At 45.0% G+C, this 70,316-nt stretch overlaps 2 protein-coding genes across 2 annotated transcripts; one reads left to right on the top strand and one right to left on the bottom strand.

Moving 5' to 3' along the window:
* Positions 1–28,664: 28,664 nt before the first annotated feature.
* Positions 28,665–30,040, bottom strand: IER5 (immediate early response 5). Its single transcript, XM_067535086.1, has one exon. It carries the CDS (start codon positions 30,002–30,004, stop codon positions 29,453–29,455), a length of 552 nt encoding a protein of 183 aa, XP_067391187.1. The 5' UTR covers positions 30,005–30,040; the 3' UTR covers positions 28,665–29,452.
* A 17,174-nt stretch (positions 30,041–47,214) lies between these two features.
* On the top strand, positions 47,215–67,035 carry STX6 (syntaxin 6). The gene is made up of 8 exons (XM_067535222.1): positions 47,215–47,531; positions 48,120–48,289; positions 48,967–49,061; positions 51,126–51,188; positions 53,251–53,373; positions 56,131–56,237; positions 57,586–57,680; positions 60,488–67,035. The coding sequence occupies exons 1-8, from the start codon at positions 47,497–47,499 to the stop codon at positions 60,562–60,564; spliced, it is 765 nt and encodes a 254-aa protein (XP_067391323.1). The 5' UTR covers positions 47,215–47,496; the 3' UTR covers positions 60,565–67,035.
* The last annotated feature ends 3,281 nt before the right edge of the window (positions 67,036–70,316 follow it).

Below are 70,316 nucleotides of genomic sequence, written 5' to 3'. Positions count from 1 at the left end.
CTGGAAATTAAAAGAAGCTGTGTTGTTGGTTACCAAATCACGCACAGAGAGAAAACTTTCCTATATGCTGGATTTCTCTGGCATACACACTCCGTGTCAATGTCCTGAACTTTCCAAAAGGAATCTTGCGTAAAACCTGGCTATCAAGCATGGAGCTGGCCCAGGGAAAAATGCAAATGCATCATGGCTAAGGAGCTCTCACACAACACCCTCCAAATCTCAAAGAGAAGTGTACAAGCTTTCCTCCTACAATTTTACCTGGCCCCCAACATGGTAGTATTTGAGCAGCATGTATTTAGTCTCACAACATCTTTGGGAGGTAGGGAGGAGCTATTAGCCCCATTTTATGGCTGAGGATTGAGGCACAGACAACTAACTGACTTGCCCAAGGTCACACAGGGAGGCTGTGATGGAGCCAGAAATTGCATCTAGGTCTTCTGAGTCCCAGTGGGGTGCCCTAACCACTAGATCTCCTTCCTGCTTTATAAACCAACACAGGATCATGTTCTCCTGTTAAGATAAGTCACCTGTGTATCCCCAGGCACTGCAGCGTTTTCTTGAGCTACACCTGCTACCAAGTGAGCTGGAAGAGTTTTGATTCTGCCATTTACTGATTTTCTAGGGGGGACTAACTGACTGACCCCTTTATGTTGCTTTTCATTTACACTCCCTTCAGCATTTAAAAAGAAATCCAAATCATTCTGAGAGGAGCTTTGGTATTAAAGTCCTCAGGGTCAGGATAATCACTGCAAGTTTGGGGTTACATTGGGTTTCACCTGCTTGTGCTAGCCAGTTCTGCTATTACTCATATTAAAGCAGCACCTAGGACAATTTAAGTGCATCTGTTTGGGTATCTATTGACTCCTGGGTGTAATGAGTGACTGCTGGAAGCAGAACCTTTAATCCACCCAGTCCCCCCAAACTGCAATGTTCTCACTATGATGGATCTTTAACCGCTCCTGATTTGGGTTTTGTAAGCACAGCCACTCTCTAGTTGGTCCATCCAGACTGATATCTTAGGACATCAACCCTTTACAGACAAGTATCAGCATGGTACCAGCTCCCAGGCATGGGTGGAGAGGGAGTCAGATTATGATATAGCAAAAAGTGATCACAGGCTGTACAACCAGTGAGCTACGGGAGGAAGCTGAAGATAGGCTAGGGAGCTGACGTAGGAGCTGGTGTAAGGATCCCAATTCAATTCCTTAAGACTGAGGGAGGAGAGAAGAGGGCCAAGGAGGGCAGCTAATGGCCCGTTCACTGGCAGTTCTGCTCTTCCTTTCCTGAATTCTTTGCAGGTGCCCACTGAGGCAACAAGGGCAGGATATTTGCTTGGCCTCCTACACTTAGCAAATAAGATCTGAATGAACTGCAATGTGCAGACAAGTGTCCTCTGGCAGGGACCCCACATGGAATTCCTTGTAGCTGAAGGGGATTCTCCTTCAGACCTTTATTGAGGATACTTCACCCTTCGACCAAGAAATGCAGCTTCCACTACCTCCCCATCCCCCATCCGCTAAAGGCCCATCGTGCAGACATTTAAATGTTCTTGGGAATATTTGAGCACGAATTCAGGGCCACCAAAATTCCCCGGCTTTCTAACCTCCCAGGAAGAAAGTCTGGGGGAAATGAAAGCAATCTTCCTGATCAGGCCAAGCATCGGGGGATTTCTCAGCTGGCAGCCCTGGTGACCAACTTTGAGGTTAGTGTTGGTGGGAAAGCACCAGCTTAGCTCAGTACCCACATCCTGGTCCTGTATGCTTCCGCACTGACTATCCAGATTCGGAGGAGCTGCAGGCAGTTCCCAAGTCATGTCCTCAGCAACTGAAAAGCCCAAGTGCTGCTGCTGTCAGTCCTGCCACTTCCTTGAGTCCCCCCTGCCTTATAAGTAGCCTTGGGAACCATGACATGAGGATCTGACCACAAATGTAGGCAAACGAAAAACAGGCAACAAAGAAACATGTGACCATAATAACCTGTTCTGTCAGGGAATTGCTGCTAATGCCTCATAGGCCTTTAACAAAAATATGCCAGCCATTTGTATGGCTGATGCCTGCACCTCCCATCCTCCCCATTTGTCTCTCACCCTCCTGCACTTAGCGCCTTTCATTACCACCTTTCAGTTGGGACTTAAACCCAAGGTCATGACTGCAGCAGGATTTACAATCCAGCAAGACTCTTGTGGTGACCCAACCTGCTAGCAAAGATAAGAAGCCTGCAAAAAAACTACTAAGTTCTGCCAACACATATTGGCAGATCCAGCTTGTTAATTGCACCAGGATATGATTCACTACACCAGGGAACTAGGGGCAGAGACAAGGAGGTCCTTTAGGATACCCTGTGTAGGGTTGGTAAAGCTCAGGCTGAGGTTAATAGTCTGTTGTTATCTGACTCACCAATCAAACCGGCCCCAGGAAGGGGAGCATTTGAACTTGGTACAGCTTTTATGCATTTTGGTATAGCTTTTACAGCTTTATAGCTTGTTGCAGGTTTTATTCAGTGATGTTCACATCTGCCTGATATGTTTCCCCCTTCCAGTCCCCTTAACAGACACCATGTTACCCCTTTAATTATCAGCTCCTTTCCAAGATTGCTGTGTGGCTTTCTCCTCTGCTTAGCTAGATGAGATGTAGTGTCTGTTTCAGGAGAGAGCCTGCAGGGGGCAGCAGCGTGTGACTTAAAAAGCACTAGGTTTTCATGATGAAAAAAGATGCAATCTCAGACCAGGAATATCAGTGACAGCAGGGAGCTGTGGAGGAATACGTGCTCTGCAATCCCAGAAAGGGAACATGCTAGATGGCAAGAGGACCAAACCAAACAGCAGCATCATTCACTAACACACCTAGATCTATCACCTAAGTTCATGCCCTCTAAATCTCACATCCCCTAACCCTTCTTGGGGAAATGCCCAAGAATTTAAGAAGTCATCCACATGAGCAGTTGGGATGAGAGAGTGGTCAGTGAAGCTTGACAAGAGGCAGGGTCATGAAGAATCATACATACCATTCAGGTAGTGCTGGTCACCCCTGAAGGCATGGGGCATTTTATTAGTGCTGGCTTGACAGCCCTGCAGATCTCAGTCCTCTCTTTAGCTACAGGACATAGAAAACATGGGCAGCAGCCCTGCCAGCTTCACCATCACTCAGCTCTGACCTACAGGAACCATCTTTGAGGCTGAGAAAATATTTCACGCCTCAGGACCATGTGGAATTGATCTCCCTTCTGAGAAGCCAAGGCTCTAGCTGGTGTTGTTGGTAGCTGTTCAGTGATGGAGCCACCTGGCTACTGAACTGGACTGGACTGAGACCCTCAACTCATTCCCATAGAGGCTATAAAACAACCCATAGATGTTAATGACTTTTGTCCACTACTGACCTGGACTGCTGCTGAATTGTCCATAGCCCATTGCCAATCTCTGGAGTCATCAACCCACCTGCAGGTATTACTAATTTCTGGCATCCCCTAATGTAAAAGAGAACAACTGGGATGATGAAACTTGGATCTTCTGTGCTTCACTCCCCCCACTCTACATCCAGCATAGGCACCAAAAAACTTGCAGCACAGGACAGCCGCACAAAGGGGTTATTGTATACATATGAGCACACGGCTGGTTATAAATTCATGAGACATGTGCAAGATGCACATGACCTAGTGGATCTGTGTTCAGATGTCAACTACTATATAAGGGCTCCCGAGAATTCAGCTCCCATTGTCAGGCCAACAATCTTTGGCTCAGCAGCTATGCATCAGGTGCACAGACAGGCCAATTTGCCAATTCCTAACCAAAGTACCTAGGAGCTTGCATTTTACCCTGAGGCCTCAGGGGGATTTGTCTGCACCATCTGGATTCTTGTCTTGTGTGCCCTCTCCCCCTTCCCACACACACTCTGATGTTGCCAGCTGAAACTGTCACCCACTCTCTTCCTCCCCCTCCTGCAGCTATGTACAGTAGATTAAAGGGGGCAGGATCAAGGATTAATCAGAGTTCATTCAGGTGGGGACAGAATTCCAGCTCAGATTCTCCTACCAGGAAATAAACCCACTGTCCTTTCCAGGTGGGGTCGAGTCCAGTTCTGGCTCTCTGGCTGCTGCTTCGGGGTGTGATTCAGATGATGTGCAAACACTTCATCTGAGTTAGTCACAAGGAAACCAGCAAAGTGGCTCCTTGTCCCTCTCTAAGAAGGGCCTGGAACATGTCCATTTGTGGGCTTGGAAAAAAGGGGAATGGGGAAGGGGAAGATCAGCAAGAGGTTCAAATCTGCCCACTAGCCCCCAGTTCAAGTGCAGATTCAATGGAAGGATCACATCACAGAGTAAGCAGGACTGTCCTGAATTATTACAGTATTGCCAACTGCAAGTTGTTCCACAATCAGGAGTCAGGGCCCGGTAAAATCATGAGACTGGCTTAAAAATCATGAGGTTTTTTCTTTAAAGTAATACACTTTGGGTCTTTTTCTTCTGTCTTCTGCTGCTGAAGCCTTTAAAGGGGTCACATTTTTCAAGCTTTTCTCTGCAACCATGAATGTTAGAAACTGCCTTCTTTTTAAATAGCTGCGCTCCTGACATAATCAGATTTCAGCCATTGCTTGCAAAGTGCTTTACTCATGTGAAGTAAAGGCACCTCATCACCATCCCACAGATACATAAACTGTGACAGCACTGATATAGCAGAGCTGTAAACAGAGCCCAGATCTCCTGTGTCTCTGTGCTCAGTCCGCTAGATCACAGCTGTCCCCCTTAATCTGAGTATTTTAACATGCACATCTCTGCCCCTAGAGAAGGAGATGGAGAGATTACATGGCCCGGAGTCCTCTGGCCTTTCAATTGTGTCTTTTTCACCTCATTACCTATGGCGGCTATATATTTTTACAACCCTCCCTCTCAGTGTCTGCCATTCAGCCAGCTGCTCCCTCCTCCAGCACATGCTGGTGGGCACCTTCAGTCTTGCTGTGACCTCTGCCCTATATGGCAATACCTTCTAGTATTCTCTCTGCACTAATCCAACACTAATCTGTCTTCTCCCACCGTTATTCAAATCAAGGCCAGACAGTCATTGCCTGGCTGTCAATCTGGCACATCACATCACAGCATCTCGGCCACTGCAAATGAGTGCGGGGACACGGATGAGCTGAGCGCATTGTGCTCAGAAGTGTGAATCCATGCAGCAATGAGGGTGGGGGTGGGGTACTCAGATGATGTATTCACTACCAAAAAAGGTGGATTTGTACAATGAGGTAACTAATGTGCACGAGCTACCTCACTGCAAAATCCTAGCAGAGACAAAGTGCAGGCAGATTTACCCCAACGTGGCTAGGAGAGCTCAAAATCTGCCTTCTCACCTCCAGCTCACAAGCAGATTTGATGTAAGGATCACACCACGGACTGGGCCGGACAGTCCTGAATTGTTACCATATTGTCAACCACAAGTGGTCCAAAATAAGGGGCTAGAAAATCATGAGACTGGCTCTAGTATGGACCCTACCTAGCTACAGCACAGTAAAAGCAACTGGTGACTGGTCTCCACTTGGATTTTACAGTAAGGTCACTAATGGGTGTAAACTATCCTGCAAACACCAACCTTTTTTTTGGCCTTGAAGCAATAAGCTGAGTGGGAATCCTTGCACCAATGTGCTGGTAGGTGAGTAGATCCCACTGCATGCTAAGGCTTCAAAACGTTGTCCTAAGAAAACTATGCAGTAAAATACTAGAGTGGCTCTTAACTCCGCTCAGGTGGTGTTATCTCATGAAGAATGAGCTGCAGGGGAAGAAAGCTGTTTCAGAGGTCAGGCTGGGGAGACCATATCCTAGAAATGTGGATCATCCTGGGCAAATTGAATAGAGAAGGTTGGTGCCTTGGCTACCCAGCTTCTCCAAGGAGTCATTACGACATGAGTGGGGAGAGATGCTGCATCCACGTCTCCATTTCCAGTGTGCATAATATCCAAGGGGTAAAGGAAGCACAGACTAAAGTGAGGGAAGAATCCCAAGGAAGTGGAGGCAAAAATCTCTCTGCACAGAAAGCAGCAGGTGGGGATGCATAGTGGGGAGATTCTGTGAATCTCTAGTGGAGTTTTTAACCAAGTTTCACCCCTTCGATGTTTGCTTGCCATGAATATAGAAGAGGAGAGGCATGACTGTGCACTGACTGCAGAAATTAAGCAAGTGGCACAAGATATTTGCTGCTATTTATAATCACACATTTTCACAGAAGTGATCCGATTGCCAGTTATGCCCATCCCATTAAGGAAGAGGAACAGTACCCTGTGGCCCACAAGTCCAATCAAAGCAGATCACATTTTTTTAAAAATCACATCCAATTTGAGCAACATTCCAAGGATTAGTCACAAAAAATATATGGCAATTAATTTCATACAATAATTCAAGAGTCACTCTCCCGTCACAAGGAATTCACAACCACAAAGAGAACTGTGATGTGCACAGAGCACTCAGGTCAGCAAAAGCAGCAACTAACGGAAATAAGCTTTCAAGAAGAGTTATATAACTATGTGAAGGAAGTACAACAGATCACCAAAGGGAACTGGCCCCACGGTGGAATCACCTCTAGCTGTGGCCCAGTCTCTTCACCAGGGCAGAGCCAGGCTAGCTTTGCTAGCAGATGGATTGGGCAGGGGCTACTCGAGAACACCCAGCTGCAGAAATCGGGGTTGGTAATTCAATAGGTGGCACTCTTCCTTCTGAGTTAGAACTGATCCATGGTAGAAAAGCGCACCATGCTGCAAAGCGCAGCCCTGGCTCCTACAATGACAGTGGGAAAAAGGGTTACCATACTATGAAAGTTTCCCCAGCAATTTTCACAGCAGTCCATGTGTTAGGCTTTCCCTCTCTACACACTACTGCACCGTATAACCAAATGCCAGAATGGGTAATCTACAACTCTCTGGATTCCCCCTGTAATTTCAATGGGATGCAATTCTACTTCCTGTCCTAAACAGTTGAACAGCTGCTGCCTTCCATCCGAGGGGTGGCTGCATTTCAGTACCATGAAGGATCCATGCTTGTCATTTGGGACATGCTTTCAGATGAAAGTGCTGTATCAATATAAGGCTTGTTAGGTGGGGTACTTCATTCCTAAGTGTGTATGATCTCCAAGCTCTGGACCAGTGTGTGTAGGCAAGCCCAGCCAGCCAGGCTCTGGGGACAAGAGGGACAGATGCTAGAGGAGATACAAATGGGGACAAACAAGGAGTCAATAGCCTGGACGTTTTTGGAGGACTGACCTGAGAGTCTGGGGCCTCATCCCCAATTATCCCAAAAACCAAACGTCACACTGGAAGAGAAACAAATCTCAGTGCCCCTCTCAAACGACTGGTGTTTGAAAAGGAGCCGGGGAGCAGTTCACAAACAGGAGATACTGACAGGCTGACCTGAAAGGTGCACAGAGTGAGGGGTGGGGAAGAAAGCCAGAGAGAAGGGCTTCAGAAAAGAGATCCACACTTGGACAGGAAAGTCTCTCTGAACTTTGCCCTCTAGGCTCATACCAGCCCAGGTAGCTAGTGGCTGGAAATAATTACCATATGACAGCTGTGTCCTGGCCTGTGTAAAATGAGCTGGTCTCACACTGGTTCCTAATGGATAGGTGTCCACACTACACATGGCACTAATTGCTCCCCGATTGACATTCTCAGCAGAAGAGGCTATTCAAATCAATGGGGCATAGAGAGAGAACCAACCCCTATAAGTGGTCCCTCTGTTTGGGACAGTAGTGAGGCAGGTGGGTGGGCAAAGTACTGCTGCTGCCTCTTGCTCTATAGATAGGGAACTGCAGGGCTTTCAATTTGGCCACTTTCATCAGCAGCGATTTCACTGGTGTGAGCGTGACACTTACAAGGAAGGAACATTGTTCCACAGGGAATGGCAGACATCGCCATGGATGACACAGCACGGCCTGGCCACTCAGATCCACCTGGAAGCAGTTGCAATCTCCACCGGCCACACGTCTACACGAAAACACACCTCCTATGGGCCTCCCTGCACCCACGTCCATATTTAAAGAGTGAGCGGCTCAAGCAGGCCTGTTACCGAGTGGGCAGCCAGCTGGGGCTAGACCTTGGCTCTCAAAAGGCCAGCTTACTGTTTAACTTTCAATCACAAGGAAAAATAAATGCCCCACTTCTCCTCTTGCTGCTGCTAGAGCCTTCCCTTCCTTCCTTCCCTTGCTCCCTCCCTCCCTTCCTATGGGAGTCGCTCTGCTGGGCCTGTCCCGGCCTGCCCGGCCTTCCTGCGGACATGGCTCCTCCCAGCTTCTCTGCTGCCAAGGGCGTCCAGGGTCAAATATTCCCTTTCTGAACAAACAACCTGAGTGAATGAGTGGGAAGCAGTGGGACAGAGGAAAGAGAGCAGCTCTTCTGAGCAGTGCAAGCCAGTGCTCAGCCTCAGGGGTGCAGAGCAGCTTGGGAATGGTTCTTCTCATTAGTGCCTTGCTGAGCCAGGGGGCCAGCAGCCACCTCCTCCAAGGCACCAGATGTCCTCTAGGAAGCTTGGCGCGCCAGCACAGTCCTTTCAGTCCAGGGACAGGGCGGCTGGCATAGTATGAGGCAGGAGATTAGCCTGCTGTGGCTTTAATTGCTTTCTCTCTGCATTCTGTGCTCTTCTCACTGCAGTAAGTGGGGATCACTGAAGAGACAGACAGTTCTGGCAGGGGGTGAGGGGAAAGAGGGGAGAGACGGAGCTGACTGGGGGAAAAGGGGAGTCTAGAAATGGGACAGAGAGGGAGGAAGGGCTCTGGAGGGACTAAAAAAGAAAAGAGAGATGAAGTTTATAGGGCAAGGGTGACAGCAGAAATAGAGCTGAGAGGAGAGTGCCCTGGAAGAAGCATGGAAAGAGAATTTCAAGGAGCATGAGACTAATCCTGACACCAGAGAGAGCAAGGAATCACCATGAGTTATGAAACCCCACCCATACTCACAGCCAACTTAGACACCTTGAGCTGAGAGTCTCCCACCCCATTGACAAAGGGGTCTCCTGTCTCTGGATCATAACAATGGCTGTTTCCCCTCTTTTGAGTTGCCTTAGCACCCCCTCCCCCGTGCCCAGCAGAAAATCAGTCACTTGTTTAGGTTTTGCCTTGCAGCCGCTTGCTCCTGTCCTGCAATAGAATTACACCCTGGGAGGGGGCCATTGGAATCTCGCCTGCATTGAAAATAGCAGCACCATTACCATGGAGACAAAACAGCTACTCCTTCCCCAGGCCCTGTCTCCCTGCCAGCACAGCAGGCTGCTTTCTCCTCCAGTTGTCACACAAGTTACCCTGGTAACAGAGTCCATGGTGGGCAAGGGCAGCTCATAAACACAACCAATGACTCCCCTGGGTGCAGGTCCCGCTGCACTCCCATGTTCCAGCCAACACAGCGCCACAAGGTTGATGTCCGCATGCTGCTCAGTGCAGCAAGGGCGGCTGCCTGAAGAGCCCAGACTAGGGAAGGGCACGGCGCCACATGGAGCATGTGCAGGAAATCCTCCCTTCAGCCCTGGCACTGCACTCTCAAAAGGAGTCAGCACCGTGATATTTCCACCAACTCCACCTCATCCTCTCCCTCTGTCTGGCATGGGAACAGAGGGCAAGAGGAGTCCTGGTCAGTGCACCGCTAGCAATCCAAAATGTGCATGAAAGCTGGCAAACCTCTGTCCGTCTGCCCCAGCAAGCAGCGACCCCACACACTCCCATGTCACTAACCCAATGAAAGCAGCGAGAGACCTAGAAGTCTGCCCCCAGTCGTGAGTCTGGAACTCACCAGACCTAATCCTCGCTGCCACTGCTTCCCACTATGGCCTTGGCCAAGTCACTTAACCCAGCCATATCAGCATCTCCATACAGGGATAATGAGCCAAATTCCCCCCGACTTTAATGGAGGTATAGCAGGGATCATCTTGGCCCAATGACATCTCCCTCACAGTGGGGGATCAAAAGCACTTTCCCACTGTATCCCATGTTGCCCATCAAGAGAGAAGAGCTCCCAGTCAAACTCTAGACAGTCTTATCCTTATCCTTGATCAAGTCCATCTTCCAAACTTGCCTCTTCTATACAATGAGTACTGGAAACTGCAACCTGTTGGAGGCCAGGTAGGAGTGAATTGGGGTAGTTGCTCCTGATTGGCTAAGAATTGCAAGCACCCTATTATTTTTGTGTAACACTTTCGCCTCGCACCCCTCCCCCACCCCCAATTCTAGCTGCTCATTTGTTGCATCCACCTGTAAAGCCTTGTCTTTTAGATTGTAAGCTCTTTGAAGTAGGCACTGTTGTTCATTTTATATCTGTACAGCACCTAGTGCAGTGGGACCCTGATCTGCCTGGCCTCTGGGCACTACCGCAATCTCAATGTAAAATAATCACATTTCACTCTTATATAGCACCTTTCACCCGAGCATCACACAGTGCTTTGCAAAAAGTGAGTAATTATTATTCTCATTTGGTAAATAAATGGGGGGAGACACAAAAAGATGAAGTGACTTTCCCAAGGTATCACAGTGACTCAGGGTGGAACTCAGAACTGCTGTCTTCTAGTCAGTCCCTTGTTCCAGCCACTAAGCTCCGTGCTTCTGACTAGCACTATGTTAAGTCTGAAGACCAAAAATAAGTGTTCCTGATGACCAGAACAACTGCTGCCCTCAGGTGCATCAAGGGCTACGATCTGTGCACCTATGTCCAGATCCTCAAAGGTATTTAGGTGCTTAACTCCCATTGAAATCAGTGGGAGTTAGGCACTTCAGTACCACTGAGGCATTTGGCCCTTGTGTCTACACTAATGTCTGCTATGATTACTGGACCTATAAAATTACCAAAAGCACAATTATAAAATGATGTGAAAGTTCATAAGATGTTATAATAACCACAAGTTGTTTACAATGATGAAGTTTGTAATAAGTGGGGAGAAAAAAAACAACCAGATGGAGAAACTGTATTAGTCTAAAACAAAATGGTCTACCGATATAAATCAAGGGCTGTGATGAGATCATAGTTTGTAAACAAGAAAATTTGGGAGCAAAGTTACCTATGCCAAGTTTGGCTTTACAGAAATGGATGTAATTGGTGGACAAAATAACAAGGATAAAATATGCCACCCACTTTTACTTCTTTATGGTTTTGGGTTTTTTTTAAAGATTTTCAGGGGAAGGGAGAATAAGAATCATCTTCCCTCCAAGGTCATCCCCTGACCTTTCAGCTCTGAAACTCATCTCAACTCATCTAAAATACTTTCTTCCTGAAAGGAAGGCCGGCCAGCCTTGCTGTTGCTTGAGGAACTTTGTTTTCACCTGTGAGTGCTGAAAGTCATCACATTATTATGACATGCAGTCCTCAGCCCACTAGTGGGGATAACTAAGTCCCAGCATCATAAAGGCACATAAGAACCTGTATTGTATTCCCTTCCCTTGCTGTGTTATCTTCTGTCCCACTGTTTCTTTCCTCCTATCCTAGCTCACTCTCTTGGATTTCCATCAAATCCTGATGTCATCTATTCTGCATTCATCCAAACCTGCCCTGTCTAAGGAGAAAGGATCCAACCAGATGACAGCCCTGACAAGACGGTTACTAATTTCTGTAACTGTTGTTCTTCGAGATGTGTTGCTCATGTCCATTCCAATTAGGTGTGCATGAGCCTAGTGCACGGTTGCCAGAAGGTTTTTCCTCCAGTAGTACCCGTAGGGTAGGCTCTAGAGCCCCCGGGAGTCGCGCATCCATAACACTCCATATAAGGGTCTGCCAATCCTCCACCTCCTCAATTCCTTCTTGCTGAGAGACTCTGACAGAGGGGTAGGCGGGTGGGTTTGGAATGGACATGAGCAACACATCTCAAAGAACAGCCGGTACAGAAGGTTAGTAACCGTCTTTTCTTCTTCGAGTGCTTGCTCACGTCAATTCCAATTAGGTGACTCACAAGCATTCCTTTAGGTGGCAGGGTCGGAGTTCAATGTAGAACTGACTGCAGGACCACTCTGCCCACTGCTGCATCCTTTCTCGCTTGTTGGGTGATGGCGTAGCGCATTGCAAAAGCGTGAATGGAAGACCATGTCACTGCCCTGCAAATATCCTGGATTGGGACCTAGGCTATGAAGGCCGTCGAGATTGCCTGGACTCATCGAGTGGGCTGTGAAACCAGTGGCCAGCACTTTTCCTAGTTCATAACAGGTCCTAATATATGATGTAATCCATGATGAAATCGTCTGAGAGGAAAATGGAAGGCCTTTCATTCTGTCCACCACTGCCACAAAGAGCTAGGGGTCTTCCTAAAAGGCTTTGTTCTCTCTATGTTGAAGGCCAAAGCCCTCTTAACATTGAGCAAATGAAGACTTCGCTCACAGTCGCTAGCATGCGGCATAGGGAAGAAGACTGGGAGGAAAACATTCTGACTAAAGTGAAACTGGGAGACTACCTTTAGGAGGAATGCCGAGTGTGGTCGCAGACGAACCTTGTCCTTGAAAAACACCATGCAGGGAAGCTCCGATGTCAGAGCCTTCAGCTCTGACACTCTTCTAGCCAATATAATGGCAACCAGGAAGGCCACTTTCCATGACAAGTACAAGAGGGAGCACGTCACCAATGGTTCAAACAGTGGTCTCATCAGTGTGGACAGTACCACATTAAGGTCCCATTGAGGAACTGGCTGACGAATTTGAGGGAACACTCTGTCGAAGCACTTGAGAAAACGACTCTCTATGTGGTTTCAGGAGATTGAACGCCCCTCCACCCACAGATGGAATGCTGAGATAGCCGCTAGATGGACCTTCGGTGAGGATACTGAAACCCCTTGATGCTTAAGATGCAAGAGATAGTCCAAGATCAGCAGGTATAGATGAAAACTCCAGGGAAACTCCTCTCTGCTGGGACCAGATGGAGAATCTCTTCCACTTCGCCTCGTAGGTAGCTCTTGTGGAAGGTTTTCTATTACCCATTAGAATCTCCCTGACTTGTTCTTAGCATTGCAACTCCTGCTGGTTTAGTCACAGAGCTTCCAAGCCATGGGATGAAGACATTGTAGGTTCGAGTGACAAAGGCTACCCTGATCCTGAGTGATCAGGTCTGGGAGCAATGGGAGACTGAAAGGGGTCTCTACAGCGAGCTCGAGCAACATGGCGAACCAATGCTGGCGCGGCCACACCGGGGCAATCAGGATAATCACCGACTTTTCTCTCTTCACTTTCAGAAGGACTTTGTATATCAACGGGATTGGTGGAAAAGCGTAAAACAGGCGACCTGACCAGGGAATGAGGAAGGCATCCGCTATTGAACCTTGACTGTGTCTTTTGAATGAACAAAACTTCCTACAGTTCCTGTTGGACCTCGTCGTGAACAGGTCTACTGGGGGAATTCCCCACCTCTGGAAGATGTCATTCGCCACATCTGGGCGTAAAGACCACTCTTGATCTGTTATTGACCTGACGAGGAAGTCCGCTAACACAGTGTTTCTCAACCTTTTAAGTAGCAAGTATCCCCTAACTTCTGAAAATTTTAATAAGTACCCCAACACTCAATTTTCTACTCTGAGAAATACAGTCTTTTCCCCCTTTACCGCTAGATGACTGTATTTCTCATAAAGCAGGAGAGTTCTGAGTTCTGCAGTGCTATGTGGCTGTAGCAGATCACAAAACCCCCTGCTGTTTCTCCCCTCCCTCCTCCATATAGGAGAAAGATCAATGCCAGCCAATCACTATGGCCTGATGGTGGGGTCACGTGGTGTTCTCCTCACACAGGCGGGAACTTCTGAGGTCTGAGCAGGCACTAGCCAGGTCTGCAAGGGTCTGAGATGTAGCCTGGCATACTGAACCACCTGAGTGCAGGCTGCCAGGTGTCCCAACAGTCTTAGACAGTTTCTGACTGTAAGCATAGGGTGGTGGTTCCACTCATGTATAATGGATAGGATATTGTGAAAATGAGAGTCTGGTAAGAAGGCCCGGACTTCTTCCAGAACCACCCCTATGAATTCTATCTTCTGCATTGGGGTGAGGACAGACTTTTGAATGTTGACCAGTAGGTCCAGATGGGTGAATGTTAACTTTATGAACGCTATGTCTGATTCTACCTGTTGTCTGGACTTCCCTTTGATCAGCCGGTTGTCCAGATACAGGAAGCCTGTATCCTCTGCTTCCTAAGGAAGAGGGCCACCACCTCCATGCATTTCGTGAAAACTCTGGGAGCGGTTGAGAGGCCCAATGGAAGCACCGCGAACTGGTAATGGTGATTGCTGACCATGAATCTGAGAAAGCGTCTGTGTCTCGGGGCTATCAACACATGGAAGTATGCATCCTTGAGGTCGAAGGCAACGTAGCAATCTCCTGGATCCAGAGTGGGGATGATTGATGCCAGGGAGACCATGCGAAACCTCAACTTCTTTATGAACTTGTAGAGGTTCCTTAGGTCTAGGATCGGCCTGAGATCGCCCTTCACTTTCGGAATTAGGAAATACTATGAATAAAAACCCCTGCCCCTTAACTCCATGGGAACGTTTTCCAGCGGTCCCACTTCCAGAAGCTGCTAAACTTCTTGAATTAGAAGTTGCTCGTGAGAGGGGTCCCTGAAGGGGAAGGGGGATTGGGAGGGTCATAAGGGTGGGAGTGAGTGGAACTGAACAGAGTATCCCAGTTGTACTGTGCATAGGACCCACTTGTCTGAAGTAATTTGGGTTCATGCACAGTAGAAATGGGATAAACGGTTTGAAAATAATAGGGTGGAGGAGCCGAGCGCTGAACTGCTATGCCGTCCTTGGGTGCACCCTCAAAAGTTTTGTTTTGGACCCGGGGGCTGCTTTGCAGGGCCCTCATTTCTACCCAACGAGGACTGGTAGGGCCTCCTTCTATTATTGTTATTATTTCTGCCCCTCCTACGATTGGAGTCCTGCCTCTGATGGGACTGGTAAAACCGGGGGAGAGGCTGTAGCCTGAACTGTCTCCTCTGGGGCGCCAGTGTGAGCAGACCCAGGGACTTATGGGTAGCCCTGGAGTCCTTCAAACTGTAATTTTGCATCAGTTTGGTCAGAGAACAGCAACTGGCCCTCAAAAGGTAGGTCTTGCAGTTTGTTGGACTTCGTGGGGGAGGCTTGATGCTTGCAACCAAGAGCTGTGACACATAGATACCCCCGAGGCCATAGTCCAGGCCTCTATATCCACTGCATCTAAGGCCCCTTGTAACGATGCCCTTGCCATCATCTTGACCTCCTCCACAAGGGCCATAAACTCCTTCTTGGAGTCAGCGCAGATAGACTCTGCGACCGTTTGGATAGACCCCCCGGTTATTATAAGAGTATTTGCTCAGGACAGCCTGTTGATTTACCACCCGGAGCTGCAAGCCCCCTGTGGAATACATCTTCCTGCCGAATAGGTCCATTTTCTTGGCTTCCTTGGTTTTAGGTGTAGGCCCTTGGCTGCCGTGCCTTTCCCTCTCATTTTCATCCACTATGACCAGGGAACCCAGGGAAGGGTGGGTGTATAGGTACTTGTAACCCTTAGATAGGACAAAGTACTTGCACTCATCTCTTTTCGTGGCTGGGGGAACAGAAGATGGGGTTTACCAAACTGACTTCATGCTCTTGTCAGTAGCTTTTATTAATAGCAAGATGTCCCCATCGGGGCCATCGAAGGATAATATATGTCATAGGGTCCGATTTCCCCTTTGATGACCTCCTCAACCTGGATTCCCAGGCTCTGTGCGACATGGTGGAGAAGGTCCTGGTGTGCCCCATTGTCCTCGGATGCTAGTGCTGGAGTGGAGCCCACCACTGCCTCGTCCAGGGAGGAAAATGACAACTCCCTTAGAGGACCAGTCTCTTGCCCCTCAGCACCCAGAGGGTCTCGCAGTACCGGGCAGCCTGACTCCCATGGTGCCGGCAGCATCAGACTCAGTACCAACATAGGTGCCTCCATAATCAATGCCGCGTCCGGAGTCAAGGTCCTGCTCGGTACCGGTGTCGGCGTCAGGTCAGGAGATGGTCTCCGATCTAGCACGGTAGAGTCTGCTCCCCGACACTAATGACAAGGACTGACCAGATTGGGATCCGTGTGTCTGATGAAAAGCCCACAGGGTCCAGAAAGGCCATTGAGGGTTTTGCCACTGGAGTGGCCATGATACCATGAATGGCTAAGGCATCCCTTGTCCTCGGTGCCGACACCTCTGCAAGGTAAAGGATTCTGCTTTGGACTCTGATGTGGACTCACTTTCCGGAGACCATAGTGGTGCGGTGCCCCTCGGCGTCAGCGCCAAAGCGAAGGTTGACGGGGCAATAGGGTGAGCTTCCCTTTGGAAGGTGCCAACTTGCACGGCACCGGATCTGTCACCTCCTGTGGTCTTCCCCAGGACTGTTGCAGCACCGTGCTCTCGATGAGCTGCCTAGCCACTTCAAATGTATCCAGGGTGGAAGGTGACTGGATGTCCTCCACCACCTCATCCAGCTCCCTGGCGGAGGAGTGGTCGGCACCGGCCTCGACATACTCCTTCCCGGAGCCAGAGTTGACGGTAACATGGTTCTAGAAGTAGTGCTCGAGTGGCCTGACACGCGTCTCACTGCACTCTCTCTCTTACGCCCCAGAGATTTTGGAGTGGCCGAGCGACCCGTCTGACTTTTTATGCCTTTTCCTGGGGACCGGTGAATGGGAGCGGTGCCGAGCTCTTTCCATTCTCTGTACCAGCAACTCCTTACGGTGCTGAGGGTCTCGCATACTTGAGCCCTTCTTCAACACCAGATCACAGACAGAGGATGGGGCACTTCTGACTGATGATGATGCACTGGGTGTCGGCTCTGAAGAGGTCAGAGATGGTCGAAGAGCTGGCTCCATCAGGAGGAACTTTCTGGTGTGCCTCACTGAGACAGTTGAGGCACGTGGCATGTGGGTCACTCCTTGGCATGGTCTTCTTGCACTCCTTGCACAGTTTGAATCCAACCGACCAAGGCATGCCCCAGTCCCTGGACTAACAGACTGATCTCTTAAGGTGATCTGTCTAAACTATCTAACTAACTAACTAACTGCTCTTAACTGCTAACTATTAACGCTAAATGAACTATTTACAGATAGAAGGCAAATGAAGCACTGGGAGAAAAGGACTCTTGTCGAGCAAGATTCCAACCAACCCTCAAAGGCAGTAAGAAGGAACTGAAGAGACGAAGAGTCAGAAGGCCCTTATATGGAACGCTGTGGACTCGCAACTCCAGGGGGCTCTAGGGCCGACCCTACGGGTACTACTGGGGGTAAAAACCTTCCGGCAACCGTGCAAGAGGCTCACGCACACCTAATTGGAATCTACATGAGCAAACACTCGAAGAAGAACAGAGCATAACTAAGTAGGGTCCAAGCATCAAGTGCCATGGCTGATTTCCAAGCCAAAGCATCCAAACCAACAGTCCAGTGTTCCAAAAACATCAACAAAAGCCATATTTCACCTATCTTTTCTATCCTCTCTCCCTTCCACCTTGTATCTGTCTGTCTGTTGAGAACAGGATAATTGAATGCCCTCTAAACAGCAGGACAGTGTAAAATTAATTTTTTCCCTCTCATCAAAAAAGGTTGTTCTGAAAATAAGAAGCTCTGATATTTTGACTCCAAAAGGAAAGAGGCTTTGATAAGATCTAACTATATTAGTTTTGTATAACACTCAGCCACAGTTTCAGCAGAAATGCTTGTTTTTATTTCTTGTTCTTTCTTGTGTTTAATCAATAAGCTTTCAGTTTGAATGAAGGCTTGAGTGTTTCCCAAATAATGGAGTAAACCAAGGGCTCTGTTTAAAAATAACCCTCAGCCTATCACTGTTTAATGTTGGACAGTGAGAGTTTATAAACACCTTTAACACTTTAGCCTTTGAGAACAATATCCATACACCATGTCTCAACTCAGTGCTGCCTATATGAATACTAGCTGAAGACAGCTGTATATCACAGGCATTCAGAAGTCAGCAGCAATATAAACAGACTAAATCCAGAGGAAAACATGTTAATGGTGAGCTATGGCAAGAGGGAGATACTGCCCCAACTACCTGCCAGTTTACCAGAAAACCTCAAGTGTTCCCAAACTCCTGAAACTTGAAAGGGATTCTTCCCTCAATCTGAACAAAGTGCTAGATATACTGAACCATACCAAAGCAACAAGGTTTGTGCAGTATCTAACGGTCAAAGTAAAAACATAATGGAAAAGTAAGTTAAAGGGAAAAGGCTACACTGTCTAGGCACCAAACCAAATACCTGCCAGACAGCAGTAGAGGGTTTATAAATTAATACCAGCTAAACTAGGGGAACATGGCTGTTATACAAGGAGGCATTTTCCATGCAGCAAAGGTATGAATTTACCAGGGATCTGAGAATCATAGTAGTGATTTGAGCCACATTAGAAAATAAAAAAAGAACTACATTCTAATTACATTCTAATTACAATGATATTGAGGCTCCTAACTTACTTCTATGGAAGTTAGGAGCCTAAGTACCCTTGTGGATCTGGGACTAATAGCAAATGCTGTGAATAAGCTGGGGCTTCCTTTCACAGTTGTGAGTGACTCAGTGATTCCTTTTTAGTGGATCATTGTAGAGTGGAGGTGCCAAGTGATACTTTGTTGTAGAGTTTGTTGCAGAGTAGAGGTGCCAAATAATACTTCAGTGGAGACTCTCATGCAAGTAAGGGACTGTGAATGGTTTCTAGCCAGTGGACAAATTTTGCTAAGCAGGTATCCTGCAGGCATCTTTAGGAAAGCAAATGTGTTCTGACTTGCAGCATCCTTGCTAGTCACGTCCTGGGTTCCCACACATCTCTGCCAATGCACCTAAATCCTCACCCATAATGTCCCAGGGCTGGGTCCCCATACAGCATTTGTCAACAAAATTCAGTCCTAACAGCAGAAACCCCTACTGTTCCAGTCGCTGACAGACAGTTTTGCATTTGCTCAGATGGTGGGAGGGACAGAAGAAAGCGTGTGCTGGGATATGTTCCCAAACTCCTGGAAGTTTAAACAGAACGGCTGGGAAGCATCTAGAGAGAAAACAGTCAGATACTGAGTAACATTGGCAAAAGCGACCAAGTCACGTAGAAGCCTAACTCCCATTTTCAGATGTGCCTTAGGCACTTAGGAGGCTGGGTTTATTGAAAGTCAATGGGACTTCAGCTCCTAAGTCACTTAGGTACTTTTGAAAATGTCACCCAGTATTCCTACTAGCTCCCCAGGGCAGGCCATCTATGCCAGTCCTGTGAACTTCCTGAAAGAAGACTACCACTCATGCTACATCTGGTCTGGCAACACAGCTACATGTCCACACAGGACGAGGCTGAGCCCAGAAAACTCATGTCACCTTTCTATCTAAACTGGGCTTTGAACTATCGTCACTAGAGCAAAAAGCTTAGTCTGCAGACCACCACAGTGGAAAGGCACAGGAATATAAGATCAGTAGGAGCCCAAGGCAGAGAACTGGACGACACACAAACAAATTAGAGAAAGGGAGGGTGTGTAGGAGTGAGATAACAGGTTTAAAGCATAGCAGGAGGATTTGTTCCCAGTATTTGGTGACTGAAGATTGATGAAGATTTCTCTCTTTCTAAGAATGTCACTTCCTCCCCCCCAGTCCAAGTGAAATCCATCCGCAGTGGCTGCTGAACGTGAAGCAAGTTTGCAAGGGAGGCGATGTGGAAGTCTGCATTCTCCCTGGCCTGCCTTCTTCTGTGGTCTGGAGCTTTTTATTTGTGTGGTAGTGAAGGAATGGGAAACAGAGCAGCCCCTTGAATCCAGGGGGGAAGCAGTGGTCAGGAGAGAAGGCGGCAGCTGAGCCTTTGCTTCTTATTTTTGGGAAGTCAAAGAGGGAACCATCCCTGGCTGCAAGAAGCATCAAGCTGCAAGGAACTAAATTGCACATTCCAGCCCGTTTAGTCTCCCCACTTTCTCTAGGCCTGCTCTCTCTTTCCTCTCATGTGCCTCTGACTGTTAATCCTTTCAGGCTGCTCTGCAGATTACTGGAGGTGATACTTTTGTCTTTTCTCCCCCTCTTGCTCTGCCTAGCTACACGCTCCTATTTCAGCTGTCTCTGTGTCTTTTTCTCTCTTCCTAGCTCTCGAATTCACTGCATTGTGCTTCCCATTGCTCATTATTCACCTTCTCTGCCTCTCTGCCCTCCCCCTTCCTACGCACCTATTTTCTCATTTTATTGATGTGGTTTTAATGCGAGACTCACCAAACATATAGGACAAGGAAGAGCTGCTGAATTTAGAGGAGGAAAAGACCAGAGTCTACAACAGACAATTCTATGGGAATCTTACTGACTGGGCTCCTTCCTCTGGTATTACATCAACACAGACGTTTGAGGCACAGTTTACTGGGTGAGTTCTGGACTGTGTTATGCAGGAGAACAGACTAGATTAACAAAACGGTCTCTTCTGGCCTTAAAGTCTATGAATTATGGTGACAGGGACCATAGCAATACCTGAGAGAGCTATTAGAGATGGGCCCAATCTGCACATTTCAAAGTCTGATCTCCCCTGGATCCAGGACACCCCATTGTCCACACATGTTCAACTCTGGGGTCAGCTTGTAGAGACAGGGGTCATGTCCAACATTCAGATCCAGCTCTCAGTGTGGGTTAAGAACCATCCCACTGCTTGGAGTGGTGGGAAAACTGATCTGGAGCTTGGGTCCATCTCTTAACAATTTATAGAAGTATTTCTTTTTCCTGCTCTGCTCTGCTATTGTGAAGCTGAAATAGAATGCAGCATTGTCCTTCTCCCCATTTCTGTGCGCAAAGCTCTCCTCTGCATTCGACATGCCTGAACCACCGGTCCTTAGGCTCAAATTAATCCCCTACAACACAAGAGATGACAGCTGAGGTCAGATGCTGCCGGCTGAGGGAAGGAGGAGGAGGAGATCTTTTCCCCAGGAAACCACACACGTTCCTAACCAGAGCACTGAATGTGAACAACAGACAGTCGTGCCTGTTTCTCTTAGACTGTTAATACTGCTGGCAAAATCCCAAAGTCTGCACAGCCACAACACACTACTGAGTCGTAGTGCTTTCCACAGATACATAGGAAGGAGAGGAAGCTTACAATCCTTATGACATAGCTATAACCTTCCCAACGGGGAGACTTCAACCAGCTCCACTCAATAGGGAGACAAGTCTGCCAATGTCAGAGGGCACCCTGAAACACAGCAAGGGGACAAATGATGCTGGAGTCCCAGCCGGCAGGGGTGGAAGGAAGCCCACATGGCTGGCACTAACTGCCAAAGCTCCTGGAGAGATGTAGCAGTATCTCAGGGCTATTTCTGTAGCATAAAGGTCAGGTAAAATGTTAGGGTAGGGGATTATTTCTCTCAAAAATGGAGATCAGTCAACATATGGGCAAAGCAGCATTAAGGAAATCTGGGGTCTTAGACCCACCATGACTTGGGGCTCCTTTGTAGCTCCCCCACTATACCTATATCCCTGCCAAGACAGGAGCAGGTGTCTTCCCCCACCCCACCCTGCAAAGAGGCAGACATGCACAGCCGGGGGCACGCAGAACTTACCCCAGTAACAAAGTATCTACTTGGCTGGGTGGGCCAGGCCTACTTCCTGCTTCTCCAGCTGTCCATATACCTCCTGCTGATGTTGTGTTGGCAGCCCCCACTTCCCATTAGTAGGCCTTGCAGTTAACACCCCATTGAGATACATGGGGACAGTTCCCTCTCTCAGTTACTGTTGCAGGCTGCCTGCAGTCTCAGGCAGACATAGCTACAACTCAAGTAATGTTTTCAGGCTTTTCTCTGCTATCATGGCAGCTAGATTTTTGTTTTTAAATGAAAGCTGAGAGTCTGACTTTATCGTAACTCCAGGGGCTGAGATCCTAGGCATGAGTCTATAATGCCCACCTCTTGATCAAGTCATAGGTAGAGGGGTAGAAATAGAAGATGCTGCCCAATGCATACCTAGAACCTGGATGCAGTCACCTTGCTCCATTCTCACATTGTTGAAAGACCAGCACCACCCTGCCTGCAAGTCTCCACCTTTACAGCTGCAGGGATGGAGAAAAGAAGGGACAGAAGCCCAAGGGCAGTAAGTTTACCAGAGCAGATACTCTGTGTATTTCTGTCACATAGGGAGAAACCCATCCAATTTTCCATTCGAAAACCCCTATTTTCTGCAGTTTCTACCAGAGCTGTAGATGATATTCACTCCAGGTTGGAACTTGGCATTTTGCAAAAAGGGAGGAGCTGTTCTGGTTTCCCAAGGGTGTTACACATTTTTAATGAGCACCTGCTTAAACACAAGTCAAAACAGCTACATCCCTCTGGTCCAAATAAAAAAATTGCTTGGAAGTGAAGTGATTTAGGTTGTGACTGAGATTGACAACAGCTAGAAAATTCTGAATTAAGGCCAAATGTGTCTGCCTTGGACTCACCCCATGTGTGGTGAGACTAAATAACATCTTGGAAGCCGTGAATTAGTTCTAAGCAGGAGGCCTGGAAATTTTTCCCTCCTCCCCACTGAGCTATCTTCACTGTTCTTTCTTCCATGACTTCTTGGGCAGGGAATGCACTTTTGCCTCCTCCTCCCCAGTCTCCCTGAAGTTTGCATTATAATTTGGGAAATATATTAGGACAGTTTGTTTCAGGCTGCCCCTCCCCCCAACCAATGTCTCAAAAAAAAAAATCATGTTTTGGATAGTAGGGGAGAGAGAATCAGTAAAAACATGAAGCAAAAGAGACCTAAAACTCCAATGGAGCTTCTTGGATTTGCTCACCAGAGGAGCTCTTCATTTCATTTTCTCTCCTTCTCCCACTCCCAAGGCACCCTATCCAGTTCTAGCTCCACCGTGATGATGGTGGGGCTCGAGAGGTGTGTGTGTGTGTCAGGAGCAGAAATTACAAACAGAAGACAAATAAGAGAATGAGATGTTTGTGTCAGTCACTACAGTATCTTGCTGGTATGGATTTGACCCCACCCCCTGGGGTTTATTGGCCCCGTTCAGTCTGGCACTAGTACTCCCATGACTAGGCTCTTTGGCCCCACTATCAAGGTCTCTTGAACAGCAGGGTCCCCTAATGGCTGATGACACTTTTAAGCTAGCATCTCCAATCTCCCCTGCTTACGGCCCTGTCAAGGTGAGGTAACCCCAGCTCGGCAGCCATCCAAAACAGTGCTCTTTTCACCCAGTGCTCATGGCCCAACTGCTGACTGAGTTTTCAAGATAGTCCCTCCTGATTGTGAGTAGCCTTTCCATGACTGCACAGTCTGCATATCCTTTAGGGAGAGGTTCTCTGACCTTCTGAAAGCCTTGTCAGCAAGCCAAACCCTACCCCTCCCTGTGCCATCAGATTCTTCCCCAAACAAGGAGCCTGTATCCCCCAGAACAGCAGCAAGAGCCTGAGGGCAAAGCTGGGGAGAAGCACAGCCCTTTCCTCTTGGCCCTACAAAAAGCTCCAGGAGCCAGCAGCGAAAGCAGCACCACTGGCACTGACGCCATTGCAGTTCCAAGCTCATACAGAATACCCTAACCTAACAGCACAGGGCTCATGGGGAGGGTGTAAATGTGTGAGGGGGGGAAGAAAACTCTGCCTCTATTCAGGTTAACTAACATTTCTAGAGCATCAAAGGCATGCACAGTACCTGACAGCCAGGCAAGCCCCAAAGAGTTTCCAAGGGACCACAGGGAGATCTGGTCCCTCCCCTTCAACTAACCTTTAGAATCAATACAGGGGCAGTATGGAAGGTTTTTATAAAGCACCAGCCTCCCTTTCCCCCACAAATTGCAGGGTGCTTTTTCCTACTTCTTCCCTCCTCCATTAAGACACTGGCCTGCTATTTAAAGCTCTCCACTGATTTCCCTTCAAACGCCCAAGTGTTACTGCCGCTCCAGCTCTCCCTGAAGTGGGCAGCCACCAGCTGCTGCTCTCCAGGCAAGGGAGTGGCTGCATCAAGAATGCAGCCCCCCCCCCCCCCCCCCCCCCCCCCCCCGAGGTTTCTCTCCCTCCCTCCCAGCAGCTCACTAGATTCCAGAGTGCTGAGACAAGTCCCACAGAGATGCTGCAGCAATGAGTCTAGGCTCCCCCAGGAAGGAAAAGGGGTCATCTTGGGACAATTTCTTCCAGGGAAACCCTGGAGCATGCCAAATGGGAGAGAACGCATTAAAGCCAAATCCAGTGTCCCTTTTTACCTCCACCTCTCCCTATCCAAGATACTGGACAAAAAACAGGCATGGAACACTGGCTGGCATCCCATGAGATACTTGTTTATTCATCTTTTTAAAGGAGGAGATGATTCACAGCAGTACTGCTCCCTTACCATTAAATGTATTTTTAAATTATTTCCTCACTTCAGAAGTCATCCCTAATTAGAGCAATAGCTCAATATACCAGGGACTGAAATTGGATGCAATTCATTAATAATTATAGTATAGGAAAGGTGAAAGCATATGCATTCTCCCTTCTCTCCATCCTCTTGGGATACATCTCGGTCATGGGAGAATGACCCCACACATTTTTTTCAGGTTATTAGCACCCTCTTTCCATATCAAGGGAAAATATTTTTATAGCACCTTCCATTCAGGCCCTCAAAGCCTCTACAAACACTGATTAAACCTCATAGCAGCCTTGCCAGGTCGGTATTCTTATCACCTCTTACTACAGCTAGAGCAACTAAGGCAGGGTGCTGGTAAGGTCACATAGCAAGTCCTTGCAGAGATGGGAACAGAACACAGATCTCCTGGCTCCCTATCCTGCTTTGGCTATTAGACCCTATTTGTCTTCATTCTTAATAATAGTCCAACCTTTATGACTATTCGAGGAAGGCAAGGATTCTGCCATATTACTATTATGTCATAGCCTTCCAGGCCTTGTTAAGTAGTTTCCGTAAGACTTATCCTATCTTTCTAGTGATAGGAAGTTTTTATTTGTATGTGGTTTACTTAAATATTTCTCCTCTCTCATTCAGCATTTGCACATAAGTCATATTTGGATTTTTGTGAGCCTATTCTTTGTGTTTATTCTTCCTTGGCCTCAGTTCTGTTTGTGCTATCATCTTCATCTCTACTGCAAACTAAATGCACTTCCATGAATAGAAGTCAGAGTCAAGAAAAAGAATGAGAAGGTAGAACAGGTGAACTAAAGGAACACAGGCCCAGAACCTCAGCTTTCAAACAGGACTATAGTGCCTAAATACCTTGGAAGATCCATAGTAACAGGGGGGAGGAGGGGGAGAGAGTGTCCTCTGGTAACTTAAAGACTAACAAATTTATTTAGGCATAAGCTTTTGTGGGCAGAAACCCACTTCGTCGGCTAACCGTATCCGATGAAGTGGGTTTCTACCCACGAAAGCTTATGCCTAAATAAATGTTAGTCTTTAAGGTACCAGAGGACCCTCACTGTTTTGCTAAAAACAGACTAACAGGGCTACCCCTCTGGAACCCAAGAAAAAAAAAAAAAGAGGATATAAAAAAAATCTGATAGAGTTGCTTCTAAATACAGTGGACCATTTGCCATGAGGCTTCACTGAGTTTTTAAATGTGGACTTGCTCTTTGCTATACCATCACTATTCCTATTGTTTGCACCAGATCCCCCCGAAAGCGGCTGATGCTTTAAATAGGTGCAAAGGATGTGCTAGAGAAGTTTTACATTGATGCACAGATCACAAACCCAGAACCAAGCGGAAGCTGAAGTTCTCTTTCACAGGGGTGGGAGGGGAGAGAATTAGTTATGCTTCTCAAAAAGTTACGTAAAGAGAGCAAATCCTTGAACCACTTAAATGTTCATGAAAATACAGGGCACTGCCTCAAGTATGAGGCCACGTATAGTCTTTGGAAATAGCTCGCTATTGGCACGCTGACACCATGTAACTAGAGCTCAGCTTTGCCCTCTAAACAGCCACTCACTCAGTTATGCCCCACTGTTATGATTTTGTCTAACTTAAGCACAGCCATTAAATAACCTCACCAAGAAAAACACTCTCTGCTGAACTCAGGTTTCCTGGTAGAGTGGTTTCCAGGCACTGGTGAAACCAATGTATTTACAAATGAAGTTATCTTGTTTTCCTTATACCAGTAAGTTCAGCTATTCTTCCTACTCACAGGGTGGTTGATGGGGAATGCTGGTTAGCAACTATCCCCTGTCCCACATGTAGATGCATTTCATTATGCTTATATTAATACAATGCTTAGTCACATCTATGAAACTCCAGTGAAGTCAGTTAGTTTTGGTGGTAGTTCGTGAAGTTGGATTGTGCCCTTTAATGATGAGGTCACTTATCACTTGATAAGGGAGAAATCACATTCAGCTGTGAACTGGATGGCTCACATCAGAAGCAGAGTTGTGATGTGTACCAGAATAGCCTTTAGTGCTGGTATTTCAGATGCTGCCAACCAAGACATGGCATTAGACACCAATTACACAACTCCTTTTTAGACAGATATATGACCACTGCCAAGCACTCTGTATTGAAAGGAAGTTACAATTTCTTTACAATGTAGATGAGGCATTCAGTGCTTTCAGCCCAGCTCTCTCATCAGCTCTTTCCTTTTAAATACAGAACCCCTCCTAAGGCCATGTGCAGACATGGAGTATCTCCTGATTATTTCTTTCCATGGTTTTTCCATGTGTGGACACTTATTCCAGAGTATGAGTGTCCACACAGAGTTGAGCAGGAACAGCTCCATGTCTACACAGGCCCTAATATTTTAAGAGGAGCTCCAAGCTGTTTAGGAACAGCTTCCCAAAGATAAGCTTGAGGAAGAAGCAGAACTGAAATCCACTCATTCAAGATTTGAACAGAAATCGTGACTGGACAGGAAACACTTTGGTCATCTTATGATCCACCCTTCTGCTGAAGAGGGCCCTCTCTCTCCAAAACTTTCCCCAGTGAAAGAATGGAAAAAGAGCTACAAGAGAGCATTCGTACCAGCACATCCCACAAAATGGAGTAGATTAAAAGGATTAAAGCACCTCTGAAGCCAGCTTTCTCCTACCCAAAAGGCCAAGTTCTTTTTTCACCTCTACCAGTGGATAGCCCTTTTCAGTATAGGGCTGAAGACTTGGTTTGAGGGTGACTTGGGAAGGGAAGGGAAGAGAGGGGGGTGGGGGGGGAGTGAACCTTGGACTTTTCTTTTTTTTTCCTGGATAAATGAATTTGTGAAAAGGTTTCCTCCCCTTCCACAAAAAGTTTGTTATATTAGGAATTGAGCCTGTGTAGCTAGAGCTATACAGTCTGATGTAAGTATCAGAGTGAAACCTAATGGAGATTGGAAGGGGGTTTTTTATTATTAAAGTCAAATGTACTTAACCTAAACAACTGGGAGAAAAGCAGCCATTGTTAAAAAGTAATGTGAAAAGTTTTTTTTTTAAACAAACAGAAAGATGAGGTGTTTCCCCACCCCACCCCAGGCAAGATTTCTCCCTCTGTTGATTATCTAGCACCCTAAAAGTGCCAAATCTGGTACTTCCATGCTTTTGCTAAAGGACTTGGGGGTTTCAGGGCACAGTATGTTTTAAGTCTCAGTATGGTGAATCTTTAATACATCAACACAAAACACAATTATCTAGACAGCCACAAGAATCCCGTCTTAATTGCTCAACTTTCACTCGTGACATTGCACTAGTTGTCCAATCTTCCAAGACAGACTGGAAGTGAATCTATATTTTTAAAGAAAGGGATAAAAAGAGGTTTCAGGCTATTTTATATCAAACAGCAGCAAAACAGGAATGCATAACCCCCCCCCCCCTTTTTTTTTTTTTTTTTTTTTTTTAATAAAATTGGAAAAGGATTAAATCCCACTTCATCAATTATAGGCTGAAAAAGACTTCCATCACCCAACTGAGACCAACAAGTCTTCCAGCAAAAACAGGACTTTCCTTTGAAAAATTCTGTATGCATTATGAAATAAAGGTTATACACCCATTTCCTCCCTCTGCAAGCCACCTTTAATTGTAACTTGACTATATTTTGTAAGGATAAAAGCCCTTACATTTATAACTATTCTGGTTTAAGCAGTACTGCTAAAATAAGCAGCACTATATAGAAGGGATGTTCTACAGAATTTTAAGCACTCACAGTAGGACTATCACAGAAGTGGGTGAGCATGTTCTCAGAACTATGAAGGGGGGGGGGAGGGGAGCTTTAGGTTACCTCAGATATTCCTACCTAACATTAAGAACTGATAGTGCAAAATTTGACAGCTACACAGAACATTATGTATGAAAATTCAAGTTATGGGTGGCAGTGAAACTGCTGTTTTGGCATGGAGTAACTGTTCTCTATGCAATGAAACATGAGGTGCTAAGCTAACAGTTTTGCACATTGACTAATTTTCTGAATAAGACAGCTCAAAATGGCACAGCACTATCCCACTCACAAGAACATTACTAAAAGTTTGGGCCAATGAGCATGTTATAAATAAGGAGAACTTAAGACCCATTCAGCACTTCCTCAGTCAAATTCACGAATGTCAGTGAGCAGTTTGCAAATAGTACAGCGCTGAACAGGGAACAGACTGCAGCAAAAGGTACAGTAGTTCAGATGACTTGGTAAAGTCTTGGGAGCGGCATTCACCATCTTCCCCTAACAGAAGGTTCCTTTATACACAGCTCAGACAAGTTGCAACCAAAACCACCTCAAGCCTCTAGGTGTGCAGGGCGGATACAAGGCATAGCCACATCTTAACTACACCCACTCCACTGCTGTATACCCAGTCCACTCTGCTCAAGGGACTACAGAAATAGGACTACACTTAAACAGTTGCAAAATATTTAATACGTGTTATACACGTAGAGTTACATTAATACAAAAACAAAGTACATCAGTGGAAGAGAAAACACTGTACAAGAGCCCCACCATATCCCCAAGCCTTTATAGAACAAAGACCAGGAGTGACCAAGCCTACTCCAAAAGGCCACAAGGACTTTCTATTAGCCTGTAAACTTTTTGTTCATGATCTTAAACACTTTTTTAAAGCACCACGTAATAGTTCCGACTTCGAGCTTTTCAAAATATAAGCTTCCAGTCAACTTAAGCCTTTCCAAGCTTAAAGTATTATCTAAGGAAGTGTTCGGGATGGAGACCGCCTCTGGAAGATTTCACCCTGCGGCCAGGATGTTGGGGTTTAGGAGACATGGACCCAGTTAAAAAGGGGGGAGGGGAATTCCCGGGAAGGCACTGGCAGGCTCCACATGGGAAGGGAAGAAAGGGGTCGCATACAAAAGCCATAGGTGGAAGAGAGTCAGCGCAGTGAGATCAGGCTGAAGGACCTTCGGCGCGGGAGCAAGAGGCTGCGGCATGTCCGGGTGCGGGGAAGGGTTTAGAAGTGAAGTGCTGCTTCTCCAGCGCCGGTCGGTCACGGTCAGTTCCCAGGGCGGCGGGGCAGGGCCCAGAAGTCCCCAACGTTGCTCAGCGCTTCCTGCCTGCTTCGGAGGAGAAGAGTCGAGTCCAACCCCAGCCCGCCGGCGCCGCGCAAACCAGAGCAGTCCGTGTGCGGCTGGCCGAGGCTAGAGGAAGAGGGGCCCCCGCCCGCGGCGGGGCTCAGAAGGCCACGATGGCCGTGCTCCAGGGATTGAGGCTCCGCAACACCGGCTGCTCGCAGCAGACCTGCCCCGGCTCGGCCGCCTCCGCCGTGCCGCGTTCTTTGCCCAGGAGCCCCGAGAAGCTGGAGCCGAAGATGCTGATGAGGTTGGCCACGTTGCCGGTCTCCATGTCCTCCTGCGTCGGGGGCGGCTCCAGCTCGCGGCGCGGCTTCTTCCCCGGCGAGTCCGCCACCGGGCTCCGCTCGGCCGCGCTCCGCTTCCGTGGGGGCTCCACCACCGCGCAGTCCGCTCTGCCCCGCTCCGCCTCAGCACCCAGCGGGCGGCAGCCGCAGCAGCGCCGCAGCCTCTCACAGTCCGGCGGCGGTCCCGGCCGGAGCAACTGGGCAGGCTCGCCGCCAGGCTCGCCCAGATAGACCCGGCGGGCGCTGCGCAGCACCAGAGACACCAGGAGGTTTTTGTGCAGCTTGAGGCCGCCGCGCTGGCCCCGCGCGCTGTAGATCTTGCCCAGCGAGATGCTGACGATGCGGTGCGCCTCTAGGCGGAACTCCATGGCGCCCTAGAGCCGCCTCCCAGTCCACCCGCTCGCGCCGCCACCGATTGGCGCAAACCCCCAGTTCAGCCTGCCTTATATAGTGCCCCCGCCCGCCGGCCAATCAGAACGCCCCGCCGGCCGCGCTAACAGCCGACTGGCCTCCTTCGCCCCCCTCCCGCAGCGCGACCGCTCTAGCCAATGGGGCGAAAGGGAGAGGGTTCGAACGCTCGCCCCGCGGAAAGGGCTCTTAAAGGGGCAACGACAGCGCAACCGACCAGCAACAGCCAGGCTGCGTGTGGCTAGGGGGCGTGCTGGCCATACGGAGCGACAAGAGGCCCGCTCGCAGCGCTCGCTCCTGCCAGCATCCCTGCCCTGCCGTGCTGCAGCCTGGGATCCTCTGTCCCAGAGACCTTGTCACTCAGTGGGCCAGTCTGCTGAGCCCGAGTCTCCTCTCATTCACACCTGGAAGCCCCTTAGCCCCAGCTAGGTTTACGCATCCTCAGGCTGCAATCCCAGCGTCCGCTGGTGTGGATGCCAGGAGAATTGGGGCCAGTAATTTGTTACAGATTCTTGTAAACTGCAGCCTGCCTGGCCGGTGCAATCAGGAAAGCAGTTTGGGCTGAGCACATGCAAGCCTCCAGGAATCATTTCAGACATGAAACATATTGATACTCTGCCCCCCAGATCTTCCAGTGAGAACTCTCCCTATACAGAGTCAAATCCACAAGATAAAAAGGAAAAGGAGTCTCTCTCTCACCCTTCCTGGCACAACTGAGGGATGCTCACCAACAGCAGCCCCCTTCTGATACACATAAACATCTCCAACCTCTCCTCATGTGACAGGTGTCCAGATTTCCTTGCGCACAGTTGTGTGAAGCTGGTGCTGAAGAAAAGTGCCTTATTCCAACTGAGGCTCTCTACCGGTCTTTCTACACTGTAATCAGCCTGATTGCAGCTTGCATAGGCATACCCAGGATAGCTTTAATCTAGCTAGTGCAGCTAAAAATAGCAGTGAAGATGCAGCAGCACAGGTTTCAACACAGGCTGTACAAGACACTCAGAATTCTGAGCTATGTACTCACATGGGCCCATGCCCTCATATCTACACTGCTATTTTTAGCCATGCTGGCTAAATTAAAGCTACCTGCAGGAGCTGCGCCTATAGGAGTTGCAGTTACACCTCCAACTGCAGTGTAGACAGACTTTAAGTGCTTTACACTTATTAGTAAATTAAGCCTAATATACATACATAGTAGGTGTATGTACACGGTAGGTGGAAACAACAGCATGGGGAGTTAAAGTGATTTACCAAGGTCACTGGTAAATGAGTCGAAGAGCCAAGAATAGTTCTGAGATGTCCAAAGAAGCCTAATTTCACTGGGATTTGAGGGTTTAATTTAGGCTCCTTTGAAAACCCAGCCAAAATCTCCCCTGGCTCTAGACCTGATGGCCCCAATCCCAACTTTCCTTCTTGAAATCAACTATGAGAGCACAGGAGTGACACTTTCTTGTATTATTATACACAGAACTGATAGTGCTGGTAGTGATACCTATAGTTAAGGTTGTTTAACACTTTCCATTATAAGACCCTGATTTTAGCTGCCAGACTTTAATCATTTGGGCTGAAATTTTCCATGCCAGGTGTTGGCATCTGGCTGAATTTTATTTATTTATTTATTTTTTGGCAAGTTTCAGCTAAAGTGGTTCACTTGTTTCTGAGAATAAAGGAACAATCTATTGTTTTGCCCATCTTAAAAATCTGTCCATCTGTTTCATCATGAAGCTCTAATATGTTCATGCTTTGGAGCAGGAACTTGAAATTTGGCAGGGGAAGGTCACCTTGGTATCAGAGAAAATCTGCCCAAGTTTGGCTGAGTTATAAGCCTCCGAAAAATCTCAGTTCACACATGCTCAATAAGAGGCTTGTTAGAGTTTGGCAGTTTAATTCCCAGAGGCTTCCATCTGCACTGAGCATGCTCCAGCCTCTCACAGCTCCTAAGTGCTGATTGAGCTGCATATGTGCCAACCAAAGAGTGGTGGAGCAAGCTCCTCCCCAGACCTCCAAGGTTGAGCAGGACTTTTTCTTGCAATTGCTCCTCTCCACTACCAGAGGCTGCTGTGGCACTAGGCACTGGAACTAAAAGCCCAGTCACTCTCTCCTGTGCTCTTAATGCCTGCCAAATATGGCAGAAAAGGACAAAGCTGCTTGACTCAAAGGCAAAGGATAGGAGGAGCTCCAGCAGAGTGGGGAAGGAGAGGAAACTTAGGTAGGCTCTGGGAAAAGGGGGATGCGGAGCACAGAGGGACAGAAGGTAGGAAGTGCAGGGATAAAAGCAGGAGCTTGAAGATAGGAGGACAGGAGCAAAAGCAGAGGAGGAGAAAGAAAAAAGGTAAAGGGGGGAATTTGCAGAGGATGGGGACAGGATCAGGAGCTCTGGGGAAGGGGTGATAAAGAGAGGTTTGGGTGGGGTCAGGGGCAGAAAGGTTTATAACTACTAGAGCAGTCTTCTCTCCACACCTTGGAACTGAACCATGGATTCCTGAGTCCCAATATTCCTTTATGTCAACAAATAGTTGTGAAACCCACTGATAAAGAGTGTCTCTCACCCCTCTCTAGTGCTCATCCTCAGAGAGGATAACAACCTACTACTGCTATCACTTACACCATTAGCTCAAGTCATACAGCTCTGTGCTGTGGATGTAAAGGTCACAACCCTGCTGATGATCCAATCAATATGATCCCATGTGTAGATTTTCTGTTTTCTCAGTTTACTTTTTTGAAAACCTAGGAAGCTACTTTCTTAAAAAATAAAACAATGTAAAATTAAATGTAAGGTTAAAAAGACAAGCACTCAAAAGTTGGGAAATGCAACAATTAAGATTGTCTGTGAAAACTTAATTCAGCTTCTGCTGTGCATACTTTTTAAATACATGATCAATATACTACTTCTCCATTGGACCCCTGCCTCATTCAGTGCACAGGATGACAGTGATCTGGGAATGAATTAGGGTGGGTTGCATAGGGAAGGAGACTGTTTTCTGTAGGATCACTTGTTGCAGAAGTTGGAAGGTATGTAGTGACTAAGGCAGGCAATTGCAGGAAAAGACAGGATAGTTTCATGATTAAGGCAGTTGAATGACACCCTAGAGAATTGTATTCTGTAGGATTCTGATGCAGCATTCCCATGTGATGCTGAACAAGTCACTTAAACCAAACTTTTCACAGGTAGCCACTAACTTTGCATTCCTTGTTTTCTGGGTATGCAACTCGAGACTTCTGAGACCTGATCTGTAGAAGTGCTAAGTACTCACAATTGCAACTGAAGTCAATAGGAACAGTGCTTTGAACCTAGGATGTGACATATAATGCTAAATACTCTGAAAATTTCAGATGCCTAGGGCCTGAGTTAGGCAGACAAAACTAGTAGACAGTTGATAATTTTGGCCTCCATTCCTCATGAGTAAAATGGAGATAACATCATACCTCACAAAGAAGGCTATTGTGAAGTAAATTCAATAATGTTTTTGAAGCACTCAAATAGTACAGTGATGAACTCTCTGGGCATCTGGAACCAGAAGCCATTGTGTCACCTCTCTGCCTCAGCAGGAAAGAACTTTGCTGGATCTTACATTGAGAGTCAGCTCCCTACCCTACCAATCTGTCCATCTCACTAAAAAACTCCTTGAGACTCTGCCAGTCTTAACCTTGCCTTTCGGGTAACAATCAGTGAACCCCCTTCCCAAATTCTCCAAAGAGGTCTCCCTGCAGTGTCCAATCTCTCTCATTGGACACTCACAAATTATTATGTTCACTGCCTCCAAAGAGACAACACACATTGCCAGTCTGTTAGTTTAGCTGAGGTCTCACACTTCACTGTAGTACACAGCACTGAAATGGTTTAGTAATAAAACCAGAACAAGTTTATTGATCAAGAACACAGATTTAAGCGATACCAAGCAAGAAATAAAGAGATAGAAAAGTATTACAAACAAAACAAAATACAACACACTTCCTAGTGACTACAGGAAGTTACAATCATTGCCTATGCAGCTTTCTCACTTACATCAAGTTACCGGCATCTCTAGCCCTCCAGGCAACAGGATACAACATTCACAGAATCAGAGAATGCTATTGCCTTTGCTCCCTAAGTGACAGATAACTAATACGACTTTTGACTCCTCTTACAGTATATTTCCCAAAGTCTATTTCTTTGCTCCAAAAGCCAGGAAAACCTCCTGGAGGTTCAGACTCCAGAGTGTCCCTTGGTATGCTTACCAAGCCACTTGTTAACTTGATTGCTTTGTTTACCTTACATGTAAATATACTTTCATTGTCTTCTGCCTGTAATCAAGCCAGGCAGACAGGTAAACCCACATTCTTTTGTATGGCACCAAAACATATCTTAAGAACATATTTCCAGCACATACACTTAACTCTTTATATATAACCCATACCTGTATCATGCAATGATATTCATGACCAGCATATTACCAGTTTCTATAAGACACCTAACGACAGTTTGGCTATATATTCTGACAATAGTCTGTTGAGTGTGCCCTTTGCCAGTTAGCATAAAGGGGCTCTTAGGGTCACACGAGCACCATAGAAAAGTCCACGAGGAAATTAAAAAAATCTGTATGTATAATGCTGGGTTTGGATAGTCTGTGGTAAAATGGAGCTTGAGGCCACGCATTCTATGATGAAGATAAAAAGAAATATTTAATAGTTTTTCCCATTCAGTGAGCACTGTCCATTCTATGCACTGAATGAGGCAAAGATGCTATGGAAAAATTAGTATGTAATTAAAGATTGTATCATAATGCATATGCACAAGGAGACCAAATTAAGATTGCACAGGCAATGTTAATCCTGGCATTTCTTAGCATTTTATGTTCTTTTAAAATAGATTTTTTTTAAGTGTAATACTGTACATAACTCATCCTGTCCTCTCTCAGCAGTTTATAGTCCATTGTCTATTATTGCATGGTATCACACATCTCTCTACTAGGCCCTTATTAGAGAGACAAACTCTCCTCTTACAGAACTCTGCTTTTCACATGCTGTCCTAACTCTCTCACCTGATAATTGTTACAAATCACATTTAATCAATACTACCTGTCCCACTTCTGGGATTTTACAAATGACTATGTTTTCTCATACTAGTCAGAGACAGACAAAAGTGTAATTGCAGTTTTCTGAAGAGTTTCAGACTTGTCCCTGGATTCCTAAGCATTTTTTCCCACCCTCTAGTGCCACCCTCACCAACATATGAAGGCTATAAATGGAGTTATCTGGGGGTGGGAATAGGAACATCTGTGGACTGAAATGCAACGGACAAGGAAAACTTTTCAGAGGAACAGAGTGGAGAATGAGTGTCATTATTTGGCTGAAAAAAAAGGACTTGTCCTTCCTACATAGGCAGATGTGGTAGTGAGGTAATTTCTCCACAATACCAGAATCCTGTATGTGAACTCCCCATTATTTACTGAATTCATTTCCATCCCTTTGGTTGTGTTCCCACCCCTCCAACACACAAAATGTCAGCCTCCATGTGTCAATGACTCTTGTCCAGAGCCTGATGTTCACTAGCAATAGGAACTGCCACCAAATTCTGTCTTCCCAGAAGTGCAATTGAACCAAATACTGATTCTGACAGTAACAAAAAACAAGGAAGGAATGAGCCATAAATACATCAGAAAATATCTTACACTGGAGGAGCCTTAACAAAAGACCCCAACTGTTTTCCTCTAGCTCATCAACTCTATATTTAAAATCCAAAATGCTGCTCTATGAAATTTTCCTCTTGCAGACAATGGAACTGTCTCCTAAACAAAGTACTGTTCATGGTTTGGCATGAAATTTTCCCCCTTTCCATAAGCTTGCCACAATCTCCCTCCTCATTATTATAACATAATAGCCTCAGATGGGCAATATGTGACATCTACAATGATACAAAAACTTTTTCATGATTTGGGAATTATTTCCATCTCTTTTGTGCCTCCAGCTCTTCTTTAGATATGTAGAAGCTCATTGTCACATTAGTTCTTTACCCCACATGTCGTCTCTGACAGACAGATGTAGACGAAATCAAGATAACAATGGAGAAAAATGATAGTCTAAAGGAAAAGAATTGGCTCAAATTCCCCGACCCACAGAACCTGATTCAGTGTCCTGATCTCTCTGCCTTGGAAAGGCTACAGCTCTATAGGTAAGTACTTGAGTCAGGATTCAATTAGCAAAGCTGAGTTTAGGCCTGGCTGTTTGAGGTTTGTGTTGCTGTTGTTTATCTATAACAGCCTTATTTGTCTGTCTGTGACACGGTGCCATATGTCCATGATGTGACATTATGCTATGCTGTCACAACCTAATTTAAATTTATTTTGTGACACGAGTCACATTCAGTCAGATTCTGGAGCTTGCAGGATCTGGGGCTATGATGTCATTCAAAGAGATGATTCCAGTTAGAATAATTAGACTTAATTTTATAGTCTTTATTCAGGTAAAATTCATGTTGATTTCCTGATGCCATGTACCTGACACATGAAGCAATTAGTGTTGGTAGGAATGTGATTCCTTTACCCCAGAATCCCAAAGATAGCTGGAGAAGACTTTCAATGGCACCTTCACCTGAGAAAAGACCACTGGATCCGGCCCTTGTTGTTTATTGACTCATTTCATTTGTCATCAAGTGATTCATCAAAAGATTTTAAGGATATATCTACACTGCAACTAGATACCCATAGCTGGCTCATGCCAGTTGACTGGAGTCGCGGGACTTGGGCTAAGAGGCTGTTTAATTGTGGAAATTTGGGCTCAGGCTGCAGGGTTCTAAAGCCTGGGCTCCAGCCCAAGCCTGAATGTCTACACCGCAATTAAAAAGCCCCTTAGCCCAAGCCCATTAGTCCAAGTCAGCTGGCATGGGCCAACCATGGGTGTCTATTTGCAGTATAGACCTCCCTAACCTAAGATGAGTTAATATTACAGAAGGGCCAGAACTTTTATATGAAACCGCTCTAAACCTTGAAGCTGGAGCCATATCCAACAGTGAAGTGCTCCCAACATTTTAAGAAGCAGCTCCCACAGATATTTCCAGCCTCAGTGAGCAATGAAAGTGATATTCCCTGGGTAAAAAGCCATTCCCTCCATGCAACCCCCTCAACCAATTTTTGGTCACCTTTTCCTAAATATAACCAATTTCTGTCTACAACTGTCACACGACTAAGTACAAAGCAGGATTTTGGAGAAGGTTAGATGTTTGTGTGGGATACATGCCAAACTGAACTGACTCATTTCATATAGAAACTGTATGTGGTATGTGTATATGGGGAAAAATCTTTAGGTTCCACCTCCAGCTTCTGGTTGCAGAAGCTGAGTCCAGCTGGACATTCCTTTCAGGCTTAACATTCAGTTTGTCTGGGTACATATTTTACTTCCCAAGAAAAAGAACTAGAGCCTTCCTTTTACAAAACAAATAGTAAACTGAGATAATTTACAGGGACCAAAGGTCAACTCTACTAATAAGGGGGTTGGCATAAGCTCTCCCTTGGTCACCAGTGCATCTGAACTTTGCAGCTTGAGACCTTTTCTACTCACATTTCTGCTATAGATTCAGTTTCTGGGCCCACTTCTCCTCTGCCTTGCATCTTTGTTAGTCTTTTACACCTATGGAAGGCAGCTGCTGATTTGTCCAGACACAACAAACAAGGTAGGTCCATGAGTTCAGTTGGTGTTTAGGGCCATTTTCATCCCTGATTTAATTTGACTGTCTTGAGAGAAGCTACATCAGAGATTATTTATACCACTGATTTATTTCATTTATCACCAGATGTTATTGGCTTCCTCACTGGAGAGCAGAGAGGAGAGGAGAAAAAGGGGAAGAGCACAAAGAGCAACTTACCTCTGATGGCCTAATGCTCCCATTCAGCAATGAACTGTATGCAGGGCAGCAGAAAGATTTAGGAAGGTAGTAAGCAGTGATCGTTCACTCCTGGGAAAAGCTGACAAGTATTTGGAGAAAAAGCATAATCTATTGCTTCAGAGCAGGGGATTGAAACACAGGTGATTAGATTCCTCATCAGGTATTCTTGATTTTGCCACAGATGTGTTGTGAGATTTTGGCCTAGTCACTCACAACTGTGTTTTCAAAAGTTGGCACTGATTTTGTGTGTCAAGTTGGACACTCAAAAATTAAGGTATTCTAAGTCAGTGGCCACTTTTGAAAATGTTGGTCTTAACTTCTGTGCCTGTTTCTCCATTTCTAAAATGGCGATAACATCACAAGTCACATATGGGGTAGGCAAAATTCATCACTGCTCATAAAGTACTGTGAAATCCCTGCATGGTAAGTGCTACAGAAGTGCTAACTATTATATTGCCTTAAAATTAACAGACATTAACAAATACCTTTATATTTCCAGTGTCCCCTATCTCTGTAGAACTTCACAGCTGCCCAGTGCTTGGCCAGATCTTTTTTTGCACCTCCACAAAAGCTCTCCCAATTCTACCTCAGCATATATGTCATGATCCTAAATGGGACCCACTTCCAAGACTTCACAAAATAAACAATTTTTACTTTAAAGGTAAAGGTGTCCTTTCCACAAAGCTAAGATACCTGCAAGCCAGACAAGGCAAGAAGGCAGAGGAGAATAATGCCTAAGGAAACTGTCCAGCCGTCCCTAAAACTATGGATGCGATTGCCCTTTTAAGAAGGCCAATATTTTGGTCCCAAGGCTTTTCTTTCATTCCCAGGCTGATGTAATGCAGTAAGTTTCAGACAGAGTCACATGGTGGCTTCTGAGGTCAGAGCCCTGGGTGGCTTTGTTGTCTGTCTGCCTGTCTCTGGGGTTGTGGTTGTATGTGTGTGAGAAGAGTCTCTCTGCTTTGATTAGTGGGAATTGGTAGGTGTGTGGGTATTTCTCTCAGGGTTGTGATTGGTTTTAGAGTGTTTCTGTGCTCCAGTGCCTGTGCTCTGATTGGTTTAGTGTGCGCTGTGTTTCTGGATGTGTGTCAGGGTCTTTCTTTGAACTTGGACTGGTTAGCTAGCATGTGCCTCTGTTGTGAACGTGTGTCAGCATTGCCCTCACAGCTGTAGTTGTATGTCTGTTGTTTGTGCCTAGGTCAGGTGTCAGTGTGGTGTTCTGTGTGTGTCTCTCCCTGCCTGAAGAAGGGGCATTCCCCACTTCCTCCCAGGTCACAGGGGGACAGAAAAAGGAGAGGGAGGAAAGGGTGTGACTATGCACTCTAATCTCTTCATGTGATCTAACCCTGTGGAAGGGTTTGACAAACAATTAACAATCCTCCAGCTCAGCTGCTGTTTCCCAAAATAGCTCCTCAAAAGAGGAGGGGGAAGGGCTCTCAGACAAAGGTGGCCTCTTTGCAAGCCACATTAAGTCACTGCAGCAGGCAATGATGGAGAAGGGAAACCTAAAAGATTAAATCAGCAGGGACCACAGCCCCACCTGGAAGGAAAAAACGATACAAGATAAAAGAAACTCGAACAGGACACAGCTTGTGGTACAAATAATAACTAAAGAGGGCTACACACATCACTGAGTCGTTGTTGTTTAAATTTGCGTTCATCATCCAGTGAAGGAGACCTTAGCATGCCCCTCATGAGGCTCACTGAGTATTCATGACATTTCCTCTTGGCTGGGAAACACACCATTAAACCAGGGCCTACCTACTTTCTTACAAACACACACTTCCTCTCAACCTGCATTAGGATGCTCTAGCATACATGGATTGCTAGTATTTTTAACATTGCATCAATTAGATCTTCTGTGAGCAGAGTTAATCCATAATACAAGGTTGAAAATGCCCATGGCAGCCAGTAACCAATCTACATTAGGATTCCCAATGTTGTTAACACCAGTGGAGCTGAACCTGTGCTGCTAGCAACAGTCAAAAGTTTTAGAAAATTTCCCCAGCAGGTAGATAGAGTCACACATACATTAATACAATCAAGATGAATAGAAGTATTGGTTCTTTTTCATCCTTTGGTTCAGCATAAGTGTACCATCCCTTATACATCCTCTATCTGGGGACTATATCCTACCAATGCAGGAAGATGGGCATGATGACCTAATCGGTCTCTCTCATCTCAAAATGCAAGCAATCCTGTACTGATAAATGATGCTTCAAAGCTCCTATTCATTTTGCACACTGCTTTATTTATTTTTAAGTTTTAGAAGAGAATGACTCAGACGCTTCTAAAAATGAAACAAAAAGGGACTGCTGCTTACCAGGGTCTAGAATGATTTTCAACTACAACACCCAGATAGATTTACTAAACTGGTATAGATTTAAATTAGAATTACAAATAAATAAATACAAACCTACACCAAAAGGGTAGGAAGTTACTGGCTCAGCTTCTGAATACAATCTAATGCTAATATAGCTGGTTGGGAAACCCCAGCAAAGGGTCTTATTACAGCAACCTGTTAAACACCAAAGGCCAGATTTCAAAAGGTATTTAGGCACCTAAAAATGCAAATAGTCACCTGCTGTGGTTGTCAAAAGGGCCTAGGCACCTATCTCCCAATAAGGACTATGAAACAATAAATCTAAGCAATTTTTGTTTTACATCTCTTATCAAGAGTCACTCCTCTGTGTTCTTTCATCTGATATATTTTAATTGGTTCTGTTGTAGTACCAAAGACGTTTCAAAAGCATGAATTTTTTGAACAGGTTTCTCTCTCCGCCCCTGTTCTGTCCTATATATCCAGCAAAAAAGTTACAGCTTGACACTCAGACCCCAATTGAGCTGTCCTTCCGTAGGGTTATGTCTGCACTACAAGTGCTATAGCAGAATAGCTGCAGCTATGCCACTATAGTACCATAAGTTAGACACTACAGCAATGAAAGGGGTTTTCTGTTGCTTTAGTTAACAACCTCTAGAACCAGTAGCTGCATCGCTCAGGGCTGTGAACAATTTCACAGTCTGCACCGCACTGAAAGCATACCTAAGTTAACAGAAGAATTACAGGACCGTACAACAATAAATACCACAAAGGTTTTTTTTGTTTGTTTGTTTTATGGTTCTTGTTAAGAGTCATTGATACCAAGGCAAGCTCCAAAGTAAGTCTGGAGGAAAATCCACAGTTAGGTAGGTCTCAGTATTATCAACCACATCCAGCAGAGCAGAGCATAGTGGCTGTGACTCCATGTGTCCACCTCCAGGGCAAACAACAGCCCCCTTTCCTCATTAATCCACCCATCAACTCAGTACCCTATGGTGCTAGCTTGTACTTGCTGAGCTGTCCTGATCCATACTAAGTACCAGGGTTTGCTCTCCCTGCTCCTTCCAACTCTATGGCCCCACCCTGTTAATTAATAATGAATAAAATAATAATATCTATTTCTTATATAGCATTTTTCATCAGTAAATGTCGGAGGGCTTCACAATGTATGTAGCCTCACAACACCCCTGTGCCGTAGAGAAGCATTATTATCCCCATTTTACTGAACCTCAGAGAGGCTACATGACTTGCCCAAGGTCACATCGAATGTCCATAGCAGAACAGTGTACTGAATCCAGGTCTCACACCTAAAGCAGTGGTCCCCAAAAATGTTTATGTTGCACTCCCCCTTATCCATAATGGACTCTGCACTCCCCTGGGAATCGCAGTCGGGAGGCAGGCCAGGAGCAGGGCTTCAGTCGGGGCCAGGAGCTGAAGCTGCAGCTGGGGTTGGGGCTAGGAGTGGAGCCGCGGTCAGGGTTGGGGCCATGGCCGAAAGCCAAGGCCAGAGCCAGAGTGGCAGCTGGGGCCGTGGCCAGGAGTGGGACTGCAGTCGGGGCTGAAGCCATGGCCAGAACCATTAAACCCATTTTTATTATCTCCTTCATCTGACACCATGTTGATTTAACAGCAGTTATCTCTGATCTTTACCAATCCTTGCTCCAGTTCTGCTGTATTTTGTGTCCTATCTGGATGCAGAGATACCTTTGTATTACTGACATGTCTCACATATGTCTCTGCCTGACTTGAATGCTTGTTACCTGCCAGCTTTCCTGTCTGGCTGCCCAGAGTGTAAAACTGGAAGCATTTCAGAGAAAGCAATCACAGAAGCTCTGCATTTAAGCCTGCTTCCTAGCAAGCTACATGTAATTTTCAGGACCAATCTCCTACATCCCCCTACATCACTGGTACCAATATGTAGCACAACCACACTAATTAGAAGTCTCACGGTATCTGCTCCCTTTGCATGCTACAAGCAAGTTGCCAAACAATTCCCATGATTCCCACTTACCCAACTACTGATATTTCTAAAGCTGAAGTCCCCCATCACCATAGCCTCTTTTCATCACTCACATGTAACCACCTCCCCTAGAGTAATATTCTTGGTGCATGAGAAATGATCAGCGTCCTCCACCTCAGTCAGAAGGTGGGTTCTGTCTCCCATCATGAGGCTGTCTTCTTCAACTGGAGGATCAGAGAAGTCAGTTCTGAGATGTCACGGGGCCCTACAAGAGACAAGATGCTATTAAAACTCTTGTTGACTGTTACCAACATTGAATAGTTAATTACAGTCTAGGGTTTAGTGTGAAGATATCGCTGGCTTATTTCCAGTGTTACAACCACTATTGAAAACTTTTAAATAAATCTTTTACTAAAACATACACACACAAGAGAAAATGAAGCACAGTTATAACATTTGAAACTAGTAAAGCTCATTTTACTTTGTTCTTTTATTGCCTTTTCTTTAGCTGTGCAATCTTCTCTAGAGAAAATCCTCAGTTTGACACCATTTAGCTGGTATTAAGGAAGAAGGGTTAGCTGTCCCTTTTGAGGAAAAGAGGGCACAGGCAGTTTGAATGGTCTTGAGTTATTGATGAAGTCAGAATTTGTTCCCATTAAAACCAAGAAAAAAAAACACAAAAGGAAGAAAGAAATATTAGCAAAGATAGAAAAGTGTCTCCTGACTCTGATGCCTTCTTACGTTCAAAGTAGCTGCTGAGAAATTACAGGCCCACCACATAATCTTATCAGCCATTCTGAAACCTGGCTAACTTTTTCTAGTGTCAGCATTACTTTTAGCTTGTTCAGGCTCACAGCAGCTAGAAAAGGTGAAAATTGTCTTGGCTGGTTAAGCCAGGCTCTTATTAGACAAAATTTCAAGGCAAAAGAGGAAGATAAGGAATGAAAAATGACCCATTAGGCAAGGGGCGACAGCAGGAAACTCAGGTGCACATTGCAGGTATTGTTCAGGATTCAGTGGAACCAGACGGAGATGGGATTGTTCAGGATTCAGTGGAACCAGACGGAGATGGGATCTTTCTGGTCCAGTCTGGTCAGGATATCTTTCAGGATTAGGCCAACCAAGGCAGAGCCCAGGATTCTGGGAAGTGATGCCCGTGTTATCAGCCATGATGGTGAAGTTTGCTTACTCACATTATATTACAATACATTTCAGGCATTTTGTTCTGCAGTAATTCAATGGTTTTATTCATGTGATGAATCCAGTTGCCAGATGGGAGACCAGAACAATGCAAGAGCGTAAGAAAACTGTGGACAGCTGCATAGAAAAAGGCCTGGGAAGAGGCAGGAACCCTGGAGAGGGTATGTTCTTCAAGATCTGAAGACGGTTTAAAGCTGAAAATTGAAACAGCAAGTATCCATCTCTTTGGCAAAACACACAGAAGGAATTCTCCTCCTTCCCTCTCTCCACCCACCAAAAGCCATTTTTCTCTTCACTCCATGTTTTATTCAGGGCTCTCCCCTAGGCTTTAACTCAACTAGTTAAAGGAACACTGCCTTACCTAGAATAAATCTTTACATGTTAACTAACATGTTCACATATCACCCTAAAATCTTAGTCTAAACAAGGTCAAAGAGTCACTCAGAATCACTGTTCACCAAAGCGCGCACGCACACACACACACACGCACGCACACATGCTTGCTGAGTTTCTTCCCTACAGATACAGAGTTTACTGTCACCTCTCAGAAACAATGCCTGAAGATACACCACTGCTCATAATTGCATTTAACATTTGTATGATTCAAAGACAGGCACAGAACAAATAAATTGTTTAGAAGCCTCATCATATGGTTTACAACTTATGGGAGCAACTTGAGTTGATCTATTTACAGGTAACAGATCTAATCACATCCAAAAAGGAACTGGACCTAAATCCTGAAGAGGAACAGCAGTAGTACATATTTAATAGGTGTGACCAGGAGGTAGAGAATTAAACACTATGGTCACAATAAGTGATTATTGTTGCTTGAAGAGACAGTGTAAACTTTTGATACTGGTTCACCATTTTGATCCTGTGTTTAGCTTCAACGTACTGAGTATGTAAGTTTTAAGGTTCTCAACTGAAATGTTAAAAATTTCTGTTTAACATTCTGAAAATAAGGAAGCTTTTAAAAATGAATGTGGCATTTGGCAATTAAAAATATATAGTATATGGGTTTTAGGTCAAAGGTTTGAAGGCAATGGCATAATTGGACCTCACTGGCTGGTTCAGAGCAAATTGGTAGGAACAAAAGACTAATATGAATATATTCATCAATGTTACATCAGACTACATTAATTCAGGCAACTTTCCTCTTAACAGATGAGTTAATGGTGACTTCTGTATTTAAATTCTTTCCCACAATGTCTTGCAACAGCTGAGCGCTCTGGACAGAGCACGCTCAGTGCAGCTGACATGTATTCGTAGAATAGTTTAACAAATGACCAAAATGTGTAATTCCTATGTAATTGCATGTTGCACCATGAAAACAGAATCAATGTTTTTAAAATATAAAACTTGTTTTTAAGGATGCATTCTTACTGTGTGAATTAAATAAACCACATGATTAAACTGTTGCAGATTACAAAATTGGTTTATTTAATTCACACAGTGAGGAAGCATTCTTAAAAACAGGTTTTATACTTTAAAAAACAGTATTATCTGCCATTTACGGCAAAACACAGAAATAACACAAGGGTTGCACATTTTGGTAATGGGGACAGCTATGGTGGTGACCTTTGTCTATGCTTTCCCCAAATTTAATGAATGCAGCTACACATAGCTAACCATACAGAGGTACATATCCGTCCCCACACAAGGGCACCCTCCCAGACCATCCACACAGTGCTGTCCACCTATCCCCGACAACTAATGCTGCCATGCACACAGTGACCACATCTCCTTCTGTCCAATTGCTGCCTCTCTACCTTGCTATGAGTTCTCTATTGTCCTGCTAGGTCCCAAGGGCTCTGAGGTGCTCCAGCCCTCTTGGCTCCTCTATCTCACTGTTGTCCAAGGAGCAGAGTGAGACCTGTGTAGTAGCCAACAAAGAGCATGGACTGGAACCACATTTTCACAGAGCGGGAAGAATAAGCAGCAAGAGTCCAGCAAATCCAACTCCACTCACTCTTCCCCTTCCTGTTTTGGAACTAATGTATCAGCCCAGAGCTTCCTCTCTTGCCTGTCCCTACCCTTCCAAAAAAAAAAATTTAAAAAATCCTTTTCTGGCTCTTGAGCAGCTTCTCTTCTTCCAGCCCAGACCTCTCTTGGCTCCTGAGAGTGGACTCCAGAACTGCAGGCAAACTCTGTCCAATAAAAGACCAGCTGAGAATGCAGTGTGGCAGGACAAAGAAGCTAAGCCAGTCCCAAAACAGGATGTACTTATTCAATATGGTACTGTTGAGAGATCTGCCTGAGGAACACTGTAGCATTGGAATGTGAGGGGACTTTCACCTCTTAAACTCTACTGGGCCATGCATGTTTATAACTTGGACAAATTTGGGTGGATTTTCATAGGGACAGTAAAAGGCACCTCACTGACTCCAGGGCTCTCCCCAAATTCCACATCCCTACTTCAAAACATGAAGGCACTAGAACAGTGGTTCTCTCAACCAACTTCCCATTGTGGGCCACATATGCAGCGCTCTCTGTTATCTGGGCTGCATCCACACAATAGGTATATACTACCTGTATGGCCCTGGGGCTGTCACATAGACCGCAACTTGTGTGGTGATTGGGCCACAAGCAGCCTGCGGATTGAGAACCACTGCACTAGAGCCTCTTAAATACATGGCTATAAGGTGTGTGTGTGTATGTTTTTTTAACCATTGTCAAAACAACCTCATTCTTGGAAATGGCTACACTGTTTTCACTAAAACTCCCAACAAAATTCAGCCCCAGGCAGACATCTGGCATGGAAAATCTCCCAGATGGTTAAAGTTTGGCAAAGTTTAACCAACTGAAAAGAGTGTTATAATGGGAAATATTACACAATCTTAAATATAGGTGTTGCTGCCAGTCCCACCCATGAGACATGCAAAGGAAAAAGAATAGGGTGGACAAGGCCCAATTTAGACCATCCAGGGCTCTTGACACACCATAACATGGGTTCCCCCATCCTGTGGTCCTATCTTCCACTTGGAGTTGTGGTGGCAGGTATCCTCTCTTCCATCTGAGAGGCAAGAGCAGGGATATGTACCCTTCAGACCCGAGGCGTGGTAGCTGATCCACCCCCCCAAGAACAGCTGGAGTTCCCTGTAAATCCTGAGGATCTAAAAGCCAGGAGGTATCTGCTTAGGTGGGTGCATAGGATGGCCAGTGCAGGATTCCCATAATTCCAGACAGCCTGGTACTCCAGGAACATGGGCCCACCCCTGCCGGCATGACGCAGGTGCAAGGTCATGCCGCACAGCCCACACCCACCCCTGCCGGCATGCCCACCCACCCCAGGGGCATGCCCGCTCGCGCTTCACGGAAGACACCATTTGGAAGCGCAACCTCAGCTGCACAGTGCCTACAAGCCAGGGCACGCTGGCAGCACCTCTTCAAACCGGCCTCCTCTGTGCACAAACCTAGATAAAAGCACTGGTGTCTGGGGCGGTGCCCACACGCCACTGAGGTGCATGGAGCCGCTCACCCCCTCAGCCTGCGTACCAGGCTCGCTGCAGACTCAGGCAGCAGCGCTCAGGTTGCGTTGCTAGGCTACAAGCGGGGGCTGGGAAGCGGCACCTTTCTGCCCTCCTGAGTGGGCGGCAAGAGTTTAGCCCGATTTGACTTTACTCAATAATCCCCTGGGGGCGGGGCTTTAGGATCCCGACCGTTAACGCTTCCCTCAGCCTGAGTGCGCGGGACTACGGGCCCGCCCCTCACTTCTGGCACAGTGGGGGAGGGGGCGCGCCCCCGTCGCGTGACAGCAGCACCCACCGACCCCCTTCCCTGCTAGGAGCGAGGACAGGAAGTAAAACGCTCGCCTGTCACGTGACAGCGGAAGCCCCGCCTCGGGGAAACGCCGACGAAGCCACGGGCTCGCTCATCCCTCCGTCACGTGACGACGGAGTGGGCGGGGCCCACCGGGGATTGGGGATCGCCGCTCGCTCTCTCGGCTGGAGCCTCGTTCACAGACACCAGCCGGGCCCGGGCTCCTGGGGCGGTAGCCGGGGAGAAGCTAGAACCTAGAACCTATAGCGCGCGCCGCCGGGACAGCGAGGCGCCCCCCAGCGCTGCAGAAGCCCGAGCGGCCGAGGTGGTGCTAGTGCAAGTGCAGGCGGCCATGTCTATGGAGGACCCCTTCTTTGTAGTGAAAGGGTGAGTGCGGGGGCAGGCTTGGGTTAATGGAGGGGGTGGGGGCAGTGGGGGCGGGGCAGGGCAGGCTTAATGGCAGGGGGTGGGGGCAGTGGGGGCAGGGCAGGGTTAATGGAGGGGGGCAGGGCAGGCTTAGCAGGGGGGCAGGGTTAACAGAGGGATGATTAACAGGGGTGAGGTGATGTGGGGTGGATAGAGGCAGGTTAATGGAGAAGATAGAAGGTGGTGGAGGTGAGTGGGGAAGGGTCCTAGTTGTGCTGGTTACACTCTTGGTTCTCCTCAGTAATTGGGATTGCTGTGACAGAATTTCATAATGTGGTAATTTGTATCACATTGTGGGGGGGATGAGATGTTGACTGTTTAGCATCCACTGTATGTGACAAATCTTTCATTTTCAAAAGAAATGAGGGTTTGGAGGAAGAAGGTCTGGTGATTATTGTTGCGGGTAGGTTTACAGTGAAAATTAGTGACAACAGGGTTTGTCTACATGGAGAAAAGACTGGCATTACTATAATGGATTAGTCAGTTTCCCCATCTAGACTAGTCCTTACATGCTAATCATCCTTTACCTTCCTCTGTTTTCAATTGCAGTGAGGTCCAAAAAGCAGTAAACACTGCTCAGGGGCTGTTCCAAAGATGGACAGAGCTCTTGCAAGATCCCTCCACAGCCACAAGAGAAGAAGTTGACTGGACCACCAATGAACTCAGGAATAACCTCCGAAGCATTGAGTGGGACCTGGAAGACTTGGATGAAACTATTAATATCCTTCCTATAGAGCTATTGCAGTCCTTTGGATAAATAAGATGTAGACCTACATAATAGCTAGCCAAGAGAGCAGTTCTGTCTCAAATATTCATCACCGACAATAAAAATTTCTCATTGTAGTTACTGCACTATGTATGGTTCAGTTTAGACAGCAAAGTCAGGTGTATCCCAACTTCTCTTAAATTTCAAACAATAATAGAGTGCTTTCAGGCAAAAGTGTTCCTTATGTTTTCCTTCCCATAAGATGCAGTTTAAAATGAAATGCTCTGTTCACTAAAGCCCTTTCTGTTGGATAAACTTATTTCATGGAATCAAGCTTACATTAGACTAACCTCCTTCCAAAATCATCTTTTTATTTTTCCTCTTCCATTTTAAGTTCAAACTTCTGAAAGTGCTACACAGTACAGATCAGAGAACCAAAATATTCAAACGGGAGAGGGAGACTCTTCATTCTGATAGATGTCCCGTAGAATGTATTCCTTCCATGCTTTTTTCCTTAAGTGGTTGTGATAGGAACATAATCTATTTGGTACTTTACTATTAATCAAAGTTTTGGAAAGTTCCAGTTAAACTTATGAATTATAGCTGTTGGAGAGCCCGCTCCAGGCAGCCAGGATGTCTAGATCTTCACACGTGAGGAATACCAGTTAAATTTTTCCTTGACTTATTTACGCATTGTGGAAGCAAACCCTCGGAAATTCAACCTTGATGCAACAGAGCTGGGCATAAGAAAAACCTTCATCACAAGCACACGGCAGGTGGTCAGGGTGAGGAACTTGGCTGCTTATTGTTTGTGTAGGGGATTTCCAATGATAGTGTATAAAAACCCATGGCTACTTCAAAATATTGGAGATTAGTTTCCAGTGTCAGTCAAATACCAAATTACCACCTGACCTCTCCCTATCCTTATTTCTAGCATAGTCCCTCTGATAAGGGTTCCCCAGATGTGGTCTGTGAATCGCTTGAAGTCTGCAAAAAGCTGGTTGGAATCTGCTACTGACTCTCCTCACTTCTACCTGCTTCTACAAGTCTCCAGGCTCCTCTTTGCAATGAAGAGTCTGGCGCCACCTATAGAAGCAGCTGGAAATGAAGAATCAACATAACTGCCTTTACTACACTAAGAGGAGGAGAGGAAATGAGTCTAGCTTTGAATGCTGTTAAAGAAAAATCATAATTATGCTGTGCATAGTTGAAGTGCAAACTTTCAAAGACTCAAATCAAAACCAACTTTCACTAAACTGTTCAAAGGCATGCCATGCTATTTACATGTCAGACATCAACTTCCACCCTCACTATTCTGGCATTACAGCTGTTAAAGGTCACTGATTTTTAGTTTATTATGGGAGAATTGAAGGGTTTTATTCACCAGTGGTTTAGTTCTTGCTTGGATTTTAAAAGGCTCACCTTTAAGCAGACATACATCTGGAAAATTTTGATTTAAAAGATCACTTTCAGAAAGTTTTAAATAACTGAAAACAGCAATAGAATGGAAATGCAGTCTTAACTATAATGAGAGCAGTAGTGACTATTATAATTGTGAAGAAACAGCTGGGGGTGAGTTGGACCTGAATAAGTAGGATAGATTCATATGTACGTAGGAGGGATTTTAACAACCTGAAGGTAACTGAGGGAGAGGGGAAACTTCAGTGTTTGAGAGAGCATTAACATCTGATACGTAAACTCTAGTTAAGAAATTCTCTCCCAATTGGATTTAAGTTTTTCTTCTTCACTGCTTAATATTTTAACCCAAAACTTAATTTCTGATGATTCTGACAAGATTCTTAGTTGATATTCATAGCAAGCTACCAGATTGTGCTCTGATTGGGAACTGAGTTCTTCACCTATTTGCAGTATTGTCTAGCTACAATTCTTCCTAAAGTAGAAACCTGCTTTCTGGGGAATTAATCCTGAAACTGTCTGACAAGGTAATGGACACATGCTTATGTGGCTGCATTTATACAGTTTGGTGTTTTTTATCTTGGGAGTAGATCAGGCAAGTTCACAGTGTTCCCACAAATCACTAGCATGGTTTATATTTGAGCAATGCTTCTTAGTTGTAATTCTTAGGCATTTTAATGTACATAGTTGACTCTATAGCTTATACCGCGGGTGTTCTGGTGATTTGTGCCATTGTATGAGAATATCATCTATTTTAGTTGTATCATATTTGGTCACTACTTCACTTTCATATATTCATGGTAGTAGGGGGTCTCACTTGCAGTATAGACTGTTCTGAATGTAACTTCTAAACTTCAAAGTCATCTGCTATCATAGTGACATTCATCTAAGGAGTTCAGAGTGGTCTTTAACCATTGATTAAAGAAGATTTCCATGCACTTGCATAGTGACTTAAAGAATGATACCCATTTTATAGAGGAGAAATTCAGGCACAAAATGGTTGTCCAAGGTCAAACTATGGCCAGTGGCACTTGCGGGGACGGGGATGGGATGGAGGAGACCTAACTTCCAACATCTAGAACAAAGTCCTTCATACACACCACTTATGGAATATTCTTTTAATCAGCTACACAAATCACAGCATTGCTACAGAGTGGAGAATGGGGAGGAACAAAACCAGTAGTAAATAACTAACATTTTCAAAATTTTCTGCCACAAGGGTTTCTAGGTTTCGTTAGCATTTTCCCTAGCATTAATGCAACTGTGAATTGTAATAGTACTTTCTTCTTCCATGTTTTTTAAAAAGCACATGTTTGTAAGTAAAGGGCTTTCTGGTCCTCCATAAAACTTGCTAAGTATGTGTAATTATGCCAGTTTAAATTTTAAATAAGTTATTATTTTATCAAACATATACCTTTTTCTTGAATAAACAGGAAATGAAGGATCAGATGTCAAACTCATCTGTGCAGGCTTTGGCTGAAAGAAAAAACAGGCAGGTGAGAACCAGTAGCAGATTGCCTGCTAAAGTGGATACAAGACTCCTTTGAGATGATTGATAACCCCTAGTATTTCAAGTATAGTAGTTGTGGACATAAGCTACATGTTAGCAAGTCAGTGTACTTTCATCTAAGGGGCTCATGTACTTTAAAGTAGAGTACATTACTATTTAGCAAAGTAAATGCCTGTTTAAACACCTCACTGCCAGCATGCATCTTGTTATCCTGTTGCCAGCAGAAGCTATATTTTTAAACAATACCTTTCTTACACTGGAAAAGGTCCATTTTGCTGACCTGTGATCTTTTTGGGGTTTGTAACTGGTGAGAACACTTGTTCCAGCAGGCACAGTTTGCTCTGGGTGCTTTCCAAATCTTTCACACAAGCTAATAAGTTACCACTCAGTGTTTTTTGTCTCAAACTGCTTATACATCAGCCAGTCTTGCATGGCTTCTAGGAGGGAGGGAAATTTCCCCATTTGTAAGAGGGGGAATCTGAGCAGGGAGAGGTTCAGTAATTGATTTATTTCCCCCTCCCCCCCATATCCCATGGTGAATCTCTGATCTAGGAGTGTAACTGTTACATGTGGCTTCTAATCCTGTGCTTAGCAATGTCTATTTGAATATGTAAACATAGCAAAGCCTCATTATAAGAAGAGTCAGGTAAGAGTTTGTATAAGGAATGTGGTTATCAACTTGTCTCTGCTTGTAATGTAAGTAGACATGACTTACCGTGACAGGAGAGAGTTAAGTAATTGCAGAGTGACCTCCAGAGTTGCTTCTGCTGAAGTGTCTGCATGCATAAATCACTTAATACAGCAGATACATCTGATTTTTCATCAGTGTCAAATAAATCAAACTTTCAGACAGGCTGGCAAGGAGAAGGCAGGCCTGATCTTTGATTGTTTTATGTTAATACAACTTCTTGGTCAACATTTAAAGTATAGTCACTTATGCTCACCCTGAAAGCCTTTAGACTTCTTGTTTCATTGCCCTACTTACTGTGTATCTGGATCTTGCCAGGAGTAATAATGCAGCTGAGAGAGAACAATATAGCCCAATCCTAGCAGTGACAATCCCCGAAGGAAGCTGCTGAATTCGGCAGTTTGTTTTTGGAGTTCCTTTCTTCCCCCACTCCCTTTTTAGTCTGAAGGAAGCAGTGACTGGTAGCATGTCTCTGCTGACACATTAGCGTCATGGTATAACTGAGTTCACCTAAATGCTTACTAGAAATAGTTTTAGCCATCTGGAAAATAGTTATATGGTTGCAAGTTCACTTAGTTCACTCAATTCTGAATGGCAGCTGAAGTCTAAAGTGGCTTTTATTTATTTACTTTCCATGCTAGTGATATTTCGTTTCCTGTTTTTTCTTCTCCCTATATGACTGAGAAAACATTAGCTTGCAGTAGCTAATTAACTGAGGTTGAAAGATCTGGAATCCTCTGTCCCAGAAATTGTAGTGGCACCCTGCACTCTCTTCCCATGTTAAATAACATTAGGATTGGTACTTGCCACCCCCTGAACAAGGAAGGACTATCCAGAACTAATTTCATAGTCACTGGAAAGAACCAGCAACTTAACCTTTTTGGGGACAGTGTTTATTCTGTTAGCTAACTGCTTGTCCCGTTTCCACACATCCCCCCTGTGACCTTGTTCCATGCTCACGCTTTACCTGCCTCCTATTAACCTTCTTTCAGTGCCTGGTCTCTTCTCTCTCCTCACCAAGTGGGTCCAACTCCTGTTGCTGCACTTTTCTTTGTATTTGTTTCTTCTCTCCAGCTGCCCTATTGCAGCAATTACAGAACCTTTTGATCCCAGCATTCCATCCATTCTAATGTTAAAGGGCCAACACCTCTAGCACTGTGCTGCTGGAACAGGGATAGAGATGGAAGGAAAATGGCCTGTTGTATATTCTCTGAGTTGAGTTATATAGGGTACTCCTTGGTCTTCTTTCCTGCTTCCACTTGGAAATTGGTTTTAGGGGTGAGGAGACATGACCATATATTAAAGTGTCTTACTGATTAAATTATCCTGTCTGTGTGTGTGTGTTTATATATATATACAGGCACTATTGGGGGAAAGTGGAGGTCAGAGTTGGAGCTCTGGATCAGATAAATATGGCCGTTTGGATCGAGAGCTGCAGTTAGCCAATTCACACTTCATTGAGGAGCAGCAGGCTCAGCAGCAGGTACAGTATTTCCTGCACGATAGTGCACATGGATCTCTTGCTAATTGGAGTGCAAGGAGATGGTGGTACTGGGAGTAATAGCCATCTTCTGTACTCCGTCCAATGAGGGCCCTTTTTTTTTTTTCAGCCTTGGCTGCCTAAAACCTGTTATAGGCACTTAAATATTGACTGATGTGCTTAATGTGGTTTGAGACACAAACCTTAACATTTAGGGTTTGGATGTCTAGGCCTGTGTGGAAGGCAACTAAAATGTATAACCATCTGGAAGCTACCACATGCTGATGGAATACTGTGTGAAGAGTAGGAACAAAAGGGGATGGGGAGAATACTGGATTTTTCCAGATTTCTCCATTCCAAGTCAAAGAATGACTGGGTTTTTAAATGCATCTTGCATAAAGGTTCATTTAGGGCTGATGCATTAAATATTCCCATTGATACTGCTGCAATGACTTTTCTTTTTCTCTCAAAGAAAAACAGATGTGTTTTTTCCACCCCTAAATGGGCCCTTCACAGTTAAGTCTGTGTGCTAGTTATTATGCTAACTTGTATTAAATTTGTCTGTAATGAACCCTGATCTTAGCCTCTCTTGTCTTTTGACGTATGCTTTTATCTTCTGGTGCACTAAGACTTTTGTGGGGGAGGGGGAAGCAAAGAGGAGAGGGGTTTTTAATTTTCCCCTAAAGACACCTTGGCTGAGGCTTATTCTGATCGCCTATAGTGAGGAGACTTGCTATCAGAGACCCTCCACTGAGACTGGCCCTAGCTGCTGAGAATTCAAACATGGGCACGGACAGTTTCAGCTTCTCCCCTGAGAACAGGTGAGACACTGTGGGCGCTACTGACCTGACATATTCTCTGAGTTAGGCAGGACCCATCCCCTCTCAGTATTTATGCTACGTTCATCACCTTATCTGAGCACTGTCATTTAGTGCATTAAAGATTAGGGCCAGAACCTTGAATTAGCTGAGGAGCCACGGGGGGGCCCAAACAACTAGTATGATAGGCTAATCAAGACGGATGTAACAGCATACATTTCTAATGTGATGGAGTGGTTACTGCTAAGTAAAATAAAATGCTAAGCTAGCTCTATGGGCTATAGCCTACTCCTTTGTGCTTTTGACAATACATTTGATTTAATAGAAAAATCAATCACTAGAGCTGCGAGGAACCAGTGTAGGGTGGCTTATTTTGACTGTTGCAAGCTCATTTGGAGAATTGTGTGGAGACTGACTACGTTTGTATGTAGCTGCCCACCCAACCATAGGTTCTTAGAAGAAATAACCCTCTTCTGAATGGGGTACTGGGAACGTTCTCCACAAAGCATCTCCTGACAAGCAAACGTCTCAGCTCTTCCAGTGAATAAATAATCCCAACTACATACTGACCCTGGAAAGAGCAGTTATAATTAGAGCCATAAAATGTGTTATGCACTAAAAGTGCACCGATGTAAAATGGTATAGTCTTACTCAACTACTCTCTCTTGTGTATTCAGAGCAGGCTTGGCAATTTCCCAGAAAAAATTAGTTTAGGATAGGATGCTGGGAAATACTGGCTTAAACCCAGTTTAAAAGGGGAAAAATAGTTGCATCTGTGTCCCACAAGTTCAGCAAACATAGAACAAATCTTTTCAAACTCACGATGCATGCACTCAGTACTGAGGAACAGGCGCTGTCTATCCACATCAAAGTTGGTCTGCTGCTACAGAATGCTGCCTGACTAGATGGACCTTGACTGGTTGTCTAACTCTGCCTGCTTCTGATTGCTTAGTGCTTCAAGTCTACAACTCTGCGGTATTGTCATTTTCATATAATCTATTGTTTTGAGTCATTTCAGCTTTCAATATTATATAACAGGGTGGCCAAACTTTCTGAGCAGAATCCTCTCACCCCAGTCTGGTAGGCAGAAAATGGGAGGGGGAGTATAGGGGACTCCACAAGCCACACCTTGGCCACCCTGTTACATAATTTCCTTGAGAAAATACCAAATCACGCTGTATACAGACATTCCAATGTTGAGTAGTATAATTACATTACTCACTGCAGTTTTTTTTATTTGTAAAGCCCTAAATCTACTGCCTTAGGTAACCACAACTTGAACATGTAATTAAAATGAAGTGTAATGTGTGCCTTAATGAAAGTTTTTAAAAAAGAAAATGTCTTAAACTGGGACTAACTAGTGTTGCCCGGCAGTTAAAAACCATCTTTGATAAATACCATGCCATCCCTGATTCGGTCATTGTAGTGACTAGCTTTGTACTTACGTTAATTCTTAGCATTGCAGAGCCACCCCAGCTATCTCTATTCTGTTCCATTATATGCATCATCAGAATTGCTACCAAGTTCCAGTCTCTTCCACCCGTTAAATGTAATGGTATTGCACAAATATCACATCAGACCTACAGTAGCCTACAGAACCATTCTACAGGTGATACGGAAGATGGCAAGAATCCAGCTTGATTCTAAGCCCTCGTTAAATTTGCAAGGCTGGTAGGGAAAAATTCCATTTTACTTGTCACGTGAACACTTGATAAGAAGTTACTGGGACAAGTATGTAACCTCCATGTTCTGCTTTTACAGTCATTCTTCAGTGTTGAACAACACTAAGTATTCCTTTGAATTACAGGACTAGTCCCTTGAAGTTCAAGCCTATTTCTAAACTCTGCTTGTCTAAATTGGCAAGGCAGCAGTCATCTGTCAGAGCACTGTTGCAAATGTATGTAGGATTTTAATTGCTTGTTTCCCTTCTCTCCGGTCCCAGTTGATTGTGGAGCAGCAGGATGAGCAATTGGAGCTGGTCTCTGGCAGCATTGGGGTACTGAAGAACATGTCCCAGCGCATTGGTGGGGAACTGGAGGAACAAGCAGTGTGAGTGCTGAGAAACAAACCAAGCTATAGGAATTCTCAGGAATAAGACATGGGGAAGGGCTAGTGAGAACACTAAAATGTAACTATTTGTGCTCCTGTGAACAGAAAGGACAAGAGCTGTATATTATTGGCAGATGTTGGCTTTGGAATAGCCAGTCCAGCTCGTGACAGAGGAGATCCCAAATGCTATTCAGTCAAATCAGCAGTTTTCATCCATACATTACATATAAATTAGATTTCTTCTTTCCAAGTGTATATCCTCTAATCAAATAGTATATCTAGAATTTTAGATGGCAGTTTCAGTTGCAGTAAAACTAAGACAAGTGATTCATACCTAAAAGCTCCCTGGGGGAAAGAGCAAGTCCTTCAAGTTTTGAATTGGGATGTTTAATTGTTTCTGAGAAACTTCAATCTTTTATGTGTAACTCAGTATGTTTCTGTGCCACTGCAAAGGCAGTTCAGAGAACACAAATTAACACAATCTTTCCAGAACTGTCATGATATCACTGGTAACTTCATTCTAGTAAACAAGGCAAAGCAATGTTGGCTTGTGTTCTATTAAAATAAAAGTGAAAGCAAAAGTAAAGAACAGAACAAATGGAGTAGGGAAAAATATTTTCAAGTTTGTGAGTACACAGCAAACAATGGAAAATGGTGGGAGACTGGGAAAGAAGAAACTTAATTCTTTAAAAAGCAAAGTGACTGGTCAAGGAAGCTTTAAAATCTCACCTGTTCAAGAATAAGTGATAAGTTTATCCTGGATGTACTTCCGTCTCAGTGGATTTTTGATAGTAATGAAACTGCCTTAGTAACTTTCCTACAGCATTTTAAACCAAAATGGTAGAAAACCGAACAGCCATTCCAAATCCCATTATCTCATGATACATTTACGTTAAGCACGCTGCTTAAGCTACAAAGCGTTTAACAATAAATGACATTTTGGACATTAAATGGTTTTAAATTTAAACATGTTTTGCTAATTTTGATCAAATGTTTTTCTTAACATGTATGTTTGTTGGGGTTGCTCACCTTGTAGAGATCACCAGAACTGGTTTACATAGTGACTTCACACACCAGGGAAGGCACTTAATTAGTTCAAATGAATTCTCATTTACCACCACAGTAAAACTGCTGCTTGAACAATTTTTTGCTTTGACACTATTTAAAAAAAAGACCCTAAAATGTGTGTTTGTACTTTGTCAGTGAGGTTGGGTTATTTGTTGAGGTGTGTGACAGTCTTGTGTGTTAGTGTAGTGAAGTCCCTGAGACACATCACTAGCTAATCCTTACATTGGATAAGTTGCTTAGTTTGTTTACCTGACACAGCTCCCCTCTCCTTTGTCCTCAGGATGTTGGATGACTTCTCTCATGAGTTAGACAGCACTCAGTCACGGCTCGATAATGTTATGAAGAAACTTGCAAAAGTGTCCCATATGACCAGTGGTAGGTGGCGGAAAATGGGATCTAACTTCTAAACCAGGGAATGAAAGCTACATTGGTCTGAGGTCTGGAATGTCCTGTATTATCTCCTGGAGCTGGAGCTAGTGTCTATTTTGTCTCTTAAATAGTATGGGTTTTGAGAGTATAGAAAGACAGATGAAGCAGTTCAGTGTATAAACAGCTCAGGGAAAAGTAATCTTATGATACTGGAGTTAAGAGCCTGGAAATTTATAGTTCATGCTGGGACTGTCCTGTCTTTAGCCTGTTCCTCAACCCTTTTTCACCTGAGGATTTTTTCTATCACTTATGCTACCTGCATGGTCAGAACATACCTTGGAACTACAACAGTAATAGCTTTTGCCTCATTCCACTTTCCAGTTTTACTGTAGGTTCCCTACAGGCTTGGAGGATGCTTAAGTATGAAGCAAGCTAGATAACTTTAGTTAAACCCTATGTGAGTAGGTGTCTTTTCCCTGCTGCAAATAGTCCAGGCAATAGCTGCCCACAAGGTACTCCCCCGCCCTGGGTTTGGCTTTGAGTTTTTTTTGTGAATGAAATAGAATCCAGCTTGAGTCTTCACTCCAGGCTTGGAAACCACCCTCTGCCACCCAAAGGCTGTGGATAGTAAATCCCAAAGGTGCCAAAGCAAATAGCTTAATTCTATAGCATGTGAGAGGAGGGAGAGATTATTGAAGGTTTCCAGTAGCTTATCGGATTGGTTGCCAAAAAACCTCAAAACTATCGCTGTAGCAACTGACTCCTCAACATTTGCAAAATCACTAACCACTCATCTGTCTTGAATGCCTGAAGCTGATGTTGAGCTAATGCATCCAGCTGCTGAGATTCTCACCTGAGACCTGAAAGACATGAGATTAGTTTCTCTAAAATGCAATAGGAGATGGATATGAGAAATCTTCTGAATTAATCATCTTGTGCATTTCATGCTCCAGCTCCTTTCCTGTGCCTCAATGTTCAGAATAAAGACTCCAAGAATAAGCTTAGTTTAACTCTTAGCTTTACACTGGAACACTGTCAGATGAAGAGCTCCTTTCCATTAACAGGAGGAGGACAGATAGTGCCTGGGCAGAGGTAACCCACAAAAAAACCCTATAATGTTCTACTTGAACCCTGAGAGTGGGTCCCAGAGCTGGCAGCATGCCAAGGGTAATAACAGGAAGTATGGTTGTGTAGGTTGCCTTCTGACTTCCAGGAAGTGTTACTCCCCAGAGTTGTTTTCATTTATAAACATTGAATGTGTGCTTTAATAGTCTTCCTATATGTATTATCTCCTCTTTCACGGTTGCTTCATGTATCTCTAGAGGCAAGGGGTACATTAACGGGTCAGATAGAAGACAGGTACTATCAATCTGCCAGATTCAGTTCGTCCAGTTAGTTCTCTGACTGCTGCTTTGGAGATCTATTGAAAGGTTGGTTACCACTTGGTAACCTTTCAAAATTAATGTTCCGTGGGTCACTGTCCATGGGCAATAAGCATCACAGATTCACATGGTGAGAAGTGCTTCCTGCCTTATACAAACTGTATCTGAAATCAAACGGATTAATGCAGCATTTGAACATACAGCTGAAGTGACATGTCACTTGGCAGCACGGATAGCTGGCAGACCACTCACTTCAAGGTTCCCCCCAGATACTGGTTTAATAATCAGAAAATAAACTTAAATTTCCTACACCTATTGTGAAAAACTGACACTTTCGAAAAAGATGGCTGAGGCTCGAGTTTCCATTTGTACCTGCATCCCAAACCACGGAGCCAGTTCTGGCAAAGTTGGGGCCTGTGCTTCTCCACTGGTGTAGCTCTGCTAGCTGTCGGAACAATGGAAGCTATTGTGGGAGCATGGTTAGATGAGGGATACGAACAGCTCTGTCCGCATTACAGCTTCCACCATTGTTACTACTTGTGGAATTGCACTACTGGCGAAGTATGGGACTAGCCCTACCAATGCAGATATGGCCTGGGGGGAGCCACCAGCAGGGAGGTGAGAGAGTCATGCCTGCATCCTTTAAAAGTGCATTGCATAACACAAACCTTTCCTGGGACCTGCTCTAACGAGAAGTAGAGTACCTCCAGACTAATTTCCACTGCTTCGACACACTGCACTTCTAGGACTCCACTCTTCTCCCTCCATTCAGCTGCATTTCTAGTTTCAAACTGTGTGGTCACCATCCAGATCTTCTCAGGGTCTTGCTGAAGCCCACAACAAAGATGGAAGTTAAGACCAGATATTTGTAAGGCCCAGGGGGAGCTGTCTTTTGACAGGGGTAGGTGGAAATAGAGAAACCAAGCTCCTTTTGGCACCTTTTAAATGAGCAGTGCAGGTTTAATTTTTGCTACATAACATACCTTTAAATGTTAGCCTTACATTCCTACTGGTGGCCATTCTCTTGCTGATATTTCCAACATCCAAAAAGTCTTTGGTGGTGGCGAGGGGAGCTCTTAAGTAAAATCTTCAAGAAGCAATACCAGGCACAACATCGCTATATATGATGCAAAGTGCTTACAAGCATGGGAGCTTTCAAGACAGCTATGCTGAGTAACATACTGTTGATGCACCTTTGTTTCCAGATGTATTAATACGTCTGAGGAGAAATCTGGTTGCTGGGATTTTCCTAAGGAGTGTCTGGCTGAATTGTTCCTCATGTAGATCTAGTTAAAAAGGCTTCCATCAGACCTTCCTTTCTTACAGCTTCTTTCTGGCTTAAATTAGGACCTCAGTAGTACAATGGGGGAAGCTTTCTTCCTCTTCCCTTTGCCATGGAAGTAGAAAACTAATGTTTCCTTTTTCTTCCAGATCGACGTCAGTGGTGTGCAATCATCATTCTCTTTGTTATTTTACTGGTGGTGCTTATCCTGTTTTTTGTGCTGTGATGGAATAACCTCCCTTGGACTAGGGTGCCGCCCCACTCGAAAAAAAATGGGGAAATGAAACTTAGTTACCGTTTCCTTCCACCACAGAGATTTCTGTCATGAAAACTTACATCTGGACCTTACTGTTCTTCTGTGGACTGACTCCTGTGGCATGATTCTTGCAACTGCTTCATTGTCTGATTCTAAGCCTCATCAACTTGCCAAAGCGAAAAATGGAGGACTGATGTGATCCCAAATTCTTCCATACCTGAGACATACTTCTGTGTGGACAATAGGACTTCTTCCTTCCCACCATCCTGCATGGAGTGGCCTAGATTTAGACCTAGAAGGGAAAAGGCAGTTCAGAAGGCGTTTACCACTGTTAGTATTTCCATACATTACAGGTATGAACCATATGAAGCCCGGAAACAGCCTAAGCTGCCATTTACTCCCCTTTCCCCTTGTCAAATGCCTCTCATCAGATTTAGAGAGAGAATAATGGTTCCTTGGGACAGTGTTTCATTGACTACTGGAAGCTCATCACCAGCCAACTGTGCAGCACTTCCAAGTTAATAAAAGTTGGTCACTAGGAAGGAAAGAAGGCCCAGGAGAAGTAGCATGGATGTCAGTAAATGCATTAATTCATACTCTAGCTATCTTCACTCCAGTGCAGGGGCATAAAAGACAGATGCACAGAGGTAAAGATTGCTTTTACCAAGGGTGCATGCACATTCTGCTTTTGAAAATACTGTTGGGAGCAGCAAGATCTAGAACACTATGGTATTAATAAAAAGGGAGCCATGGCTCATAACTGCTGACATGAAATCTAATGTGAACCTAAGTCTCTACCTAACAGGTGGGGACTGTTGCAGTCAGGCTACTGGCACTGTGTGCTAGACTGGTCTCCTGACAGCAGTGTCGATCTGACTTCACACAGTGAAGTAGGTAGCTTGGACATGCTAGAAAGAATCATGAGCAAAACAAACTTACAGGACTTCTCTGCAGAATCTTACATACTGTATATTTGTGAACTATAAAAATACTGTGCTACCCTGCCTGAGGCAGCTGCAGTTTTAAACTCCAGCGCTTTAACTTGTTTTACTGTGCTGAAAGTTGACACACAGACTTTAGGCTGAGGGGAAGCTTTTTCTAAAGCTCTTTAAGTCTCCTTGGTTATACAAGCCCATTGAATGATGCTTTTGTGCTGTTGTGTAACTGAATAACTGCCTCTGTTTGATCGCTGTTTCCGTTTGGCAGCTGATTTGTCAGTTTTAAAACAACACAATATTTTGATAAATAAACTTAAAAGATTTTTAATATTAATGATTAGGGCCATATTCTCTCCTTGAAGATGTCACACCCATTGACTAATTATACATGCACAGGGTAGAATGTGGCACAGAGCATGTACCCTCAATGCATACTAACACACACGTAAAAATAGGGTGTCTTAATTTTTCCTGAACCAGTGTTTGTGACAAACCCAAAAGCCAGAAAATGCAAAGTTAAGGGAGAGACACTAATTCGTTGTTATTTCCCCAATCCCCATGTTACCTTTTAATTGCCTGGCACTTCAGTTTTGTTTCACCACAGTGTTATTTAAGCCTAGTTTTGTCACATTACAGTGAATTGGAAATTACTTAATGAGTTGCTGTTTTATTTAAAAGTGTTACTAAAAGCTGTCAGTACCAAAACTTGGTCTAGAAGGGCTCACCTGGCAGCATGTGGTTGGGGACAAATAAATCCAAATAGCTACTTTATATTGCAAAACTGATTAAAGAAAAATTGGGGTGGCTTTTAAAATTTCTCCTCATGCCCCTCAGTCAGAATAATTTAGAAAAGTTTAAGGCAACCAGGCTTTTCAAAAAGATTGTCTTTATCCAGGCCAAAAATTGGGAGTTAATTAGTGCCCCTACCCAGCAAGTCTTGAGAGCTAAAACTGCATGCTGCTCACATACAAGTCCTTTTAATGGTTTCTTTCCTCAGGATACCCTTAAAGTGAGATTTCAGCTTTAATGAGATATTTCTTTCTTAAACACAGACTTTAATTTTAACTAAACATTCTTCTGCATGGCAATATTCTGGCTCTCAGACTAAATTACAATAATCCACCTATGTAAAGAAAATTGAATTTGTACACAAACACTTAAGTTGTAACACATAGAAAGTAAGGGTATACTATATGCCTTTAAACTCTTGCAAGAATAGGAAGAACTGCCCCCTAACTTTTGGATGACAGTCTTTCACCCCTAAATGGGACATGCATTTGTTTAATGTACCCTTATCTCTATTTCGGGGAGCATTTGCTATACAGGCCTTTTATATTTAAAAAAAAAAATCTTGGAGATCACCTTTAACTAAGGGTTTGTCTACACTAGAAAGTTAATACAGCTTAAGGTATATTTCAAACAGTAGCTGTTCCTAAGTAACTCCGTGTGTGGGTCCTTATTTTGGAACAAAAGTGCCTTGTTGCTGTTTAGCTTAACCCACTTTTAAACTGTAGACAAGCCCTGAGACATTCCTTGATTTAGTTTGTCACAGATAAGTGAAATTTAGCAGTGCAGTGTGTTAAATACATGCTCTGCTTCCGCTAGGATTTGTGATGAATTTACTGTGCATATTGGAAGCTAAGTAGACGTGGTCCATTATAATCATATTTGCATTGAATATCTCTTCAAGAGTAACTTTTCTGTTGGAGATCCAGGAAGCTAACTACATATCTCCCATTAGTTTTAATAGGAAGCTGTGTGGACCTGATACTGTACCTTTCAAGGCTTGGCACTCCAGTGTTGCTGTTACAAGGAGTTTGGGGAATGTGCACCCACTGCTGCTGTCTTGTCACTGGATAATATGTTCGTTTTATATTTGGAACAGCATCCTGTGAAATGACTAATGTTAGGCACTTCCATCAGAAAAGTTGAGCCTACTTATTAAAACCAGAGGAGCCATTTGAATTCAGTAGGGGAAGGAAAACTCTCCACTTCTAATTCTGTTTAATTTCCTGTTACTGTAATTTCAGTGTAGGGCTCAGCTAGTTGTTCATTGTAGAATGTGGGAATAGGGACATCTTTTCACAGGTAATTGCACACTCAGTTCCCCACTTACATTACCATATGGTATGTTGGGTGTTCTCCAAGAATTCTTCTGAATTAAAGGAGTTGTACAGAACTGTTCCTACACTTAAAGAAATTTTAGACTATAACGTTACCAGAAGCCTATTAAATTGCTGGGCTTAAGTATGTCTGTCTAGATGGTGCTGCTAGCTACCAAATTCAGTGTCTTCAGTCCTATTCGCCTTGTAAATCTGCCTGCTCCTGTTGCCCTTTCATTTAAGTATGTCATAAATAATGGACTGTGGCATCACCAAATGAATCCAGCTACTAGAAATACTTAAATGGTGGGTTTTTGTTTTTGTTTTTGTTTATAATCCTTGTTAGATGTGAAAAATACAGGTAGAGAGAGAGAGTCAGGCATAACATATATGAAAGTTCAGACTGTCTCTAAAGCTTGGGAAGCTAGAGCCTGCTTCTGTGAACATAATACAGACAGCTGCGCCATCCGCAGCATTAACCACAATACAGCCCTTGCTGAGCTCTGAGAAAGATCTCTACAGGATTTGGATCAAATTAACAATGTGAGGTTTTGATCTCGCTGTGTCAAGTCTGGGCAGTTGGAACATTTATAGGGCCCCCCACTAAGCTGTAATGAAGAGGTTGCGGAGAGCTAGCTGTAGTTAGACTTCTTAATGCCAGGGTGGAGCTAGTTGGCCTCAGAGAGGTTTTTGACCAACCCATATGGCTGAGCACTGTGAAAGATCTTAATGACTGTGGGATCTAAGAGGCTAGCTGTGCATTATTTTCATACTGTAAAAGTTGCTCTTCCTCCTCCATTCAGAAGAGCTGTTAAGATGCTGGGTGTGTTGTAACTGAACTTGCCTCCAAAGAGGAACTAGACCACCATGTCCAATTTTATATTTTTTAACTTTGGGACAGTGACACTTCATTATGTTGTGCTCCATAGTGTAATATTGAGGTGGCTACTGTGCTCTGAGTCTTAAACTTTTCACAACACCTCGATTTACAGTCTGCAATCAGAGCAGGGAGTTCTTACGCACTTTGGTTTTAGCTGGGGTGTACCCATTTATGAGCTGGGAAGTGGGACACTTGGTAGCCTTGCCTAAGTATCACCATAATCATAAGATTCTGAACACTGTGAAGGGGGATGTGGTCAATCACTGCTGTAACTGGTATCTGTTCATCTGCTAGTTTCCTTTTTTCAGGTTAGTGGCAGGCTGCCAAAAATTGCCTTTTAGTAATGCTGTTTATAAGCAGAGCAACTTGTTCCCTTCTCTTACGGGCAGGGCAGGGATGGACTGTACTTCCCATGACCTTATTAACCCCTCCCAGCCCCTCACTCCCTCTCTGTGTCCAGGTTTGTAAAGGAACTACTAGTGCATCTGAGACGAGTAGCCCACAAGTGCAGTGAGTTAAATGCAGATCTGTACTCTGTAATGCTGTGTGCATCCCACTCTAAGTGGGTTTGGGAGGTGTATATCACAGTACTTGAAATGTACAAATGTGCGTTATCTGGAAGCCCAGTGGGTTTTGTTGCAGTTGGTTGGTAACGGGATGGTGGATGAGGTTCCATCATTCCTTCCTTCCCCCCCCCCCCCCCTCCATGACGATATGGAACATTAGTTCCATGTAATTATTGAGATAGCAACCTCACAAAGTGCCGAGAGACCTACACTCCACTGACTGTCCAGCAGTATTAGATATTTATGCTATCATCTAAACTTTAAATTCCATTGAAAAGAGCTGCATATAGCAAACATGCTTTGGGAACTGCTGCCTTAATGCACTAGTTTATTGTGACTATGTTGCAGCTTACTTTATAAAGAGAAGAATAGCATGGGGTGTGGCCTGTTGCAGCCTACAGCCATATAACTGTACAGGAACTCTGTTCATCTTTACTTCAGGATTAGCAGATCTTCCCTGTTTACTACAGAAATACCCTTGCACAATGCTGAAACTTTAGCTGCACCCCTCAAGTTTTAAAAAAAAGGGGTGGAGCTATGGCTTAAACTGTCTCAAGCATCTCCCACTAGCAATCTCCAGCAAAAACAGGGAAGCCAAGAATTGATTTTTCTGATGTAAAAGCAAAAAGTGGTTGAGTGAAGGGGCCACTTTGTAGTTGTCTTTCTGATTCATGCCAGGAGCGATAGGAGCACAAAACACTTTTCAGTTAGTGAAGAAACACTAGACTAGGTACAGAGGGTTGATGGATCATTTCAGCCCTAGAAAGATGTTTTGCTAGAAGTGTCAGTTTGGATTGGAGACTGTTCTAACTCAAAGGCTTCTCCCACAGCACCGCAAGTCCTTGTGTCAGTCAAATTAAGGCATATAGTAAAACATTTTCAGCTCCTATGTCCTTGTGTATGTTAAGTAGGAATAGTCTAATAGAGGTTTGACCACATCAGTCAAGGCGAGTGCTACCTACATTGTTATAGGTAGTGCTAACCCCGGAAGAGTCCTAGAGCCACAGCAATGGAGTAACCTCAAAAATATGATAGGTTGTCTATCAATAAGCATAGATTGAGATTACCATCAGCTTTCTCATTTCCCTCCAACAGGAGCACAGCCTAATCCCTCCTTCATCCTCAGGATTCCTATGGAATCATGGTACAGTAAAAACCCTAAGGTGTACGGTGGATAGGCCTGGCAAGTACAGTTCAGGATGTCTAATATCTCACTGGACAATGGCTAGGTGCACTAATCATGATGCTGAAGGACCAAACGTTTGGATTTTTCCACAGCACTATGGAAAAACTCCTATAGCTTTATATTCAGAAAATGAACTCATCTTCCACAATACCTCCTTAGCACAAGCAAGTCCACCCCTCTAACATGCTAGGTGGATTAAGATTTGAGAAATCCCTTCTTACTGCTTCCCTTCCCCTCACAGCCTCAGATACAGCTGGTGCAGTGCAGTACACATCACAGCAAACCATCAGCTGCCCACCCACGGCTATGTTTTTCCTAACAGTCATCCTCCCATCCATCCGAAACACTGTGCCATTGTTTCAGTGTTTAAATGCAGCACGAAGCACTAGCAGCCATGTCCTATGCTAATGCTGCCACAGGGTGCGGCAGCTGCTTGTTCCGTTTGGATGCACTGGCTGCTCTCCATGCTGATGCTGATAAGGGCAGTGCCTCGCTGGGGATTTTATAAAAAGCTCTTACCAAAAGGCAGAAGTTCCTTTCCTTTACTCTTTCCCTCTTATTGTCCTTAGTGTGGGAACAAAGGTTGCAGTAGTCAATTACCAACCCTCTGCTGCTATTCCATTGATTATTTTAGGTGACAGTGGAACTGTTACACTAATCTGGCACTACATGTTAGTGAGTTGATTGGCTGGGAACTGATTTACCCACTCCTAGAGTTGTGCCCTCTAAGCCTGGAGGGGACCGATGCTAATTTGGCATCCACATACCTTTTCATCTAAATGGAAAAAGTGAATAAGGTACCACAGTTCTGAATGTGGTACAATTAAATAATGAATTATCTGCTTGTAGCCTTGGGAGCAACACAGGCATGAATGGAAAAACAGATGTGGAATACTTGCTTGGTGTTGAAGTGATTGTTGCGAGCTCTGATGTGCTGGTGGTTGCTAGCAATGGGGTTCTGCACCAGAAAATCCTGACTCAAGTTCCCAGTAGCCATCCATGAGACGCAGAAGGAAAAGGAGACGTAATGGTTTGGCTGTGCAAAAAAATCAAATGTTTTAGTGTGAAATTGTGAACTGATCTTTAATGGGGAGTAAAGTTAGTGATTACATTATGTAGAAAAGTCATTTAAATAGATACAATCAGGGAAAAAGCAGTTTCCCCTTATGTTCTAGAAAGCAGTGGCCACTAAGGGTCAAGAGTCAAGGGGAGAGCAGTGAAGTGGGAGACAGTTAGTCCTGGAAAATGTACAGCTGTCTCTTCTGGGTGACGCTTTACCCTGTGTATACATGTTTAGCACTCATGAGCCACAAGCTGCAATGCAGCAGCACAAGAAAGTAGCTGGTCTGTGCCTGGGTGGGAGATCCTGCTGTCCGTTTTTCCTGAAATATTCAGGGAAGATTGACAGCAGTTTGTTCCTGTGGAATACAGTGTGATAAACCATGGCAACTGTTCCCACGAAACAAAATGTGGTAAGTCACAGCTTGTAGTAGCTGTTGGAGAGTAAGGACACTGGGCGATAGTGTGAAGCCTGTGAGAAACATTTTAAATGATGAGCTACAGCAACCATATAAGGAAATGGTGTTTCCCTGAAATAACGACGATTGTTTACTTCTGCTGTTGGAATCATGTTATGATTATGCAAAGGATCCTTCATCATTCTACAGTATTAAAGTGGAGATTCACTGAACACCTACCTGTCTCATCTATTTTTTTTATCTGTTTGGATGAATGGTTTGGCAGTTTAGGCCACCCCAGAAAACATTCCCAAAGAGGAAATGGGTGGCAAGCACACAGCCATTGTTGGTGTATTACCTTGGTCTGTTTAGAGCACAGGAGTCGCTTTCATCTGTGCTCTTGCTCCTTAAAGGAAGAGGTGATGGCATTGCTGTAAAAATCCCTAACTGTAATTGACACAACCTGCATCGATGAAAAGTTTAAGTCATCAACACCCCCTCCCAACACAGGAGATGGAGAAGTGTCCAAGCACATAGACATTGAAAAAATGAGAGTCCTGTAGAAGTTTAAAGACTAACAAATTTAATTTCTGCAGGCATAAGCTTGCGTGGGCTGCAACCCACTTTGTCAGATGCTGTATACAGACTAACAGGGCTACCCCTCATAGACATTGAAGTATATGAATGCCAACAATAGGATGTCTGCCCGTACATGGAGAACCCTTTCCACAAGACAACCTTTCTGCTCTTCACCAGCATTTCCACCACAAAAACTAGACAATTGAAAACAGTGCATTTATTTTACCAATCACGATAGTGCCTCTTGATGGCAGCTAATCAGCCCAAATAAACAATTAGACAAAGCTGAACCTATCCTAGCAGGGCCAGTTGAGCCAGTCCACAAGGTCCTGCTAGTAGATGCACGAGCAAGTGGCTCTGCCATGAGTAGATCCTGGATGACTATGATCTTATTAGTGAGCGACCCTGAATTAAGCAGCAGGAGCCAGAGAGTAGGGGTAATGCTTGCCCTTTCCCTGTGCTATTGCCAAACCACAGGGACAGAAACCAAGGCTATGTCTATGCTGCATTAAAACACCCACAGCTGACTCAGTCTCAGGCTGCAGGGCTGTAAAATTGCAGTGTAGACATCTGGGCTGGGCTCGGTGGAGTCCAGGCTCTGGGACCCTCCACCCACACAGGATGCCAGAGCCTGGGCTCCAGCCCCAGTCAGCTGACACAGACCAGCTGTGGGTATTTTAGTGCAGAGTAGACATACCCCAAGTGGTTGCCACAGCCCTAAATCTGGCAAATGCCCTTCCACCAGCCAGTCTCCCCCACTACCAGTCATGCCAAGGACATGGACGCTCCCTTCCTGGACCTGCTCGCCCTTTGCCTTCCAGATTCCCAGTGCTTGAGCACTGCTCCAATCTGCCATTGTAGCTACATCATCAGTGAAGAGTGGGGGCTGCCATAGCCGGGAACTGGAGTAACCAGCAAAATGAAGGCATCTCTTGCTTCACTGACATGGGTACTGAGGATGGCACGTGCTTCCTGGAGATCCCCTTAGGCCTAGGATTTCCTGTTTGTGAATGTAAGAGCTGACAAGACACTTTCACTGTCCCAGGATGCTTGTGCCTGTCCCTCTCTGCTGGGGAAGCTGTTCCCACTGATTATTTGGATCAAGTAGGCAGGAACTTGGATGAAATGGCCCTGTCACAACAAGCGCAGCTGATGGGCAATTTTGACAGTGGCGGCTAGTATTTTTAATATGTGAATTAGTTGCCTGTGAAAAGTGCCACTTTGCTGCCCCTGACAACTGGAATCCTCCTTTCACACAACAGACGCAGCACTGGCAGAAGCAATGCAGGTGCAGGGACCATACAAGCACCTGGATAAATAGAGAGAAGCCTTCCTACGCAGGACCTCTGCGCTGACATGGAGTGCCCACTTCGAGGTCTGACAGAATAGTTCAGTCTCCATGTGCAAAAGCCTGTGGTTTGTGCTGGGAATGCTACCAAAGGAGCTAGTACCAATAGCTTCTATGCCGTGGAGATCTGGCCAACACAGGCAGTAAGCCCTCCCATTCGTCTCACATAGGTCACCACACTATCAGTGAATGGCTACAGCTTTGTGTAGCTTCTAAGCTAATTTGCATTTCCACAAGCCACCACCAGGAGAAATGCTCTGTTTCCTATTACTTATCCCCCTGAATCATCTTTCCCTTTGTCAAACCAGTTTGTAATTTTAACAAGTTGAACACTTCCACAAGGCCTTATGGATGGGGAGATTCTGCCTGCAGAGTTTGTGCCTAATCATTGCTGCAAATTGCTTGGCCGACCGGTAGATTGTTTTACCTCCACTTTCCTTGCGTGAGTCCCAGGAGATGATGGTACCTCCAAGTATAAGCCTGGTACACACTTTGCACTGGGGATGTTACAGTCCCATGGGCAGATCAGACCATGTCACCAGCATCACAATCCAAATGACCAATTGCCAAACAGCCTGAAATTTAAATAGTGGGGAAGTTATTTTCTGCCAGTTGGATCCAGTTGACCTTCTCTGAAATTGCAGCAAGGTTTTTGCCAAGTGGGGC

This window comes from Emydura macquarii, unplaced genomic scaffold (genome assembly GCF_026122565.2).
Source record: "Emydura macquarii macquarii isolate MOO-44397 ecotype Brisbane River unplaced genomic scaffold, CSIRO-AGI_Emac_v2 contig_3477, whole genome shotgun sequence".
NCBI classification, from domain to species: domain Eukaryota; kingdom Metazoa; phylum Chordata; order Testudines; family Chelidae; genus Emydura; species Emydura macquarii.
The sequence above is the reverse complement of the archived record's forward strand: the minus strand, read 5'-3'. Positions and strand labels throughout refer to the sequence as shown.

What these genes read in the sequence shown, in the direction of transcription:
- IER5 (XM_067535086.1), bottom strand. Translation starts at nt 30,004, where the DNA reads ATGGAGTTCCGCCTAGAGGCGCACCGCATCGTCAGCATCTCGCTGGGC.
- STX6 (XM_067535222.1), top strand. Translation starts at nt 47,497, where the DNA reads ATGTCTATGGAGGACCCCTTCTTTGTAGTGAAAGG. An exon ending in CCCTTCTTTGTAGTGAAAGG is followed by an intron (nt 47,532 to 48,119) that starts GTGAGTGCGGGG and finishes TTTCAATTGCAG; the next exon opens with TGAGGTCCAAAAAGCAGTAA. An exon ending in CTGAAAGAAAAAACAGGCAG is followed by an intron (nt 51,189 to 53,250) that starts GTGAGAACCAGT and finishes ATATATATACAG; the next exon opens with GCACTATTGGGGGAAAGTGG.